Genomic DNA, 72,089 nt, shown 5'->3' on the forward strand with positions numbered 1-72,089 from the left:
CCCCTCCCTAGCCCTCTCACTATCACTTCTCACTTTCCAAAACAGAGGAAAAAAAGGAAAGAGCGTCATGAATTGAAGGAACACGTTGCTCCTCAAATCTGCTCCGCCTCCAACCCTAAATGCAACAACTCTCGACTGCTCACAGCATCTTCAGCAGTGACGGGATCTTCGTAATCATCGTGTCGATTATGGAGGAGATGGCTCTCGTTGTTGTTGTTGTTACCATCTCAAGTGCTGTTTGATTTATTATTATTATTATTGTTGTTGTTGTTGTTGTTGTTGTTGTTGTTGTTGTTGTTGTTATTACCTCCGATGATAGAGGAGATGGCAGCTGCAATAGCGGCGGTGAAGTTATAATCGGTGGTGATGGCTACAGTGACGAAACTAGCCAGGGATGGCAGCTGTTGCTGTGGTTGGTTGGATTCCCGATTGGGAAGAGGCAGCAACTTGTTGAGACAATTGAAGACCGAAGAATTTTGATTGATTATGTAGGGCTTGACAAAGTTTTGCAGGTGACCTTGAAAATTGGGTAACTGGAACAAATGGACAACATTAAGAGGATGATGATGCCTGATTGGAAGAGTGGAAGTACTATTAGTATTATTATTAGTCTTTGACATTTAATATCATTATTACTTTACGTAACATATTGTTTCAACATTGTAGTCTAAGTCGTTAGATCATGATGGCATGATGACAGAGACCTACTTCAAGTATATTCACACTTTGAAGGAGAACAAAGAGAAATTTGTTTCTCAGCGGTGTGTAGATCATTATGTAAGTAAACATCATTTGATGTAAATTTTTCATTTAACTGTCGTCTACCTTCTAACATGTGCTACATATGAGTTCTATACGCAGAGACTAGAGGCCGCAACCTATCAATCCTAGCCTACTCGAGAGGATGGTAGAAAAACTGCTGATACAGTCGTCAATCCTAACACGGTTTGGCACGAGACTGCATCTGATCCCTACAAGAATTGCATCTACGGGCTGGGATCGTTCTTCGTCGACAACCTTTGCAACTCCACATTGAAGGCTTCATCTGCCTCTGCCACCAGCTGCGCTGTCGATCTCGAGGACAGCTTTGTCGATTTGAGGGAGTAGTGTTAAACCTCACCCAGAACCTTCACCAACAGGCTCAGTAGCTGCAAAAATCTGAGGAGAGATATAACGAGATTCACTACAAGAAAAATACTGAGTACTATCAGATTTACCGTCAGAAAAAGAATTAAAATCCGACGGTAGTTAAATTATTGTTGGATTTACCGTTGGAATGAATCAGACGGTATAAACTTCGCCGATAAATGGTTACCGTCGAATTTTTTATCTGATCATAATTACCGTCGGATTTTACGACGAAATATAGTTATTACGAAACAAAATCTGATGAACAGTTCCGGCAAAAATTTTTCTGACAGTAACGTTGAATCGCCAAGTCATACGTCACCCGCCAACTTATTCTCGGATGAATCCAACAGTAATTCTGACGGCAATATTTTTTTTAAATGGTTGGGTTGTTACCATCGGAACTAGTTTTTTATTTTTTATTTTTTAAATAATCTTTTCGCAGTCCATCTATAATGTACCCCTGATAATTAATAATTGAAATAGTGCCTTAAACCTGATGTGAAATATCAAAAATTTAAATTAAAGATACAGAATGATTAGGAATTAAAATATCTAAAACAAAGTTAACTATATTACATTCTCCACAAATATTTTTAAAAAATTACATATCACAGAATTATATTTACATTAATTCTATTCAGATTCATCATCTTTTTCCTCTGTTTCACCATCCTCCTCTTCCGAAATAGTTTCCTGATTATCATCAATCTCGTCTTCCTCTTCTTCATTGCCATCAACCCTGTCTTCTTCTTGAAGATCGTCGTCCTCTGGTGGAAGTATGTCGACATCAATTCCAAGGTCAATGATATCATTATTCATAACAGCAGACCTAAGAGTGATCGGCTCACCGATATCAACCACCATTTTCGTAGGAGTTGGGTCATCAATCTGGTAAGGTTCTTGACCCTCTGTCCTATCATCAAACTTGATGTGGTCTCTTGGCTTAGTCTTAACCACAACCACCCAACTAGAATTGCATGAACCCAAATAAGGCAAATAATATACCTGCCGTACATTTTGAGGTAGAATAAAAGTATCGTAGAGCCTATATTTTTTTTGTTACATTAACTTCAGTGATATGTAGTCCTTGTGCTTTCGTGTTCCTTGTCTCGAACTTGGATCATACCATTCACATTTAAATATGCACACCTTGTATGTAGTGTGATAGAAATACTCTAATTCAATTATGTTGTGCAATACATCAAACCAATCACAGTGACCCCCGCCTAAATTCCCGTGAACCCAAACTCAGTGTTATCTATTTTCTTTCCAATCGATCAGTGTGGAGTATGGAACCGATATCCATTAACAATGTACATTGGGTAGCTAGTGCCCTTATTCATTGGGCTCCAACTAAGTGCAACTTGTTCCGAATTTGTTGTGTCAATTAGCTGCACGCTGACGTATTCTCTGAACTAACATGAAAAATTGTTCAATGAGGTATCAGGATTTGCCTTTTGGAATAACCTAATGATTCATCATAGGATAAAAAAGTTTTAAATAGATTAAGAAGTTAGTATCTTATTAATTACAATATTTACTAAGATTTAAAAAACTCACATGAGGTAGAGTGAAATTTGGTCATAGTTAAGCAACACATGCAGATGTGCATCACTGATTTTATTCTGTTCTAACCAGTAGTCATTATTCGCACCTATTGCAGCTCCTTCCAGCAAAAAGATTGGGTATGTTGTTCTACTTGACGAGGATTCTCTCCTCTCATCATTTTTTGCAACCCTTGTTCTATGTGACTCAACATGAAACTGAAAATAAAATGAGCAAAATACAGATGTTTTCTTAGCTAGGAATGCTTCGCAGATGCTGCCCACAGTCCGAGCTCTGTTCTTCACGGTGCGCTTGAAAGAACCAATCATCCTCTCAAATGGGTATATCCACCTAAATTGGACTGCCCCACAATTTCTTGCTTCGTACGGTAGGTGGATTGCTAAGTATTTCATAACGTCAAAAAAGGATGAAGGGAATACCCTCTCTAGCTTACAAAGTATGATGGGAATGTTCTTGTCTATGACTATGAGGTCATTAATGCTAAGTTTCATAGCACATAACTCCCTAAAGAACTCACTTATTTCTGCGAGGCATTTCTAGATGTTGGTTGGAAGTTTTCTGAATGTGACATGAAGCAAAGACTCTGTGAAGACGTGACAATCATGACTCTTTAACCCAGCAAGCCTATCCTGTGACACGTTTTCACACCTGCCCAAGTTAGAGGTGTAACCATCAAGAAACCTTAACCCTCTAATCCACTTACAAATATTTTGTCTCTGCTCCTTCGTTAGAGAGAACACCCCCTTTGTTTTAGCCCACCGCCCATTACCAAGTCTCTTTAAGTTCAAATCTGGTCACCTACAAATGTCCACCAAGTCAAACCTAGCCTTATCGATGTCCTTTGTTTTCTCATTGTTCATTACTATGTGCATGATATTATCAAACACGTTTTTTTTAATGTGCATCACATCAAGACAATATCGAACTGAGTTGTCTTTCCAATAAGGCAACTCCGAAAATATACTCTGTTTAGTCCAATTATGCTCCCAGCCATATCACGAAGGTCTCAAACCTCCCCCATTATCGACAATCCTTGGGATTCTACGAACATGTTGCCAAACTTATCTACCACCCAACTTCGCAGGTGCCTCTTCGTGTTCAATTTTATTCTTTTTGAACGAGTGCATGTTGCACCAAAAAGGATGATCAAAGTCGAGGAATCTTTGATGGAAATCAAACCACGAAATCTTACCAGCATTCGGCAACCAAAATGCTTTTGTATCCTTCATACAATTGGGCATGCCATTCTACCCTGAGTGGACCAACCTGACAACATGCCATATACAAAAAAGTTGTAAATGATCCACATTAATATTGATTTCATTTTATTGATGTGTTTGTATTCTTATATAAGAATTGTGCATGTATGCTTATTAGTGCTAGTAAATTTTAACTTTTGAGACTTTTTTATAACTTTAATTTGGATAATAATAAAGTGTAACAACCTAATTTTCGGGTACACGAGACCTTTTCTGAAGATATAGAGTTATCTGGAGGATTAGTAAAAGAAGCACCTCGATATTCATCATCATCATGTCATCACTAAGTAAAAACCTCTTTGGAGATAAGCTTGACGACACAGTCACGAAGAACCTAGTTTTTGAGCCGTTTTAGTTAGGAGTTTTAGATTTTGGTTTCCGTAATTAGTCTCAGTTTGATGAGCCGAACTCGATTCATGAGAAAAGAGAAATAGTAATATAATATTATTATTATACTGGACACATACTTCGTGAAATGGTTAATGCATCTTGTAGCCTCTCGGGAGAATTGATGACTGCATCAAAGATGCAAAATCTGAGAAAATACCACATGAATATTCGACCATAGTAGGTATTCAAGAATCAGTACATGAAATTTTAAAACCGAATTCTGGATCAATTCATAAGAGGAGAGGGGACCAAGATACTTTGATTTCTTTCCTGTTGTTCCTCAGTAGCTCAGTGGTAGAGCGGTCGGCTGTTAACTGACTGGTCGTAGGTTCATTAGAGCTATTTGATAAATATTATTTGATCTATTTTAGTTAAAAACAAGAGATAAATTTTACTCATAATCTACTAGTGCAGGTTAACACCAACACTCTCTGATGACTTTAGCAATGCTAATGCCTCGTCATATACCTTCTATTCTCATGTTAATCAAGTTACTAGTGTCATTTATACTAGTAGCTCAGATACTAATCTCTAGATGTGTTGTTTTAATACATCTAATTTTAGTAATTATACACCTGAGATATTTTAATATTATTTTAACCACCTCCCAAGCCATCCAATCACGGATCTCCCTTCACCCCCCAAGATCTCCAACGCTGCTTCATTTCCTCTTTGTGGCAAAAAACTTGGAGGAGAGAAAAGAGAGAAAAGTTCTTGGTTTTTAATCTTCAAAGCTTGATTTCTTTTGAACTAAAAGTCAAATCAAAATTCTAATTCGATCAAAGTGATCCTTTCATCTTTCTCTTTATAATCATATGACTAATCAAGACTGAAAATAAAGTGAGATGGCTGTTCTTCCTTCTTTTGAATTCGGTTTCAAGAACACATGCATAAACATGTGTTTTCTTGATGTTCTTTCATATGTATCATGCTTAATTTGTCTTGAGGGTCAAGGAACTTCAATTTCCAGCAAGTTTGAGATGAAGAATCCCTTCCTAACCTGCTGCTAAAGTTTGGCCAGTTGTTCTTGATTGGATTTAGTAGGAAAAAGTGCTTTAAGAATACTTCAAGGAGCAACCGAATTTGGGGCAGCAAACTAAGGTAGGGTTTGGTGATATTAATCTTGATTAATTGTGTTTGAGTTGTATAATTATGATATCATTTGGTTATGCTTGAAATTGATTATATATATGAGTGATTCTTGATAAAATTTGATGATATTCAAGCTATGAATTTGTGTTCTTGCGCTGCTGGAAAAACAAAACCCTAACCATCAAATTAGGGTTGAAAGTGTGTTGAAATCAAGTGGAAATTAAGAGTTTTGGTGGCTGCTATTTTATTTTGAATTATGATAAAAATCGATTACAAAAAAGATTGAAAAACGGGTAAGAATCAAAGAAAGAATCTGAAGAATTTATGAAGAACACTTTGAGTTTGGTCAACAACAATGAAGAACAGCCCTTTGATGTTGAGAGGGGCTAAAGTGCAAATATTTTTGTGTTTGTGGAGGAAAAAGTATAAATACTAAAAGTTTAGGGGGTTAAAGTATAAATATCAAAAGTTAAGGGAGTCAAAATATATTTTTTATAAAATTTTGGGGTCAATTTGTAATTTTCAAAAATATATAATATAATATTATTAAAAATAATAAAATAATAGCGAAAAGACAATTTTTTTCTAAAAGTCTTAAGAAGATAACTTTAATATCAGAATCTCATAATTACCTTCATAAAATACTTAGGGAGTGGTAATAACATATTAGTGAGGCAAAGATAAAAGAAAGATAAAATATTGAAGAAAAGATAAAAATCGAAGAAAAAGTTAGTAAAATTTTAATGACAGAGAATAATGGTGATTAGTGAATCGATCTAGGAACAACATAGTTGGTATTTGAATTGCGCTTAGGGTTAAGTATTACATTAATTGTTGAGATTTAGAAAGGATAATGAAAATGGTTAAAATGCGGAAAAAACCCACGAATTGATAATCAATGATTACGGGAATAACCCACGAACTGTTGTGTGTGTTAATCTCGGGGATAGCCCACGAACTAAGGATCGTTGTTTTGTTGTGTGTTAATCTCAGGGATGCCCACGAACTGAGGATCGTTGTTTTCCTTGTGCGTATATTATGGCGTGGAGCATTGTGCCGACTGCCGATAGTCATGAAGGAGTGATATTCTTAACCATCGACACGTATACATGAAGGATGCAATGGAAACTATATCTAGAACTAGTTCCTAGGTAATATCGGGCTGCAGAGTGTAAACCGAGACGCGAGCTCATGGCCTGCATAGGATAAACATGCATCATACTTGGTTGTGTATTCTTTCTGTTATGATTGTTGTATGAATATATGCTTTCTCTGTTTGTATTCTATTCACTATGTTTACTATGTGCTATTATCTTGTGTTTCTCTATTTGTATTCTATTTCTCAATTTTCTCTATTTATCTATTCTCTGTGTTTATTTATGCTTACTGTGAAATATATTACTGACTGATAAGCACGACAAAAGCGATTAACATGACTAATTAACCTGACTCTACTAAGAACTTTCCAGTTCTTACCCCTTCTCTCTCCTTTCTCCCTTCAGAATGAGGCATGAATACTTTCTCGTAATTCGCTAGTGGTCATTCTACAAAAGAATTTTGCTCTAGGTAGTCTTTTGACTCTAGAGCGAGATCCGTTTTCTGTTTATATGTATATACCGTGAGACCAGCCGACGTCTTCACCCCATTTATCTACGAACTTTAACCTAGGTCCTCTGTACGATGTTACTGTTATGTGACCACTCAACGAAGTACTAGAGAGATACTATTTAACGACGTATGATCATGCAAAGGAGTAGTAGACGATCTTCTGCCTTTTAATGATGTTCCACCTGACTCGAGTTTTGAAGACCTAGAACGTACTTTCCCTTGCTTTTGTAGTTTAGAGGGATTAGGTGAGTATAGAGTCTAGGTTAGCCTGGGCGCCAGCTTAGGGACTTCTTAAACAGGTCAAGGCCTGGAATGTTGTATGTATATATATGTATATAGTTATTATCTAGCTATATCTAGGGGTGTTCTAACTAACATCTATACTCTAATAACGGTTAGATAACTTAATGTTGTTAACTGCTTGAGATATATATAAGTGTGGTTGTTTATAATTATTGTATCTATTATTATATGTGAAATGATTATGATTGATTCCGTATAATAATACAAACATTTTTTAAAAAAAAGTACCTCGTAAAATAACTACGCTTTTAACAACGACTCACGCTCATATAATAAATAATAGATAATAATTAGAAATACAAGTTGGTAGCGCTCAATTTCCGGTATGATCTAGACATACTGAAAATTGAGTCGTTACATAAAGTTTTTTAATACATATGTGGTTAGAATTGTTGAGATTTGTTTTATATAAGTTCAACTATAGATTATGAGACGAATTATGAATTATGAAATTTTTAAAAATTTAGATAAGTATTTTGTGCTAATTTTAATTGTAATAATATTAATTTTAACTAAAGATATTTGATATTAGGGGTATTTTAATAAATTTTAAAAATTTATAATCAACAATAATTTAAACTAAAGATATTTGATATTAGGGATATTTTAGTAAATTTTAAAAAATTTAGAATCAATAATAATTTTAACTAAAGATATTTGATATTAGGGGTACTTTAGTAAATTTTAAAAAATTAAAATCAATAATAATTTCAACTAAAGATATTTGATGTTAGAGATATTTAAATTTAAAAAAATTTAGAATCAATAATTTTAATTAAATATATTTATTATTAAGGGTATTTTTGTAAATTTATTATTAGAGATTTTTTTGTTAATTCAAAATAAAATTCAATGTAAAAATGTAATAATATTTAATTAGATTTATATTTAATTTTTAGTCATTAATATTTTAATTTGAATAATTAAGGATAATTTTGATAAATTACATAATATGACTACGAAATTTAAATTTAACTAAACAAAAATTTATTCATTTCTAAGATTATTACATAATATTCTAAAATATTAAATTTTATAACAAAACACAAAAATTTTATATACCAAATAATTTCATTCCTAAACTTTATATTCCTAAAAATAATATTCTTGATAATAAAAACTAATCCTTCAACCACATGACCTCTAAGTTCTAGTTTAGATAGCTTAGACTGAACTTTGCTTCATAATTTTCTAATGAAAAAAGGAATAGGCTGTTTTTTCGTGAAATCAATAGGGGTTAGGATAGAATTTGTCTCAATATTAAAATAGTATTTTCTCCTATACTTTTAAAATATATACAATTTTCATAATACTGAATAATGAAAGAATTAAGAGAAAATGATATTTTTTTCTCCTACTAGATGTCTAAATGGTACTTCTTTTTTATTTTTAAAATATACACTTTTTTTCTTTTACAATAATTAAATAACATATATTTTAGTCTATTTGACTAAAATAATCTTTAATAATTATTATTATAATTATATATATTAGTAATAATAATATAAAATATATTTATTATTAATAAAATTAATTTATTTTATTTTTAATTTTTTAACTTGTTACAAAATATTTAATTTAAAATTTTTATATATTTTGTGATTAATGATAAAATATTAAAAATAAATAAAACTTATTACTTTAAATATATTATTATTACTATTACATAATTTAAATATTTTAACGTTTTACAAAAAGATTTAATCCAAAATTTTTATATACTTGTGATTAATGATAAAAAATAAAAAATAAATAAAAATTATTATAATAAATTTATTTTATATTATTATTTTTACTACTATTATATTAATAATAATAATAATATAAAATATATATTACTATTAATATAATATATTTTAATTATCTTTAATATTTTTTCATTAATCATAAAATATATAAAAAATTTTGAATTAAATATTTTTGTAACAAGTTAAAATATCAAAAATAAATAAAAATAATTACAATAATAATAAGTATATATTTATATTATTTTTTTTGAAATAATAAAATAATTATCATTAATTTATATATAAAAATAATTATTAAATAATATTTTAATCAAATAGACTAAAATATATGCTATTTAATTTTTAGAGAAAAATAATGAACATTTTAAAAATAAAAAAAAATCATCTAGACATCTCATAGAAAAAAAAAAGTGTCATTTTCTCATTAATTAAAGTAGCTCAAGATTGATATGGCACCAAATAAAAAGAAAAAGGTAGATGGTGATGGATGAATGATGATGGTAAGAACTAAGAAGAGACCCAGCAACTTTTACTGTGTCCAGAAGATGTTTTGGCCCATATTGGTGCTTTTTAGGACGGGCCTCTAATCTTTCGGCCCTGCGGGAACCACGTGCTTTATGACATGTCACATGTATAATGTATTCAGCAGTTTTGAGTCGGAGCTTTAGGTGTTTTGTTTATAATTTTATATATCTATATATCAATATCTCAATATCTTATATACTCATAATTTAAATGAAACTGAATAAAATATGAAACAAAGCCTTGTTGAAAAGTGCATCAACCAACATAAATAAAAGTTTAACCATTCATGCTTAACTATGACTTCTCGATCTTAAGTGAAATCAATTGCAAATTGAACTCCAAAACTCCTATATAGTTGACATAAATCTCAAATTTCAACCTAAAACCCAAGAAATATATTACTAAAGGATTACATTAACATTCAATCAAAGTAACACATAAAAATATAAAACGCTAGATAAAATAGTTTATTTTACTTTAGCCGAATAAATTTATTATTTATTATCTAATTAAAATAATTAAAAGATGACGCATGAGTGCATGACACTCTTTAATTACATTAAAAAAAAATAATTTTTCCGTTCTATTTGTAAAAAATAGTTAGAAATTAATTTGGCGATTGGATTTTTTAAGAGATATTTGATAATCAAATTTTTTAAAAGACTAAATTGTCTATTTTTTTTTTGGTGACTAGACTAAATTGTCTATCTAAATAATGGTTAGAAATTATCAAAAAAATATTACTAAAATAAAAAGGTTTAATAACATTAAACTAATAACTTGCACCAAAAAGCTTTTAGAGTTTGACCATAATCAACCATAAGAAAAAGAAACGGTCCAAACAATAATGCATTAATTTGGAGATTAAAAGGAGCCAGCGTAATTCAATGATGCAGGAACATTATGGATGAAGCTTATTGTTACATTGACTCCATGAAAGTGCAGACTTATTGAGGGCTTCTGCATAACTCACAAAGAGAGTGTTCGCTAGACTCTTTTTCTGGTTTACTTTTGATGGACTGATCGAACTTAGGGGTGGCAACGGGGCGGGTAGGGGTGGGTTTTTGCTCTACCTGACCCCGCTCGCGTACAACAAATCGTATAGAACCCGCCCCACTTCTACCCGCGGGTAGTAAAACGTTGAACCCTAACCCGTTCCTACGGGTACGCGTCCCGTCTCTACCCGTCCCTACAATTATTAAAATCCAATAAATAAAATTAAATTTTAAAATTTATATAATCATCATCACATACATAACATAAATTAAAGTAAAAATTTAAATATGATACAATATTATTAATTATTTGCTAATTATTTTACATATATTATACATATTATATATTAAAATTATATATATTATATATATAGCAAGGCGGGTAGGGTTATCTAAACCTGACCCCGCCCCTCCCAAAAACCCGCCTCGCTAAAAATCCGCCCCAATGCAGGGCGGAGTGGGTACCCGCGGGTTCGGGTGGTATTGTCATCCCTAATTGAACTTGAGAAGGGGAGTCGAATCAAGTTGGCTTAAAAATGAACGTTTCAAGCTCTATTTTTGCGAAAACTAATTTTGTAGGAGATTTTTTCGTTTTGTCTCATACGCATAAAAGAAACATAGAAGAGAAGAAGAGAAAGAGACTAGCATGTATTTTAGTTCGGATTTTAAGTGTCATGAATCTTATGTCCAGTCTCCACTATAATCATGGTGGAATTTTCACTATAATCAACTGATTACAATTACCAATACTATTGAATTACAACCTAATTCAACTAGTATTTACCACTAAGCTTTCTTCACCAAAGATCAGCTTCCCAAGTGCTGTCCCAACTTGGAAGGAAAACCTAAACAGATTCAAACACACCAAGTGCTATCCCAACTTGGCACGGGAAACTAGTCCTAGTTCAACAACGCAGATACACAAATTTTAGTGGCTTTTTCATGCATCTCTCTTGCCTTTTCTCTCATTGCTTTTTCAACTCACATATTCAGCCTTTTCTCAATACAAAAGATGACACAAGATAGTCATAACAAATAAAATAAAAAATAAAGCTCCAATAGAAGAAAAAGAATTCAGCTCAAGTGTTGAGATGATGCTCTTAAATGTGCTCTCTCTTTTTCTTATTCTCAAATGTTGAAGTGAGGCCTTTCTTATAGACTCAGCTTGCTCTTCCAATTTGTTCTTCACTCCCTCTTCTAATTCCTCGTACCATCTACCCGTTAGAGCTGTCTCTGAGGGCATGCAGTTCTTTTTCATCCTGTTCCACTAACTCTGCTGGTTGAGGAGCCATTCCACCATCTCTGCTATCTTTGGATTTGCTTTCTTCCTTGGTATGCATTTCTTTCTCCCTCTATAACACCCTATCATACTTAATCTTATGCTTAAGTCATAAGACTGAGATAGTAAGGTATTACGACCTCTAATAATAATAATAATAATAATAATAATAATAATAATAATAATATTTAACTAGGAGCCTTGAAAAACGGGTAAAACAAAATTGCAAAATAAAAAGCGCAACGCTCAGGAAAGGATTACTTGCGTGCTAAGAAACCTAATAGGAACATAATAAAGATAAGCAAAAGAATAAAGGACAACCAAGGAAGCAGCATAACTAGCCCCTGACTCAGCCTGCGAAGCTAAGGCTGGCCGGAGGGTATATATATACATATAGACATACATAAGTGTTCTCAAAATATCCCAAAATACCAAAATAAACTCCTAACTCTCCCTTAACCTCTAAGAGGAGCAGCATACATAAGTTACATGGAGAGTAAGCTAAACATATATATACATATATACAGCCAGAAACCAAAATACACCCAAGGACTACTTCGCTTTCCAGGACCCAGACGCCTAGCGAGGAGCCTCTCGACCTGCATCTGAAAAATAACAATACAATATGGAATGAGAACCGGAGGTTCTCATCATGGTAAAAGTGCCACGCTATAATAAATAAGGTCCTGAGAATGTCATAGGCAATCCTAGAACTCCGTTATACAATTATCCAACTTAATTACTAATCAAAAACCATAAACAAGGGTAGGTATTCTAAATCTACCTAACTTACTCAATTTCAATCCACACCTATCACCAAACCATTTCTCCATTTTCTCCATCCCTCCATCATCCATAATGCAACAGGAACAAACAACCAAACAAGTTCAAGCACAAGTAATGAACAGATAATACAAGTAGTAAATATACAAGTAGCATGTAATAACAAACAACCAAACAAGTTCAAGCACAAGTAATGAACAGATAATACAAGTAGCAAATATACAAGTAGCATGTGATATTATCACATGCTACTTGTATATTTGCTACTTGTATTATCTGTTCATTACTTGTGCTTGAACTTGTTTGGTTGTTTGTTCCTGTTGCATTATGGATGATGGAGGGATGGAGGAAATGGAGAAATGGTTTGGTGATAGGTGTGGATTGAAATTTAGTAAGTTAGGTAGATTTAGAATACCTACCCCTGTTTATAGTTTTTGATTAGTAATTAAGTTGGATAATTGTATAACGGAGTTCTAGGATTGCCTATGGCATTCTCATGACCTTATTTATTATACGCGTGGCACTTTTACCATGATGAGAACCTCCGGTTCTCATTCCATATTGTATTGTTATTTTTCAGATGCAGGTCGAGAGGCTCCTCGCTAGGCGTCTGGGTCATGGAAAGCGAAGTAGTCCTTGGGTGTATTTTGGCTTCTGGCTGTATATATGTATATATATGTTTAGCTTACTCTTCAAGTAACTTATGTATGCTGCTCTTCTTAGAGGTTAAGGGAGAGTTAGGAGTTTATTTTGGTATTTTAGGATATTTTGAGAACACTTATGTATGTCTATATGTATATATATACCCTCTGGCCAGCCTTAGCTTCGCAGGCTGAGTCATGGGCTAGTTATGCTGCTTCCTTGGTTGTCCTTTATTCTTTTGCTTATCTTTATCATGTTCCTATTAGGTTTCTTAGCACGCAAGTAATCCTTTCCTGAGCGTTGCGATTTTTTATTTTGTGATTTTGTTTTACCCGTTTTTCAAGGCTCCTAGTTAAATATCTTTTTCTTTATTATATATATATATATATATATATATATATATATATATATATATATATATATATATATATATATATATATATATATATATATTCTTAGATGTCGTAATACCTTACTATCTCAGTCTTATGACTTAAGCATAAGATTAAGTATGGTAGGGTGTTACACCCTCTGCTCCATTACCTCTGTTGTCCGAGGAGCTACTATATTGCTTCTACTCTTGTGCAAGTGTGTTTTTCTCTCCCATATTTTGAATGTTGCTTTACTGATGTCTGACCCCAGCTGTCCTTATTTTTTGTCGTGGTGTTGCAGCTGTGAGCTATCCTTGTGTGATGTCAAATGTCCTTCTTTTCTTCTTTTTGTTCCCACCATTGTATTCGGTGCCCTCTCTCTTGGCTAATGGGACTGATTTGTTGTTCATTAGCAAGTATTGGGCTTAAGTGTTGGAGCTGTAACATTTTAAAATGCTGAAGCAATACTAACTTGGACTGAAGCAACATATAAATAGGCCTGCATCACTTAACACACACATTAAACCAACTTGAGCTTTTACCCCAAATAATGTTTGTCATCGTATATGAGCCCAAAATAAAATTTAGCTCAACAATCTTCCCCTTTGATGACAAATATGATAAAAGAGAATAATTAAATTTAAAATATTAAATTAAAGGAGTTGAAGGCACTTGTCTTTGATGATGATCCGAAGTGTGTTGTACTCCTCATCACTGTTAGCATTTCTCTCCCTTAATCATGGCTTTCCTCTTCAAGTGGATAAAACTTAAAACAGCCAAGAATAATTTCTAAAGCAATATATCACAATAACAATAACACCAAGCACAGAGCAATTAACACCAAACATAGAGCAATTAAAATTAAACACAGTAATAGATATTAAACATCATTGTCCATATCCTAAGCTAATGCTCACATGCTAACTTTTCTTTTCTTTTCTCCCCCTTTTGTCATCAAAGAGGGAAAAGACCCTACAAAAATTATTAGTGGCTATCCAAAAGAGTCATCAAGCAATAAAGTAGTTAATTGTTACAGTCATCTAAATGAAAAAAATCAAGTAAAACAGTCCAATTCATAGAAGAGATGAAAATATTCTAGGCATCAGAGTTCGAATCATCGAAGGCTTCATCATCATCTTCATTGTCAGTCGTTGTAAGGCCAGCCTCAATGTCCTCCACATAATCCCTGAGTATCCAAATCCCCCCTTTTGTTTTCTTGAGCGCATTCTCTTCCATAACTTCATTCCTCTTGCGCTCGACTCCATAGTTGATGAGAAGGTCGGTGAGATTGACAAACTCTTGGAGCACATTTTTCATGATACCTTTCAGGACTCTGATCTTGGAGGAATTAGATGTGGAAATCAGTGGATCTTCATCATGGGATGGAACTTTAGTGCCTTCATCAGTGTTGTGGCACTTGGTCGCTGTTCTTTTTTCGCGGCTGTGGCGAGCATGGGATGAAGGCAGCTCTTCGTCTTCTTCACGAAGGGGTTTCTTACCCCTGGAAGAATTGGGTTGAGATGAACTGAGATGTGAAACATTAGGCGGAGTGGAGGTAGGTCGAGGAGTAACGCCGGGACGGCGAGCTGTGGTCTTTGTGCGAGCCATTTCAGGAGAGTTATTTTGAGGAGAGGTGGGAGGAGAGTTGGTGGGAGATGGAGAAGGAGATGATTCAGTGTTTAGTGAGATAGGAGTGGAGGGTTGAGAACGTGAAGAGTATCACCACTATAAGAGCCTCTGCGGACTGCTATTTTCTTGCGAGCCATACTTATAGGACACAGGTTAGTTTCAGAATGTGAAGAGTAGAGTGAAGGAGGAATGGAGGAGTTAAGTGTGAAAGGGTGCATGTAGTGGAGCATTAATATAGGCCTTGGGTAGTGTAAAGATTTTATCTTGAAAAAGGATAAAAATGAAAGCTTTGAAAACCTTTGAATTTTACAGCTGTAACCACTGTAATTTCAATTTTAAAAATTTAATTTAAAATGAAAAAAAAACTTGAAAGAAGGCCCAATATATAAAATAAAGTTAAGTTTTGGGACCAAAAATAAATTTCTTAGAACCAAGTCCAGAGAGGGCCCAAGGTGCTTTAACATAGGTGACCCATTTGATGATAAACAAGCAAACACACCAGGTCCACCAAATCTCACTTGCTTCCAACGAGACTAGAATGCATCGCAAGGAGTTAATGAAGCCTGCTCATCATCTGCCCAGAATAATCTCATCTCGATCTAAGAGACAAAATGCTTAAACCAGAATATCAAAAAAATTAAGAAAAATTAGATGAATCAAGAATGCCCAGTGTAGTTCGTAATTTGCAGAACCTCTCTTTTATTAATGGTTTACTAAAAATATCAGCTAGTTGATTTTCAGATTTAACAAACTGAATATCTAAATTTTTATTGTGCATATGTTCTCTTATAGAATGAAATCTAACTTCAATGTGCTTTGTTCTTGAGTGCAAAACAGGATTTTTTGAAATATTTATAGCACTCATATTGTCACAAAATAACGGAATATTAGATACTTTCAGTTTATAGTCAGCTAACTGAGTTTTCAACCATAGTAATTAAGAGCAACAAGAAGAGGCTGCAATATACTCAGCTTCGGCAATGGATAGTGCTACTGTTGCTTGCTTCTTGCTTGACCATACATTGAGTGATTTGTCAAGGAAGCAACACATGCCACTTGTGCTTCTTCTATCAATTCTGTCCCCAACAAAATCTGCATCACAATAACCCACTAATTGAAATGAATCAGTTTTGGGATACCATAAACCATAATTAGTGGTACCAAGCACATATCGAATAATCCTCTTGACAGCTGAAAGATAAGACTCCTTGGGTTTTGATTAGAATCTTAAGCACACACCAACACTATATATGATATTAGGCCTTGAGGAGGTTAGATACATCAAGGAACCAATCATCCCTCTGTATCTTGTCTCATCAACATCTCTAGCATGTTCATTTTTGTCAAACTTGATATTTGGATGCATGGGAATTTGCATTGGCTTGGCACATTCCAACCCAAACTTCTTGACAAGTCCCTTGGCATATTTTTTTTTATGAACAAAGATGCCTTCTGCAATTTGCTTGATTTACAAGCCTAGGAAGAAACTTAATTCTCCCATCATGCTCATATCAAATTCACTTGTCATTAGCTTAGCAAAATCTGCACACAAAGCCTCATCGGCTGAACCAAAAATGATATCATCAACATAAACTTGCACAAGAATAAAATGATCATTGTAATTCTGAATAAATAGAGTGGTGTTAGTGGCTACGCTTTAAAAATTATTTTTTAATAAAAATGGGTTAAGCCTTGCATACCAAGCTCTAGGAGCTTGTCTTAAACCATATAAGGCTTTAGCTAGTTTGAAAACAGTTAGGAAAGATTTTGTTTTCAAACCCAGGAGGTTGAGCCACATAGACCTCTCTATCTATCATACTATTGAAGAATGCACACTTTACGTCCATTTGAAATATCTTGAAGCCGCAATGAGCCGCATAGGCTAAGAGTAATCTAATGGCTTCCATTCGAGCTATAGGTGCAAATAATTCATTGAAATCAATCCATTCCTCTTGATCATAGCCTTGAGCAACTAATCTTGCTTTGTTTCGGACAATAATTTCATCTTCACCTAATTTATTTCTGAAAATCCATTTTGTGCCAATGACTTTCTTTCCATTTGAGTGCGGCACTAAGGTCCAGATTGATTCTTCTCAAATTGCTGCAATTCCTCCTTCATGGCTAATACCCAAGATGGATCAGCAAGTGCTTCTTGGATATTTTAAGGTTCAATCTTTGACATAAAAGCTATGTTGTTGGATTTGGCTCTTTTCAAAGATGACCTAGTAGTCATTCCTTTGGAGGGATCACCTATTATGAATTCTTCAGGATAATTTCTTAGAAATTTATATTCTCTAGGCCTTCTAGTTTGGGTTGAGGATTCAGGTTCCTCCTGATCAACAATTGCCTCAGCATCAGAATTTTCTGTAGCGACATGAGATAATTCCAAATTGTCTCCTGCATTATCAGTATTTTCATTGTTTGTAGATGCAGTTTCTTGAGGACTTAAATTTTGTTGAACTGTCTCAGCATTCTTGGTCATTTCAACTTCAAAATCTGGACTATCATCAATACAAACACTAGGAACAGAGTTAGACTCACAGAATGTGACATGCATGGTCTCATCAACAGTTTTAAAGCTTTGCTATTTGTAGAATAAATAAGAAAGATACTTTCATGTGTTTTAGGATCAAATTTTCCCAAATTTTCTTTGATATTCAGTACAAAACACTTGCAACCAAACACATGAAAAGTAGTTAAGATTAGGTGGATGTCCTTTCCAAAGTTCATATGGAGTTTTCTTCAAAAACTTTTTTATGAGGGTTCGATTTAAAACATAACAAGTTGTATTCACAGCTTCAGCCCATAAGAATTTGGGAACTTTATATTCACACAACATAGCTCTATCCATTTCTTGTAAACTTCTATTTTTTCTTTTTACAACACCATTTTGTTGTGGTGTTCTAGGACATGAGAAGTTGTGTGATATACCTAGTTTATCACAAAATGATTCAAAGTGTTGATTTTCAAATTCTTTGCCATGATCACTTCTAATTGAAATAATTTTTAAACTCTTTTCATTTTGAATCTTCTTGCTGAATTTTTCGAAAACAGAAAATGTTTCATGTTTATGAGCTAGAAAGAACACCCAACCGAACCTAGTGTAGTCATCTACAATAATCATTCCATAACGTTTTCCTCCAAGACTTTGAGTCCTAGTAGGTCCAAACAGATCAGGATGCAATAGTTCCAATGGTTTCTTAGTTGATACATCTTCCTTGGGTTTAAAAGATATTTTTGTTTGTTTATCCATTTGACAAGCATCACAAGTGATGTCTTTATCAAATTTAATGTTAGGAAGACCTCTTACTAAGCCGTTTTTAACAAGATTAAAGATTTAGAACATGCTAGCATGTCCTAATCTCTTATGCCACATCCATTTTTTAGATTCCATTGAAGAGAAACAAGTCACATTTTGAACTTTAAGATTATCTAGTGTGAGACGATAAATATTGTCACTTCTTTTTGCAACAAATAAGACAACCCCTATTTTCTCATTAATGACCCTACAATCTAATTTCCTAAAGGTTACAACATATCCAAGGTCACACAATTGACTTATGTTCAATAGATTATGCTTTAACCCATCTACTAAAAAGACATTATAAATGCAAGTAAAAAAATCTTTGTCAACCTTACCAATGACAATTATTTTACCTTTACCATTATCTCCGAAAGTGACAAATCCTCCATCATACTTGTTGAGTTTGATGAAGAAAGTATCCTTTCCAGTCATATGCCTTGAACATCCACTATCAAGATACCACATGTCCAATTTCTTCTTAGATGTAAGGCAAACCTACATATTCTTCAACTGACCTTAGGTATCCAAATCCATTTAGATCCATTTATATGAAACCTTCTTGGTTGCCCAAGAGCATTATAATCATGAAAAACTTTATATAATTTACTATCATTACCAAAAGACTTTAGAAAGATGAAGCATTGTTGAGGATCATGACATTTTCTATTGCACTTATTGCAATGATTCTTGCTCACTGATTTTTGTGGTTTACTGAAAATTTTTTGTTTGACAATCTTGGAAGAGGAAGCTTCAAATTTTTTAACATTTTATTTGAAAACAACCTTACTTTCCTCTTTGAATTCAAGTCCAGATTTTTCCCAACCAAATTTTTGACAAGCAAGTAATTTATCAAGATTTTGTGAACCTTGAACAAATTTTGCTAAGTCTTCATTAAGGTTTTTAATTTGTTCATTTAGCTTTTTATTTTTAGCAATCAAATCAGTAGAGACAGTGACCGTATGCTTGAGTTTGAATTTGTTTAATTTAGCTCCTAAAGCATTGTTTTCTTCTTTTAAAGACATTTCATCACAACCTTCGGTTGCCTTTACTTTTTCCAGTAAAAAATTATTTTCAGCTCTCAATGCTTCATTATCTTTCTTGTATTTAACATATTTATCTAAGAGTTTCTTAGAGTTCACATTAAAGTCTTTGATAATGTAGTGCAATTCATCAATGGATAGGTCAGAGAGATCTACCTCATTTTCATTATCGTGATCAGCCATCAAGCATAGTTGAATCTCTTGATCTGAGTCTTTAGAACTTGTGTCATTTTCCAAGTCGTCCCATGTTGCCATCATCACTTTCTTTTTATCCTTCTTTGATTTTTCGCCTTTCCTTAATTGAGGACAATCTGACTTGAAGTGCCCCGGTTCCTTGCAGTGGTGATATGTGAACTTGGCTTGATCCTTCTTGAAGTCTTTGGATGAAGAACTTCCTTTGCCTTTATTTTTGAATCTCAATAATCTCCTCATTTTTCTTGCAAAGAGCACAATTTCTTCATCTGAGAAACTGTCATCAGATTCATCTTCTTTGGCTGTCATTCTTGATTTCAGTGCTACACTTTTCTTCTTGTCATCTTTATCTTGAAACATGTGAGTAGTTTCATAGGCCAGCAGCTTGTCTCTTAGCTCATCATAGGTAATTTTTATTAGATCATTTCTTTCAGAGATGGCTGTATTTTTTAATTTCCACTTCTTAGTAAGACTCCTTAAGATCTTCCTTACCAAGATTTCTTCGGAATAGCTCTTCCCCATGGCATCGAGATTGTTGATGATTATTGAGAACCTTTCAAATATTTGATCGATGCTCTCATCCTCCTTCATATTAAACATTTCATACTCCTTCATCAGCATATCAATTCTGGTCTCTGTCACTTGTTTAGTGCCTTCATGGGTGAGTCTGAGCTTGTCCCAGATTTTTTTAGCCGTCTTGCACCTTAACACTTTTCTGTATTCTTCAAAACTGATTGCACAGTGCACTAGGTTGATTGCTTTTGCATTGAGTTCAACTTTCTTCTTTTCTTCCTCTGTCCACTCATTATCTTCTTTTGCCACAACTTCTCCATCAGCATTTTGCTTTGTTGGAACGTCTGGTCCATTGAGAATAATCTTCTAAATGTTGTAGTCGATTGACTGTACGAAGATTCTCATTCTCTCTTTCCAGTAAGAGTAGTTGCTGTCATTAAAGTAAGGATGTCTATTATTCGACTTTCCTTCAGTGAGAGTGTACGCCATGATGTTGGGACCCATATTGTTGGCCATGGATCTTTGCTCCAAGCTGTGAAGCTTGACTCCTTGAGACCTTGTTCCTGATACCAATTGATGGAACTGATTGAACTTGAAAAGGGGGGGGGGTTGAATCAAGTTGGCTAAAAAATGAATGTTTCAAGCTCTATTTTCATGGAAGCTAATTTTGCAGGAGATCTTTTTGTTTTGTCTCATATGCAAAAAAAAAAAAAAACAGAGAAGGGAAGAAGAGAAAGAGGCCAGCATATATCCTGGTTTGGATTCTAAATGCCATAAATCCTACGTCCAGTCTCCACCACAACCATGGTGGAATTTTCACTATAATCAACTGATTACAATCACCAATACTATTGAATTACAACCTAATTCAACTAGTATCTACCACTAAACTTTCTTCACCAAAGCTCAGCTTCCCAAGTGTTGTCCCAACTTGGAAGGAGAACCTAAACATATTCAAACACACTAAGTGCTATCTCAACTTGGCAAGGGAAACTAGTCCTAGTTCAACAATCCAGATACACAAATTTTAGTGGCTCTTTCATGTATCTCTCTTGCATTTTCTCTCATGGATTTTTCAACTCACATATTCAGCCTTTTCTCATTACAAAAGATGACATAAGATAGCCATAACAAATAAAATCAGAAATAAAACTCTAGTAGAAGAAAAAGAATTCAGCTCAAGTGTTGAGATGATGCCCTTGAATGTGCTCTCTCTTTTTTTTCCTCTCAAATGTTGAAGTGAGGCCTTTCTTATAGACTCAGCTTGCTCTTCCAATTTGTTCTTCACTGCCTCTTCTAATTTCTCGTACCATTCACCCGTTGGAGCTGTCTCTAAGGGCATGTAGTCCTTTTTCATTCTGCTCTACTAACTCTGCTGGTTGAGGAGCCATTCCACCACCTCTGCTGTCCTTGGATTTGCTTTCTTCCTTGACATGCATTTCTTTCTCCCTCTGCTCCATTACCTCTGCTGTCCGAGGAGCTACTCTACTGCTTCTGCTCTTGTGCAAGTTTGTGTTTTGCTTTTCCATATTCTAAATGTTGCTTTACTGATGTCCTTGTAATGAGAGTAACCCCAGCTGATTTTATTTTTTGTCTTGGTGTTATTGCTATCCTTGTGTGATACCAAATGTCCTTCTTTTCTTCTTTTTGTCCCCACCATTGTATTCGGTGTTCTCTCTCTTGGCACATGAGACTGATTTGTTGTTCATTAGCAAGTAATAGACTTAAGTGTTGGAACTGTAACATTTTAAGATGCTAAAACAATACTAACTTAGACTGAAGCAACATATAAATGGACCTGCATCACTTAGTGCACACATTAAACAAACTTGAGCTTTTATCCTAAATAATATTTGTCATCATATATGAGCTCAAAATCAAACTTAGCTCAACAACTTTACTTTAGTTGATGTAAATCAAAAATACATTCTCTTAATTTTTATATTAATTTTTTATCATTTATTATTTTTATATATTTTTTATTCTACTTAAAAAATATATGATAAAAGATCACATTTAAAAAAAAAATTAAGAAGACTCATTTTTTTCAGAAGCAAGTGAGTAGTGTTGTATCCAAAAAAAAAAAAAATAAACCAACCTCCAATCTTTTATTAATCACCAGTAAAGAATATAACTTTCAGTATTTACAAATCCGACACTAAATTGGGTTGTTTTTGATATTACAAAAAACTGCTTCAAATATTTATAATTTTATTGGTTTAAAAAGAGTGAACTGACGCATCCTGAAACTTAACTGACGCATCCTGAAACTTTTTTAAAAGTAGCCAATCATATAACACTATCTTTCACGGGCTTTTATCACACTCGATCATTTTAACTTTTTAAGAGATTTATTTTTATATTTTATAGAATAAATTTCTGGTTTCATAAAGAGATTTTTTCTATTCATTTAAAAAAAATAAAAAAGAGAGAATGAAGAGAAAAAATAATAAATGATAGATAGACATAGATTTATTTAATGGAGGAAATATATATTTTTTTCTCCCTATTTTAAACGTTACTGATAAATGGGAAAGGAACTTCGTTAGGTTAGATTTTGGCATCAAAAAATGGGAGCCATCCTACTCATATTATTTATGCCTAACCCGCGGGCGTTCTTTCTTAAGATTTACATTTCCTTTATAGTTTCTAGTATTCATGTCATAAAATAAAACGCTTACATAAAACGCGTTAAAAAAAGTTTCTCCTTGTGTATGATTTCTGTTTGATGAAAAATTCGAAAGAATGGTGCATTTTGGTATTTTTCTCAGCAACTTTGCTAAGTAATCAAATTAAGATGGTAGTCAATTAGTATATAAACTAGAAAAAAAAGTCTAACAATAAAAAAAATTTAAATCCACACATTTTTTCAATAAGGAAGAAAAAAAACTTAATTTTACATTTTTTTAATTTTTTATAAAAAAAATATGAATTTAAATTATCATAAAAAATATTTAAAATTAAATAAAAAGAAACATCTAAAATCTAAAAAAATATCTAAAACCAAATAAAAAATATATTCAAAATTATTATAAAAATAATATCCAAAACCTAATAAAAAAATATTTGAAAGTCTGAAACGTAACAAAAAAAAAATTTAAAATCTAACAAAAAAAGAAATAACCAAAATTATTTTAAAAAATTCAAAACTAATAAAACGAGACATTCAAAATTAATGAAAAATTTTTCGAAAACTAACAAAAGAAACATCTAAAACTATTTAAAAATTATCAAAAACCTAAAAAGGAGACACTTATAAAAACATCCAAAATATATAAAAAAGGCAAATATAAAATTTAGGAGAAAGAAACATCCAAAACAAAAAGAATCATCCAAATTTTACAAAATGAACGTCGTCTGTCACGGCAAGAGGACTTCCACTGGATGGCAGCATGACGGGACGAGAGAAAATGGATGAAGAGGCTTCGCGGTGAGAAGGGTTGGGGGAGAGGGGGCGAATCGCGACGCGAAGGATTGGCAAGAGTCAGGAAGGGGAGGTGCTGTGACAATAGATAGACTAGGAGTGACGAGAAAGGTTGGAGGGGGAGGGCGCAACATCGCGGTGAGAGAAGTTGGAGAGAAAGATTGCGACGTGAAGGGCTGGAGTGGGAAGATGCATATTTTTTTACCTCCACTTGATTTTTTAAAAAGTTAGCTCTACTTGATTATATTTAGAGTTAGTTTCTTATACTTTCTCTTTTCTCAAATATAACATTAGTGAAAAAATTCGGATGACGAATTTCGACCACCAGCAAGAACATGTGAAATAAAAAAGGCTTCTATTTTTATAAAATTTAAAATAAATTAAAAATATAATTCTCCCATAGTAAATTCACCTTTTGCAAATAATAAAAAAGTAGTAAAATTTGCCTCCAAATTTTATTATTTTTTGAAAGCATCTCTAACTATATTTGTATGTGTCCCATATTTTTTAAAATCATCTATTATTTTCATTTTTAGAGATTTAGTTTGGCCTCCCAAATCATATTCAAAATTTCGCCTCAAATTATAAGCTCTCAGATTTTATTTCTTTTGGGATTATGATATCATAGTCATATTTTGGGCAAAAAGCTAGTAATAAAAGTGCTTTTTGGCCAAAAATCATGTTTAAAGCTTTCCTGGTTAGTTGTCATACAAAACTGTACAATGCAAGCAGTTTTGCTCCCTGCAAATGTGAAGAAAAAGCAATCGATCACTTAACTCTGTCTCTCCACTTAACTAAAATCTGTCTTGGTCTTAGACTCTTAGCTGTTATATAGTTACGCATTTTAGTTCAGTGTCCTACTATCATTTATGCAACCAGCCAATCAATAGCTGAATGATTGTTTTAGGGTTAGTTTTCGTTAGAATCAGCAAGTGTTTATCACTATTCACTAGACAAAAACTCATGGCGTTGATAACGCTGCAACCTATGAAGTCCAGAAAGTGATAAAGACACCACACCATAAAGACGACGGACACATTATAGGCAACTTTTTAAAGTGGCATTATACCACACAATATATGTATGTGCTAGTTTATTTTTTGGAAAATGATGGAGACTAACATTAGTGAAAGAATTGAGTTAGTTTTTTTTTTTCTTTTTCGGTATCTCCATAACTTAACAGGTTAAGAATTAATATGTGAATTTTATTTAAAAATTTGTTATTGATTAATAGATTACTATATATACAAAAGTAAGATAGAATTTAAATCTCAAAATTTACTTAAACAGATTAATAAATTAACTACTAAATTAATTTTAATTGATTAAAAATGTGTATATTAAAATTAACTACTAAAATTAATTACTAATATAAAATACATATTAAAATATAAAATATATATTAAAACTAAACTTATTTATATACCAATACATAATAATTAATTTTAATGGCTAATTTTAGTGGATTGGAAAAATGTTGGTTAGCTTTATTTATCAATTTATTTTTTCCCTGAGGAAAGGAGGTACTCCATAACAAATCATCAAGTCCTAAGCACCCTTACTATCTAGTTGTTTCTTCAATTGTGTTAATCAGCCTTTATCTTCCCTTCAGATTCCGAGATGAACAAAATGATTCAGAAAATATCCTCCTTTGCTGTGTGATCAGCCACCTTCTGCAGTGTCCATTTAGCTTTTCCTTGAAGTGTTTTGAACACTTCCCAGTTCCCACCACATTACCAAGTGAGTGTAATTATGGCTGTTTCCTTTCTTGATATTTGTAATTAAAAATTCTGATTATTACAAACCCTCGTATATCCTTTTAATTAACCATGGCAACTAAGTTATATTATATGGTCTCGTTGCTACTATATTCGTCGTTCTTTCTTTAATGACCATCTGATTTGAGCAATTTCAACTAGGAAGGAACAAAAAGTCTTCCAATGCCTCCAACATATTTCCCTCTTCGCTGGGAAAGCACAGGGGACCAATGGTGGTTCGCATCGCCAATAGACTTTGCTGCTGCTAACGGCCACTACGACTTGGTTCGCGAGCTTCTTCGAATCGATAGCAACCACCTCTTCAAGCTCACCTCGCTCCGCCGTATCCGCCGCCTCGAACTAGTATGGGATGACGACGGCGGAGACCAGTTCCATGACGTCGCCAAGTGTCGCTCTTACGTAGCCCGGAAGCTTCACGAAGAGTGCGAATCGAAGAAAGGAAAGAAGAAAAACGATTCTCTGATCCGCTCCGGGTACGGCGGGTGGCTCATGTACACTGCTGCATCAGCAGGGGACTTGGAATTCGTTCGGAAGCTTCTGGAGAGGAACCGTCTGCTGGCTTTTGGAGAAGGCGAGTATGACGTCACTGATGTGTTGTATGCTGCTGCCAGGAGCAAGAATAGTGAGGTTTTCCGGCTGCTGTTTGATTTTGCGGTTACCGGAAAACAACGTGGTAGTCTGGAGGAGGAGATGGTTCCGTCTGTTTATAGGTGGGAGATGACAAATAGGGGTGTTCATGCTGCTGCTAGAGCTGGTAATTTAGTCATTTTGGAGGACCTTCTTGCAAATTCTTCTGATCTTTTGGCTTATAGAGATGCTCAGGGATCTACTGTCTTGCATTCGGCTGCAGCTAGAGGCCAAGTTGAGGTTAGCTTCTACTCATTTTACTCTTTTTTTTAACAAGACTTTTTAAAAAAAGAATCATCTTGTTGGGAAAAATGTCAATTTTTAGATAAATATATCAAATGAATTAGACCTTTTAAAGGTACTATACAAATTTAATTTTTCTATAATATATATTTGAGAGATAATTTTAATTCTTCACTCCCTTTTTAATTTCTTGTGCTCCATTTTTATGGACTAATATAAATGGGTTCTCTACTGCATTTGTATACTTTTCTTTATTCTTTCTCATATTGCTTTTAACAGAGATTTTTGGTGCTATTTAAATACTTTTAGTAGTTTTATTCACAAATGGAAGAACATAATGTCTGAATAGAGTGCTTGTTCCTTCCTGCATGGTTAAATAACGATAGCAACTAAAAGGTGTGTGTCAATTGAGTGAGGTTAGAGGGAAGAGAAAAGGAAGGAAAGAAAGGACATGTGAAGATTAAAAGGAACTCTACTTTACTCAAGTGTTTCCTTGCTTTCTTTTCATTTCAAAACACTAACTCACAAACCGAATTGTTTTGTTTTTTAATATTACATTGACTTTCTGAATTCAATTATATAGCCTTGTTTTCACCCATGCAGGTAATCAAATATCTCACATCATCATCCTTTGAAATTATCAACTCCACAGACCATCAAGGCAACACTGCATTACATGTGGCTTCATACAGAGGCCAACTACCTTCAGTTGAAGCTCTAGTCTCTGCATCTCCATCATTAATCTCTCTTAGAAACAATTCAGGAGAAACCTTTCTCCACAAGGCCGTCTCCGGTTTCCAGTCACATGCGTTTCGAAGACTGGACCGACAGGTTGAGCTTCTAAGGGAGTTACTGAGAGGGAAGAAGTTTCACACAGATGAGATCATCAATGTTAGGAACACTGATGGAAGAACAGCTCTTCACCTTGCCACCATTGGAAACATTCGCATTGATCTTGTCCAACTCTTGATGACATCTCCATCAATCAATGTCAATGCCTGCGATGTTAATGGAATGACTCCACTTGATTACCTAAAGCAAAACCCGAATTCGACAGCATCGAAAGTACTAATCCGAAAATTGATTGCAGCTGGGGGAATGTTTGGTTTTAGAGGCTATAGTTCAAGAAAAGCCATAGCTTCACACTTGAAAATGCAGCAGCAGGGGAATGGAAGCAGCCCTGGTACTTCTTTCCGAATCTCGGACACTCAAATCTTTCTGTTTACAGGAGTTGAGAATAATGAATGGGATGCTAGTTCTGATGAGGGAAGCGCGACGGCGATGAGTGCTTTGTCTTCATCAGAACACATAGCATACGACTCTGCAGCTTTAGAGCACAGAAGATCAACCACTAGCAAGAGGCTGAGTTCCATGAACTATGCGGCCGCTGCTCGGTTTAGAAGAGTCTTTCATTGTCATAAGGGGAAGAAGGACAAGAGAAATGAAGGATTCAAGAAATCATTTGATGACAAGGTTTCGGAAAAAATCCCGAAACCACTTAGGCACAAATATTTTAGGCCTTCAATGGTTGTAAACAATAAAAGGAACTTTTCTGTGAGGAGTTACCAGTCAAGTCCGAATGCAAAGAAGAGATTTGCTTCGGGAACTGCGCACGGAAATGCGCAATCCGTGCCACATGTAAAGGTTTCAGGGAGGTCAAGGTCTAGTTCATTTTCCATGATGTCATCATCAGTTTCTTCACCAAGATCAATGGATAAGCAAAAGGATATTTGCATTATTGACAATAATGATGGAGCTTCTTGCTCAAGTCAAATGAACAACGATGGTGATGAATCAGAAACTTTGAGAAAGAGAGCTTCTTCAGTTAGTAGAAAAATGAGGAGTCGTGGTTATTTGTGTTTTGGTGAGCGGAGTCTTCTTAATGCGAGAACAACCTTGAAGCGTAAACAAGAAAGCAAGAGCGGGGTTTAGTATATAAGTGATTATTATTTCTGGTGTAATGAAATTTAAGGAAAAGCTTTTCAATGTTAAGTTGTAGAATAATGCTTTTCTCTTACTTTTTATCAAACTATCCTTACTTGTATCCTTCATCCTTATTACATATTTCAAGTCCATAACACGTTAAACCAAATTCAAACGATATAAATTGAAATAGACTCAGACAACATTGTTATAAGAACTAGGACAAATAAAAAATATCAGTATCTCAGAATACGAGATGGTAGTAAGAAAAACTACATCAACGCTTAGTAGATAAAAAGAAGCGAATATTCTACAGAATAAAAGAAATCTAACACTAATAATGAGTCTTAATCAGAGGCAGATCCAGGACGCCCCTTCATCCTAAGAGCCACATTATTTGAAAACACTATTCTTATAAAGTTGAAGGAGATAAAATTGAAGGTGATTTCAAGTTTACTTAACAGAGGCAATGTGGCGGACCAAGTCAATAACACGTGAACTGTATCCCCATTCATTGTCATACCAAGAGACAAGCTTGACAAAGTTGTTGTTCAATGAAATCCCAGCCTTTGCGTCAAAGATGCTTGACCTGCTGTCCCCGACGAAATCAGAAGAAACCACGTCGTCCTCGGTGTAACCAAGAATTCCCTTCAAGCTTCCTTCAGAAGCCTCCTTGACAGCAGCTTTGATTTCGTCGTAGCTGGCTCCCTTTTCAAGTCGAACAGTGAGGTCCACCACTGAAACGTCAATGGTGGGCACTCGGAACGCCATTCCCGTCAACTTGTTGTTCAGTGCCGGTAGCACCTTACCAACAGCCTGCATAGTTGAAAGAGTTGGTTACAAGTTAGTAGTAGTGATAACCGTTTTCTGTTATAGAATGCTGAGCTGGCAGAGATTGTTAAAGATCATAATGACATACCTTAGCAGCTCCTGTACTGCTGGGAATGATGTTGGTGGCAGCAGCTCTACCACCTCTCCAGTCTTTCATTGATGGTCCATCAACGGTCTTCTGAGTCGCTATGTAACACAATAAACCATTAAATTATAATAATACCATACTAATGAAGACAAATAATCCATATACATAACTAACAATATTGTACCAGTGGTAGCATGTACAGTTGTCATGAGACCTTCAATAATTCCAAACTTGTCATTAATAACCTGATATATAACATTAATTCAAACAAGATCACTTAATTGAGCTATTAATTAATTAAAAAGTATTTATTTGAAGTCTGAAACTACCTTGGCAAGTGGAGCCAGACAGTTGGTTGTGCAGCTAGCATTGGAGAGGATATTAATATCTGACTTGTATTCTTTCTCGTTAACACCCATAACAAACATTGGTGCATTCGCGCTAGGAGCAGAAATAATCACTTTCTTTGCACCACCCTATATGTCAAACCATATAGAAACCAAATTAATATCATATACATGGAGTATTAAATTAATTTTTTTTATTTATTTAAAATTGGAACCTTCAAGTGAGCAGCTGCCTTGTCTTTATCAGTGAAAACTCCAGTGGACTCAATGATGTATTCAGCACCAGCCTGACTCCATGGAATTTCCTCTGGATTTCTATTCAACCAAACAAAACAAAAAGCAATTTAAACTTAATTAACAACTGCCTTAAAATGTGGGACATATATATAGCATTGTTAATTAGTATAGAATTAGAATAATTATATACCTGCAGCCAAAAACGGTGACAGGCTTGCCACCAAAGAGAAGGGTTTTTTCATCCTTAACCTTAATTTCAGCATTCTTCCATTGTCCATGCACACTATCGTACTTGAACATGTAAGTCTACATCACAAATTATCCAAATTTTTAGCACATACAAGAGTATTCTATGAACAAAAAGCCAACATATTAATGTGACTTCGGATTTCAATATCACAAATCAAAATAGCTTTTATAGATATGCACTAGTAGGAACATTATTACATACTGATCATGCGATTATTATTTTCTTTCTTCTAAAATTCCTCAGTCATTCCCTACAACTCTTTATATCAACAATGGCCTAGCCAAATATTGATTCAATATCTTGCTCACAGTTTCAGTTGTTTCTTCTAGAGATCCTCTCAATTTTTTTTAATAATTGAAAGAATAAAGTGTGATTTTTCACCATTAATTTTATAAGTAGGACTAAGAGAAAAAAATATAAGAAAAAGAGCATTGACGAAATAGAAATCACACTTAACTCCCTCAATTTTTTTTTTACAATTGAAAGGATTCGTTACCATTTTTTCTACCATCCAATTTGGATTGTGCGAGTAAAAATTACTCTATTCTTTGTTTTCCATATTCTCAAATCACAATATCATGAAAAAAAATCCAAACAGAAACTATACCAATCATTAAAAAATTAAATGGGATTAATTAGTGCAACCAAATAAAAATGTTATTTGCATAACCTTCAACTTTAATAGTTACTAGAATAAGACCCTGTAATGCATAGAAAGATAAATAAATTATACTATATAGTATATTTTAATAAGTGTTATATTATTTAGAAATTAATTAGACAATATGTAAATTAATGTTAAATTTAAACTATTTATATTAAAAATATTTTATAAAATATTTATTTGATAATTTGTACATAATTCTATATAATTATTCAACTAAAATGTAATATAAATTAAAATATAGTTTATTAGTTTAAAATTTTAAATTTTTTTATTTTTAAAAAAGACATAAGCCTTTTATATTAGAGTTGTACAAAATTATATTTTTATTGTTGCTTTTATTTTTTACATATGTTTTAGTTGTCATACTTTGTCTTCTCATATGTTGTTTTTGTCGTACAAATAATTAAAGAAAAAATTGAAAAAAATGAATGAGAATGAGAAACACAAAAAATATAATATAAAATTATAAATTAGTTTTATAATCATGATATATTTAAAATATATCTAATAAGGAGATGTACTAAATTTGAACTTATTTGGTTTTAGAAAAATGAATGAGAATGAAAAATACCAAAAATATGATATAAAACTATGAATTAATTTTATAATCATGATATAGTTGAATGTATTTAATAAGAAAATGTGTCAAATTTTAATTTACTTGAAAGAATTTTTGTTAATTAGTATGAGAGATTAAAAAATAAAGAATAGTAAGAATATTATGTGGCATGTATAAATAGACTAAATAATGTAATAGGAAAAGTATTAACATGTATAAGTTGTAGAATTTTAATATTTGTAATTAAAATTTTTATGATTATTATTATTATTATGACACTTTTAACGTATATTTATTGTATTTAATTAGTACTTTATGTTTTAATGAATAATAATAAATAAGAATTTTTTTTATTTTTTTAAAAAATTTTACTAAAAAATTATTGGTTGATTTTCAAATTTTGTCAAATCATTAAAATTATTGACGTGGTATTATTAGAAAAAAATATAATTTAAATTTATTGTATAAGAAATTAGTATTAATTTTTATATAATAAAAATAGATAAATAGATTGGGAGTGAATTTCATAATTTTTAACTTTTTTGAAATCAATATTTAAGAGATAAATCGACAGGCGTATATTCCTTTATTAAACAAATTTGAAAAAGTGGTAAATGAATCGTGTAGAAAAATGTGACATTAGATGTTTAAAGTGGGTTAAATATAAGATCCACAAGAACATTAAATTAATAATAAAAAGTTAATTCATAATAAAATCAACCAAAATTTTCACACTTCATAGAAAATGATAAAAAAAATTAAACAACTACAAATAAAGTGCATCATAGAATAGGCGAAAGTGAATTTCATACCATGTAATCAGTATTGATAAAGGGATCATTGACAGCTACAAGCTCCACGTCATCCCTCTGCAAAGCCACCCTGGCCACTAAGCGACCTATTCTTCCGAAACCTTCATTTATGATCCCAAAAAATACACATCACACACAATAATACATCAATCACAGTAAGTCTAACAATCGCTTTTTAAAAGTCTATGATGCAAAACTAGAGAGAAGAGGATGTGAATGTAGTACCATTGATTCCAATCTTGATACCCATGATCTCACTTAGTGGCTGAACCTTAGCTTGGAGCAATTAAAGATTGTGAATGTGAGAAGTGAGAAGTGAGAAGTGAGAAGAGTATGAAGGGTAGAAGTGAAATGTATGATATATATATGTTGGAAGTTAGAATAAATGGAACGGTTAACAAATAATGTGGGGGATACAACCGTACCATACATGTCGATAGAAGCTAAGAAAAATTCAACAATTAACCATCAACACCCAAACATACCCGTTAAGAGACAGAATCGGTAAACACATAAGAAAACAATTGTTTATATTTAGATAAGAGGGCCCAAGCCCAACAAGGTTTTAGTAATACAATTCAATTGGGCACTGTTATCTAGTTTGTAACTTTATTATATGATTATTTTAAACCAGGAAAAAAAACTTTATATAATTATCGTAAATGATTTAAACGAGAGAAAAATATATTAATACAAATCGAGAAAAGAGTATTTTTGGAAAAAAAATTTAATTTTTACCAAAAATTAAAATAGGACGAAATAAGATGTTTGTAATAAAAAATAAAACGTATAAAATATTAGAGATAAAATCAAAATTTTATCCAAACGTTTAAGAATAAAGACTAAAGTAGTATTTTATTTTTAAAAAAATATGTATTTTTTGTTCAAAATGTATGTTTATTTTTTTTATATTCACAATAAATTTAAGGTAGTTTAAAATTTATATTTACCTTATATTTATATGTACCCTTTAGACATTATGTGAATAAGAGAAATAAAAATAAAAACGTTTAGTTTTTTCAATATTCATTTTTTACTTTTCTATCATGATTAGTCGGTTAGAACTAGAAGAATCAATCAAAAGAAAAAACAAAGATAGCTTACCTAAGCGCATACTATGTTGCATATACACACACACGTTTTGTTTAGAGAAATTTTGATCTTCTAAAGTTGAAGAGATTTATAAAGAAATAAAATAAAGGAATAATTATTATTAAATTTTAACTCTTATTATATGTGATTAATTTTATTATTTTAATTTAAAAGTGATCAACTATTTACTTTATTACTTTATCAATATCTTTATTTTAGAGAAACTTAATCTTAAATTTCTATCTTTTTATATATTATTAATATATTAAAAGTTTAATTTTAATACACTAATATTGTAAAATATTTTATACAGTGCAATAATTATATTCAGATGATCATTCACGCACTCAATGTAAAAAATAGTTATTTTTGTTAATGCGAAGTTATATAATTAAATACATGTGTAAAACAATAACATCAAAATTAAATTCATATATTAATACACACTAATACTAAACTATAAATCTCAGATAAATTGATCCCAGTTCATTATAAATTAAATGTAAATAATAATAAATTTGACATTAACCATGCACAGACACTAACACGGATACGGGACACGACACGATACGAAATACGCGGACACACAAATTTTAAAATCTTATATGATATGGGGACAAGGCATATATATATAAATATAAAGTACTTTTTTAGATAAATTACAATGAATTTTTTATATTTTATTTGTATTAAAATATAAAATATTTTTTTAACTGTTTTTAGTATCTTCTTTTAACTATGTAAAAGTATTTAAAATATTTTTTGTTTTAATAAATAATAATATATATTATTTTTAAACTCATTTCAAGAATATATATTAAGAATAAGGCTAAACACGCTGACACGTGATGACATTTAGGTGTGTCAAAGTGTGTCCGAAATTTTTTTTTTAAATTTTTTATTAAGACACGATTGGACACAACAGACACACGTATCGAATAAGTATCGACGAGTATCGTGTCTGAAATGTGTCCGACACACAGGTACAGCAACTCAACGAAGTGTCTATGCTTCATAAACCATCATAATAAATATATTACAATAAAATCAAAAGTTCAAAGATTCAATTCTTGGTAATAAATTATTTTTTATAGACTATATTATTCAGGAAATGTCAGGCACTGCGGATACTTACAACGCTAAAGTTAAAAGACTACAATGAGGTGAAAGATCATACATGAGGGTATTTTGAAAAAAAAAATTATATACCAACTCTCTCTTATTTTTCCGTATAGTATATTAATAATAATTAAAAAAAAAATTTCTATCATCCCTTACCACGACGTGCGAATAACATCTAACATGTTGGAGTTCAATTATTAATATAGATTATATTAATAAAAGCATCTAGATGTCTAAAGCACTGAAAGCAATCATGCAACCGACCAAATATGAAGATTGCAATACTTGAACCGAAAAGAAAGTGGCCAATACTTGATGTCATGTTATTTTTACGCAAAGGCAACAGAAGGAGTTTATTAATAAAATTACATATTCTTTTATTAATAAAATTACATATTCTTTGGTCTCTAAGGCAACAGAAGGAGTTTCCACAACCAAAGATTTGTTCTGGAACTCGTCATGGTTACAGAACAGTAGTCAAACGGAGTAACCATATATTTACACCTATAGCATACGCCCAGAAAATTGTATAATCTGAACACACACCATAGGGTGGATACCCCTCCCCTCAAGGTGCTTCCAATATTCAGGCTAACAACGAATCGCAGCCGGAGCATATAGCTACAGCCACCCATTTTCACTTGGCAAAAAGCCCTCTATTTTTTCTCAACGTTGTCTTTGTCATTTGATTCAATTATGCTCACAGTTCCTGCGTGGGAGGCTCATCTATATTCGGTTACTATGTGAACCCCTCACACAGGTATACAGGTATAGGATAAGTTTGGGGCAATCACCTCAAAAGATTTGGGATAATAGCACCGAGGAAATTATGTTAGGACCATGACATATTTATATTGCAGCTACGTTCGGATTCATGCAATCAACAAGTAGAAAATGATGAAACAGTTGGCAAAAATAATAAGAATATTAAGTGAACATTATATATCATCCACTAATCAGCAATCATATAGAAATATAAAATGATCCCATATTCAAATTTATAATTAAACTTTATACACAATATAATCAAACTAAATTCATAAATAATATATTCAAAATATGAATAAAGGTGCAAAAATTACAATATTCACTAATTAATGCCTAACTTTTTGTATTTATAAGAAAATTAATTATTTTAATAATTAATTACTCTAATAGAAAAATATGTAAAACAAGTATAAATATACATAATTATGTATTCACCAATGCACATCTACTAAGGAATCATAGAGAACAAGGTCCTTTTCACTCCGAATTCTTAATGTTATCGAAAAACCAGTATCCTTGGACAAATACGCAGGAACAATTCTCCGCATAGAATTCAACAATGGGCCAGCTCTATATCACACTCCAATTCCAACAAAATTTTTCTGTCCTATCTCTTCGGGTGTAGGGAAAAATGAAGGACAAAAATGAGAAGCAAAAACTTAGCTATGAAGCCATATCCTCAAGTATCATCAGACTAAAGTTCCAAATACCGGCCAGTGGAATCTCCAAAAAGCAAAGCTGTGAAGAAGATTAGGATTTTTTTGTTTCATTGAAAGTTCTGCTTCTCGACGTAGCATGCAAGTTGCGAGAATTGTGGCCTTTTTTTTTTGGCATTGAATTGTGGCTTTTATATCATCCAGATATCTCCAATAATATTGCCTCCATTGTGGATTGAAGGTGTTCAACATCTCCACACACTATTTTGCTGTTACGGCGGTACCAAAAGCCCAAGCATAATATAGAGAGACCAGTTCTTGCATAAGTTAGAGACCAGTAAATACTAATGTTGGAAGTCCAAGAATGATAAATTCCATAGTTGTGATGCAAAATTGGTCCTAACATCAGTAATCCCAACTGGAAGATTAGATTGACCTCAGCAAACTCACTGACAACGAGAATGTTCATTAAAAATTTATATATTTTCATGAGAAATAGTACATAATACACAGGAAAAAATGGCACAGGAACACCCAATTTCATATGCATGAAGAGAATGTATCTCACTAGCTCAACTAATCCTACCTTTGACAAACACTATCTTACAAAAAAAGTAGATGGTGGCAAAACACCGAACCAATGTACATCTAACACCTTATCAAGCATCAAAATGAATCAAGTAATATATCACAGATCCCCAAGGTAACAGCAGCAATACAGTGATCTGAGCCGATTTGAAACTTACCGGAAAAGATCCCACCCGTCGTGATCATCTTAATTTTTTATATCCTACTCAGTAAGAGAATTCATGACCTCTACGTGAAATATACTTCTTGACCCAGATAGCAATGTCCTCAGCACAAACCTGGGCCTGAGGGCTTTTAATAAGTACATCAAGTGTCGCAAATTCATGCACTGCATCCTTGTATTCAAGCACAGGTGCATCAACATTCACCTTCCGGAGCTCCTCTGAGTAAGCAATGGCGCGATCTCTCATCCAGTCATGTTCTGCCACCACTGTCAATGTTGGAGGCATTAGCTTTAAAGGAGGACCTCGTCCCGAGATTAAGGGATTTGCGGCTGGATGGTCCAAACCAAATTCCTCCTCTGGTAGGAAAAGTTTCCACGCAAGCATACACATAGGTTTGTCATAAAAGTAGGAGTTTGCTAACTTTATTTCAGAATGTGTGGGCACACTTCCAACGAAAAATGGATACAGCAAGACCTGTGCTACCACCTTGACTGGGTCCAGAAGTTTGCCTCCTTCCACAGCTTTTCGAGTTACATAGTCTGCAATATTTGCACCACAACTTGCGCCAAGAAGAATACACCTATTAAAGAAGTTAGAAGGGTAAGCATCAGATATATCGAAGTATGGAACTCCATGAAGATTATCTTACAACTGGAAGCAAGGAAGCATGATGATAACAAATTGACAAACAGTGTAACAGCATATCTGCAAATATGTGACCTTGTAACTAATTAAGATTTCAATATTATTATTCAGTGCACACCAAACATGGGCCCTTTTGGAGAGGCATTGCATCACAGCATACCCGCCAGTCCACCACTGCCATTACCAACAGTGGTAATATGTAAATCTTGGCCTAATAATCATTTTATTAAACCATCCAGTCACTTTGACCGCAACAGCCACACACATGCTCTGATAAAAAAAGATACTTTATTATTTGAAAAGTTCTATTCTGAGGGGAAAGGATTATGGCATTGGAGTACAGATACTCTAAACTCACCTAACCAACCTTCATGATTTATATATTGGGTTTTTAACAAAAGACATCCAAGATAGCAGCTTAGTATAGAAAAAGAAAGCTGACATACGGTGGTAAGAGTGAAAGGAGAAACACATCATATTAAAACCACAGTGAGCACCAGAGACAGCCAAAATAAACACAGGAGAATGATAAGACTCCATATAGCTATGTTGTCACATGAAGCATATGTGGATGCCTACAAGTCAATAAATTAATTTACAATTTTAAGAGGTTGGTAGTTACAAATTTAACAATAGTACCAAAGGTATACTATCTTTAAAGTACAAAGAAATGATGAGGTTTCCTGCAAGGGAAGGGGGGCAATTTACATAGAACATTAAAAAGTAAAAGCAGAAGGAGTTGAAGATAAAAATAAAAAGAAGGATATCCTATTGCTTGATTCAAAAATTGTGGGAAAACTTAAGTCTGATACTGACAATAAATATGGCAAGCAAATCATCAGACCAGGTATAGAAATGTAAGAAACATAACAAAGCCTTTTTCCAAATCCAAGAGACCTCAATGAAAAATTCCACAGGAGTGAGAATGTTTATATTGTCATTGAAAAATCTCTCATCTCTATATCCATTAACATAGCATGACCTGTTCCAGACATCAACTACCCTCCACCGGCAGAATATGTGGCATGCTATTGTCACTTTATCACCTCCCTTTCAATGTACTTATTGACATGCCAGGAATGGAAAGATAACACTGATATAAAAAAATGCAAAGAAACCAATATCTTTAGCTTTTAACGCGTCGACACCTGTAAATCCCAATTCCGATTCTTAAGCATCCTCCATGCTTGGAACCACAAAAACCAACATGCAACTTTCTCACAGTTAGCGGATTTAAACAGCAATGGGTAGGTAAATTAGTAAATCAGCACACACAAGAAAAATAGCAATTATGTTTGCTCGAAATCTTAATAATCATCAACATAATGTGAACTATCAAACACATGAAAACAACTGTGCAGTGGTTCCTCTCATGTGAGATACCTAGCTGTTTACTAGACTAATAAACAGCAAACAAAATTCAGTTAATCCATTTGTATCAACATAAAATTTGAATTTCATCTTATACTTGCACCCACCAAAAACCAAGCAATTATCAAAGTTCATAATCCACTGTCACTTGTAAACTCTCATACATGAGGTAGGGATCCCTTGACATAGAGAGGACTGCCTTACGCTACACAGTCTACTCACTAAATTCGGCAGAGCCAACAAAATGCATTCAGGATTTTTTTTTTTTTTTTGGGGGGGGGGGGGGGGGGGAGGAGAAGCAATCACAGTTTAGTAAACACAAGGACAGCCACATCTATATTTCAAGTTCACTAATTCCAATCTAAATTTCAAAATGCTTAATCAAAATAAACTAACCTAACAGAACAGGATCATGACATGAATAAAGAGAAATTTAGAACCATAACAGTGTGACAAGAATTGTTACCTTGATGGATCTCCATGAGCAGCCAACCACGGCTCAACAATGGAAGCTCCAAATGAATCAACTATATGCCTATGAGCATCTGGTTTCTTGAACTCAATCCCACCAACACCGCCGCCGACACCACCAATCCCTCCTCCACTACCAACCTTCCCAACCCCCATCGACTTGCTGCATTCCGCTAAATTCGCCTGCTTGGCTAACCAAGTCATCACTTTCATCCCGTCCTCAAACGCCGCCGGATACCGATTCTCCGGCGCCAGCCTGTACCCAACAGCCACCACGATCACATCGCAGAGCTTCGCGATCCGCCGACAGAACATATCGTTGGCAACAGAATCATTACTCCCGCTGACCCAACCGCCGCCGTGGAACTGCAGCATCACCGGAAGTTTCCGCCGATTGTCCCCTGCCGGCGAGTATCCCCGGTAAACGCCGTTGGACATCAAGTTCAAACCCTCAACCACGCCGTTTCCGGCACTGTTCCTTCGCATCGATTCCTCCCTGTGCATAACAGTGGAGGGTTCATAGCTGTTGCGGCGCGATGGAAGAGAGTTCGAGTCGCGCGTGGATGCAGATCCATGATCGGACCTAGGTTTGCGAGCAGCGTTGTTGTGGTTAGGGTTGGAACGAGGGTCGGGAGGAGTCAGTGCCGATTCGGGAAGGAAGATTCGGATAGAGAGGGAAGTGAACGGGTCGATGTGGATGTCCTTGGTAGCGACGCCGTCGGTGAAAGAAGGGTTGGCGGCGGCGACGGACTCTTCGGGTCGGGTGGTAACTCCAAAGGCGTCGTAGTGTTCGGGCGGTGCCTGAATCCGGTTCTGTAAACGGTGCTTCAAGAGGAACTTGAAGAAGACGCTGTAGAGCTTCACAGCCACACTTGGCATTTCTCTCTTTCTCTCTCTCTCTCTCTCGAACCGCTTCCACTATAATACACACAACCCAACCCAACCCAACTGTGTTCCTTTGCTGGAACTGGCAACTGGGAACTGGGAATCACCACTTTTTTTATTTTTTGGTTTCTTTTTTATTTTGATGTGATAGATTATAGATATCAAAAAAGAAAAGAAAAGAAAAGAAAAGAAATTATTTTCACGGGTTTAATTTAATAAGGATTATGTCGAGGTTGGGAATCATGGGAATTATTAGGGGTTTTGTTTATGTGAAGAGGAAATGGGTTTTTAGAATGGGAGGGTGAGTTGAAAACTTGAAAACTCAAAAAGAGAGAATCAAAGAGGCTTTGCTGGTTGCTGCAGGCAGGGGTGGTGGGTGATGGGGTCATACATGATACACACATGCAACTTTACGCTGCTTTTGTTTCTTTGCATTTTTCCAAAAAAGTATTTTGTCTCTGTTTATTATTAATTTATTATTATTATTTTGAGATCTGTCTTTCCTCTTTACACATCATAGATCATACCATCATAGCCTTGCGGCTATAAACCTTTGTTTTTTTTTTTTTTTGGTACCTACTGGTGCACGAAATTGTGATGTCCAGACTCGAACAATCCCTGGCAACGTGAGCAACTTGGTACGCGTAATCGTGATTACACTTTAATTATGTAAAATTCATGGCTCTTTTTTGTCTCTGGCAATGGCGCCAAGAACATGGTGCCCATACCATGGTTCACAACTTCAATACAACTAACCAGCAAGTGCACTGGGTCGTCCAAGTAATACCTTACGTGAGTAAGGGTCGAATCCCACGGAGATTGTTGGTATGAAGCAAGCTATGGTCATCTTGTAAATCTCAGTCAGGCGGATATAAAATAATTATGGAGTTTTCGAATAATAAATAATAGAATAGGGATAGAGATACTTATGTAAATCATTGGTAGGAATTTCAGATAAGCGAATGGAGATGCTTTTCGTTCCTCTGAACCTCTGCTTTCCTGCTATCTTCATCCAATCAGTCTTACTCCTTTCCATGGCTGGCTTTATGTGATACATCACCACTGTCAATGGCTACTTTCGGTCATCTCTCGGGAAAATGATCCAATACCCTGTCACGGCACGGCTAATCGTCTGGAGGCATCACCCTTGCCAATGGCTTCATCTTATCCTCTCAGTGAATAATATGCTCACGCACCCTGTCACGGCACGGCTATTCATCTGTCGGTTCTCGATCATGCTGGAATAGGATTTACTATCCTTTTGTGTCTGTCACTAACGCCCTGCAATCGCGAGTTCAGAGCTCGTCACAGTCATTCAATCATTGAATCCTACTCGGAATACCACAGACAAGGTTTAGACCTTCCGGATTCTCTTGAATGCCGCCATCATTCTAGCTTACGCCACGAAGATTCTGGTTAGGAGATCTAAGAGATATTCATTCTAGCTTATTTCATGTAGAACGGAGGTGTTTGTCAGGCACGCGTTCATAAGGGAGAAGGATGATGAGCGTCACACATAATCATCACCTTCATCACGTTCTTGGGTGTGAATGGATATCTTAGAAGAGAAATAAGAAGAATTGAATAGAAGACAATAGTACTTTGCATTAATCTTTGAGGAACAGCAGAGCTCCACACCTTAATCTATGGAGTGTAGAAACTCTACCGTTAAAAATACATAAGTGAAGGTCCAGGCATGGCCGAGATGGCCAGCCCCCTAAAGCGTGATCAATAGTCTCCTAAGATGAACAATGGATTAAAACTGAGACCAAAGATACCTAATACAATAGTAAAAGGTCCTATTTATAATAAACTAGCTACTAGGGTTTACATGAGTAAGTAATTGATGCATAAATCCACTTCCTGGACCCACTTGGTGTGTGTTTGGGCTGAGCCTGAGTGTTGCACGTGTAGAGGTCCTTCTTGGAGTTGAACGCCAGCTTTTGTGCCAGTTTGGGCGTTCAACTCTGGTTTTGGCTCCTAATCTGGCGCTGGACGCCAGATTTGGGCAGAGAGCTGGCGTTGAACGCCAGTTTATGTCGTCTATTCTTGGCCAAAGTATAAACTATTATATATTGCTGGAAAGCCCTGGATGTCTACTTTCCAACGCAATTAGAAGCACGCCATTTCGAGTTCTGTAGCTCCAGAAAATCCACTTTGAGTGCAGGGAGGTCAGAATCCAACAGCATCAGCAGTCCTTCTTCAACCTCTGAATCTGATTTCTGCTCAAGTCCCTCAATTTCAGCCAGAAAATACCTGAAATCACAGAAAAACACACAAACTCATATTAAAGTCCAGAAATGTGAATTTAACATAAAAACTAATGAAAACATCCCTAAAAGTAACTAGATCCTACTAAAAACATACTAAAAACAATGCCAAAAAGCGTATAAATTATCCGCTCATCACAACACCAAACTTAAATTGTTGCTTGTCCCCAAGCAACTGAAAATCAAATAGGATAAAAAGAAGAGAATATACTATAAATTTCAAACTATCAATGAAACATAGCTTCAATCATATGAGCGGGACTTATAGCTTTTTGCCTCTTGAATAGTTTTGGCATCTCACTTTATCCATTGAGGTTCAGAATGATTGGCATCTATAGGAACTTCAGATTTCGAATAGTGTTATTGACTCTCCTAGTTCAATATGATGATTCTTGAACATAGCTTCTTTATGAGTCTTGGCCATGGCCCTAAGCACTTTGTTTTCCAGTATTACCACCGGATACATAAATGCCACAGACACATAATTGGGTGAACCTTTTCAGATTGTGACTCAGCTTTGCTAAAGTCCCCAATTAGAGGTGTCCAGGGTTCTTAAGCACACTCTTTGTTTTTGCTTTGGACCTTAACTTTAACCGCTCAGTCTCAAGTTTTCACTTGACACCTACACGCCACAAGCACATGGTTAGGGACAGCTTGGTTTAGCCGCTTAGACCAGGATTTTATTCCGTTAGGCCCTCCTATCCACTGATGCTCAAATCCTTGGGGTCCTTTTTATTTGCCCTTGCCTTTTGGTTTTAAGGGTTATTGGCTTTTTCTGCTTGCTTTTTCTTTCTATTTTATTATTTTTTTTTCCGCCCCTTTTTTTTTGTGCAAGCTTTGTTCTTTGTTGCTTTTTCTTGCTTCAAGAATCATTTTTATGATTTTTCAGATTATCAAATAACATGTCTCCTAGTCATCATTCTGTCAAGAGCCAACATATTTAACATTCTTAAACAACAACTTCAAAAGACATATGCACTGTTCAAGCATACATTCAGAAAACAAGAAGCATTGTCACCACATCAATATAATTAAGCTAAGTTCAAGGATAAATTTGAAACTCATGTACTTCTTGTTCTTTTGAATTAAAACATTTTTTTTATTTAAGAGAGGTGATGGATTCATAGGACATTCATAACTTTAAGGCAAAGTTACTAACTACTAATGATCATGTAATGAAGACACAAACATAGATAAGCACATAACATAGAAAACGAAAAACAGAAGAAAGAAGAACAAGGAATGAATCCACCTTAGTGATGGTGGCGTTTCCTTCCTGAGGAACCAATGATGTCCTTGAGCTCTTCTATGTCTCTTCCTTGTCTTTGTTGCTCCTCCCTCATTGCTTTTAGATCTTCTCTTATTTCATGAAGCATGATGGAGTGCTCTTGATGTTCCACCCTTAGTTGTCCCATATTGGAATTCAATTCTCCTAGGGAGGTGTTGATTTGCTCCCAATAGTTTTGTGTAGGAAAGTGCATTTGAGGCATCTCCGGGATCTCATGGTGATGAGCTTCCTGCGCCTCTTGAGCTCCATGAATGGGCTCTCTTGCTTGCTCCATCTTTTTCTTAGTGATGGGCTTCTCTTCCTTAATAGGAATGTCTCCTTCTATGAAAGCTCCAGCTGAGTAACATAGATGGCAAATGAGGTGAGGGAAGGCTAACCTTGCCATAGTGGAGGACTTGTCAGCCACCTTGTAGAGTTCTTGAGGTATAATCTCATGAACTTCCACCTCTTCTCCAATCATGATGCTATGGATCATGATGGCCCGGTCTATAGTAACTTCAGACCGGTTGCTAGTGGGAATGATTGAGCATTGAATGAACTCCAACCATCCTCTAGCTATAGGCTTGAGGTCCAATCTTTGATCAAAGTTGACTCTCCTTGTGTAGGGGCGTGCGTTCTCTTCCATGTTTGGCAAGTTGAACGCCAACCTCACATTTTCCGGACTAAAATCTAAGTATTTTCCCCGAACCATTGTAACATAGTTCTTCGGATTCGGGTTCCTACTTTGATCATGGTTCTTGGTGATCCATGCATTAGCATAGAACTCTTGAACCATTAGGATGCCGACTTGTTGGATGGGATTTGTTAGAACTTCCCAACCTCTTCTTTGAATTTCATGTCGGATCTCCGGATACTCATTTCTTTTGAGTTTGAAAGGGACCTCAGGGATCACCTTCTTCTTGGCCACAACATCATAGAAGTGGTCTTGATGGGTTTTGGAGATGAACCTTTCCATCTCCCATGACTCGGATGTGGAAGCTTTTATCTTCCCTTTCCCTCTTCTAGAGGATTCTCCGGTCTTGGGTGCCATCAATGGTAATGGAAAAACAAAAAAAGCTATGCTTTTACCACACCAAACTTAGAATATTGCTCGCCCTCGAGCAATAAACAAAAGAATAGAAGAAGAAGAAGAAGAAATATGGAGAGGGAGAGGGAGATGTGGTTTCGGCCAAGGGGAGTGTAGAGGGGTGTGTTGTGTGAATTTGAGGAAGAATGGATGGCTTTATATAGGGTAGGGAGGTGGGGTATTGGTTCGGCCATATGGGTGGGTTTGGGTGGGAAATTGGTTTTGAATTTTGAAGGTAGGTGGAGTTTATGAGGTAGGTTTATGGGGAAGAGTGGATGGATGTGAGTGGTGAAGAGGTGATGGGGAAGAGAGTTTGAGGTGATTGGTGAAGGGTTTTTTTGGGAAGAGTGTTTATGGGGTTGTGTGAAAGAGAGTGGTGAGAAGGAGTGAGTAGAGGTAGGTGGGGATCCTGTGGGGTCCACAGATCCTGAGGTGTTCAAGGATTTACATTCCTGCACCTATTAGGCATGTAAAAATGCCTTTGTACCCAACTCTGGGCGTTCAGCGCCAGGTTGGTGGCCATTTTGGGCGTTCAACGCCCATTTGTGTGCCATTTCTGGCGTTGAACGCCAGAACCATGCCTATTCTGGCGTTCAGTGCCCAGAAGCTGCCCATTTTGGGCGTTCAGCGCCAGAACCATGCTCTGTTCTGGCGCTGAACGCCAGACAGATGCTCCTCCAGGGTGTGATTTTTCTTCTGCTGTTTTTTATTCCGTTTTCAATTTTTATATTTATTTTGTGACTCCACATGATCATGAACCTATAAAGACATATAATTAAGAAAAATATAGTTAGATAAATAGAAATTGGGTTGCCTCCCAACAAGTGCTTCTTTAATGTCAATAGCTTGACAGTGGGCCCTCATGGAGCCTCACAGATGTGCAGAGCTTTGTTGAGACTCTCCAACACCAAACTTAGAGTTTGGATATGGGAGTTCAACACCAAACTTAGAGTTTGGTTGTGGCCTCCCAACACCAAACTTAGAGTTTGACTGTGGGGGCTTGGGTTGACTCTGCTTTGAGAGAAGCTTTTCATGCTTCCTCTCCATGGTTGCAGAGGGAGATCCTTGAGTTTTAAACACAAGGGAGTCCTCATTCCATTGAAGGACTAGTTCACCTCTGTCAACATCAATCACAGCTCTTGCTGTGGCCAGGAAAGGTCTTCCTAGGATGATGGATTCATCCTCTTCCTTTTCAGTATCCAGGACTATGAAATCAGCAGGGATGTAAAGGCCTTCAACCTTTACTAACACGTCCTCTACTTGTCCATATGCCTGTTTTCTTGAATTGTCTGCCATCTCTAATGAGATTTTAGCAGTTTGCACCCCATAGATTCCCAGTTTCTCTATTACAGAGAGGAGAATGAGGTTTATTCCTGAACCAAGGTCACACAGAGCCTTAAAGATCATGGTGCCTATGGTTGACGAATGGATTTTTGACGGTTTAGAATTTCACAAATAAAATCTCGTTGCAAGTATAGTTTCTAAACCAATAACTAATCCTTTCATACAAAAAGTTGTTTGTCACTAGTACAAACCCCTAAAATTTATAAACCGAAGTATTGAACCTCGGGTCGTTCTCCCTAGGAATTGTAATGAAGTGTCTTGTTATTGGTTGTGAATTATATTTGGGGTTTTTAAGCTTTTGGACAAGAAATATAAATGGCAAAGAAAATAAACTAACAACTAACAAAGCTCTTGGCAAGATATGAGAACTAGAAATCCTATCCTAGTTATCCTTCTCAATTGTGATGAGAATTGTTCATTGCTACCACTTAGTTAACCCTTACTAAAGAAAGGCAAGTCAAGTGGATGAATTGACTTGAGCCACAAGTCCTAGCCAACTCCCAAGGAAAGACTAGCTTTAGTGCACTCTAAACCAATTAGCAATCTCTCCAATTATCAATCAACAAAGGAATTAGATAACTCAAGTGTCACTAATTACTCTACCTAGGCCAAGAGGAACAAAATCTAACTAATAGCTATAAGAGACATTTCATCAAAAACATAGAGTGCAATACAAGTGAATGCATAAATTTGCAAGAATTAAAGAGAGATCTAACTACAAAGGCAAGAGGTCCACAATAGAAAACTAAATCAATCATGAAACAACAAAGAACTTACCAATTGCATTGAAGGAGAAATGTAGATCTACAAAAGAGAATTCACAAACTACAAACAAAGGAATTACATTAGAAGAAGAATCCTACAAGTGCAATAGAGGAGAGGAACGAAAATTAGAAGAGAGAATAAGAAGAAATAGATCTAGATCTAAGAACTAATCTAATCCTAATCCTAGAGAGAAGAGAGAGCTTCTCTCTCTAGAAACTAACTACAAAGCTAAACTAAACTAATTGGTAACTAACACTAAAGTATGAAAGTATCTTCATTCCCCCTTCAATCCTTGGCTTAAATAGCATCAGAAATGAGTTGGATTGGGCCCACAAGGCTTCAGAATTCGCTGGCCACGTTTTGCTTTAAGTGAACCAGGTGGCAGCAACGGCGCATGCGCGTACTATGCGCGTACGCGTCATCATGAGCGGTTCAACTATAGCAAATCTTATATCATTTCGAAGCCCCAGATGTTAGCTTTCCAACCCAACTGGAACCGCATCATTTGGACCTCTGTAGCTCAAGTTATGGCCGATTAAGTGCGAAGAGGTCGGCTTGACAGCTTTCCGGTTCTTCCATTTCTTCATGAGTTCTCCAACTTTTCATGCTTTCTTTCTTCATTCCCTTGGTCCAATCTTTGCCTCCTAAACCTTAAATCACTTAACAAACATATCAAGGCATCTAATAGAATCAAGGTGAATTAAATTTAGCTATTTTGAGTCCTAAAAAGCATGTTTTCACATTCAAGCACAATTAAAGGAGAATATACAAAACCATGCTATTTCTTGAATAAATATGGGTAAAAGGTGATAAAATCCCCAAAAATCAATACAAAACAAACCGTCAAATTGGGGTTTGTCAACCTCCCCACACTTAAACCAAGCATGTCCTCATGCTTAAACCAAGAATGAAGTAAGGGTATGGCATTTATTCAATGGAAACTAACTAAATGCAATCTACCTATATGCAACTATCTAAATGAATGCAAGTGCTTGGTCAAAATAAATCAATTCCCAAGAAACATATATGCACAAGGGCTAAGGACTAGCAAGTCTAATCCACAATTGAATTGAGTTATTAAATATTTTTACAAACTTGCATGAAGAATGATGATCATAGGTGAAAACATGTGATTGAGCATCAAACCCTCACCGGATGTGTTTGCACTCTATTCGCTCAAGTGTTTAGGGTTGATTCACTCAATTCTCCTCTATTTCATGCTTTCCAAGATTTGTTTTTCTTCTAACAATCAACATTTATTTCATGCATGCATACAAGTATCATGAGGTCTTTTCATTGGTTGTAATGGGGCTAGGGTCAAGGTAGGATGCATATTTGGTCAAGTGAGCTTGAAATTTGAATCTTTGATAAGCTTAAACTTCCCACCTAACCTATGACATCCTATACAATTAAGTTCTAACCTAACTACCCATTTTCTCACTTTTTCACATACTCATGCATTTTCTTTTCATTTCACAACACTTATGCATTGATTCTTATTGAGCTTCATTTTGGGGCATTTTGTCCCCTTTTTATTATTTTTATTCTTTTTTTTCTTTCTTTTTCTATTTTTTTACCTTTTTCCATATTGTTTTTCTTTTTCACTTTTATTTCTTTTTCTTTTGTTTTTTCTTATTTTTTTCTTTTTATATACAAGAACCTCAATGCATAAGGTTTTACGTTTGATCAATACATGAGTATGTACCCAATTCCCAATATTTCCAATAATAATACAAAACTACCATTTTATTCACCCAATGTCCCAAGGTTCCCACACTTGAATGATACACACACTCTAGCCTAAGCTAATCAAAGATCCAAATAAGGACATTTATTGTTTTTCGCTTTAAGGCTTGTAATGTGCTAAAATAAGAATAAGTGGGTTAAGCGTAGGCTCAAATTTGGCTAACAAAGGAAGATAAAAGGTAAGGCTATTTGGGTAAGTGAGCTAATAAAATGATGGCTCAATCATATAAATGCATGAATACACAAAATAATGGACATAAAGAATCAAACAAATCAAAGATTACAATCATAGAAAGAGAATAATGCACACAAGAAGGAAAAATAAGTGGTTATAAGATGTAACCACACCATTAGGCTCAAATCTCACAAGCTTGTGTTCTTAGCTCATAAATCATGTTCCACAAAATATATAATTCAAGCAAGTTCTATGAAAAGTTTTCCACTCAAATCAATTGGTGCCCTATAGATAGAAATCCTTGGAAAATTTCATTATTTTGACTAAGCTTATTGTGTATATATATGCAAAAATAAGAAAATGCAACAAAAATCCAAAAAACCTAAAATGAAATGCAAAAGTGTTGGGATTAGAAATTTGTCACCCAAAATCGCCGATCGGTCGGACGACCTCCCCACACTTAAAAGTTTGCACCGTCCTCGGTGCACTCAAAGACGAGCAAGGGGGTACGGCGACTCTCCGGATTGCTATGTGTTCTTTCTTCCGCTTCCATGGTTGCTTGTGGTGCATTCATTATGAAAAACAAAAATACAACACCATAAGATGAGAAGATATAAAAGCAAGGAAGCATACATTGTTGGAATGAGGTAAATCACTAGAATTGAGTGAGTGAATTAGTGTGACATTAAGAAATATTAGGTGTGTGAATTCTAAATTGCGCGGTTTAGAATACACATTAGCATAAAAGCTATGTCACAAAAGAAGCATGCACGTCACTTATCCTAGTATGCTTGAGATGCTTTAAGTAAGCTTGTAAGGTAAGACAAGCATTAGAGAAGCATGAAAGCATTCAAGTCAAACATATGGATGGATATAATCATGAAATACAATGCATTAAGGTAAATGCTCAACATCATCCATCAAGAGATTGCCTAATCAAAGAATATGGTTCAAATCACATGATGGCTAGCTACAACATGCAATTCAAAAGAGTTATAAGCTCGAAGACAATTCTCATCACTTGGTATTTTTCAAAAGGTAAGCATGAAGAACTCAAAACCAAGTAACAAAATATAACCTCAATCATAGAATCCAACAAAGATTATCTAAAATTATTCATGCTAAAATAGCATTTAGGCAATAAGGGATATAGCAATGTATAGTAAACAAAGTCAATACTCCAACACTTATGATGAAAAGAGAGAAAATAAAATGAAAACTAAACTAAAACTAACTAATCAACTAACTAACTAACTAATTTGTTAACTAAAATAAATGGTTGTCAATGGTGTTTGGAGGTGTTGGATGAGGGGTAGGAGAAGGGAAGAAGAAAGGAGAAGGAAAGAATTGGAAAGAGGAGAAGAAAAGAAAAGTGGACGGGAGAAAGAAATCCGCGCGTACGCACGCATGGCGCGCGCGCGTCGTTGGCTTATTTCGAGAGTGGCGCGTACACGTCATGTGCGCGTGTGCGCAAGTGGGGTCTGTGCCAGAGGCACAACGCTGGCGCGGCGCAGGCACAACTCTCTGGAAAATGTATGGAGGTTGGAACTTCTCAATCCGCGCGTATGCACGCATGGCGCGCACGCGTGGATGGTCGAAAATGCTGGAAGTGCGCGTACGCGCCATGTACGCGTACGCGTGGATGGTGCTCTGTTTTTCAAAATTTTTTTCTATGTTTTTGCACCGATCCAAGCATTCCAAACCTCCAAACAGCTACCAAAACACCATAAAACCTTATTTAACATACTTAAACTACCAAACATACTCAACTAACTAAACAAAACATGAAATTAAGCTAATTCTACCAATATATACAAAAGAGAAAATGAAAGGATTTTACCATGGTGGGTTGTCTCCCACCTAGCACTTTTGTTTATTGTCCTTAAGTTGGACTTATGGGGAGCTCCTCATCAAGGTGGCTTGTGCTTGTATTCATCTTGGAACTCCCACCAATGCTTGGACTTCCAATAAGCTCCATCATTCAAGATTAATATCTCCAAGCTTTGATGGAGTTCTTCACAAACCATGGGCTCCCAATGTTGATCCTCATGTGTTCCCGGATCCCATATTTTGTCTTCACACCCATCTCCAAGTTGATTATCATTAATCCATGTGGGTGGTGAGCAAGGTGAATTCTCAACAAAGTGACTAAACATCCTTCTAGACCCATGTACTCTAGTTATACCCCAACCTTTGCTATCAAGCTTTGGACATGTGACCATAATGAACCTAGAAGGATGCTTCCAACCACTAACCATCTCCTTTTTACTCTTAAAGCCACTAATTTTTCTAAGTTGGCCATCCGTCTCAAGCAAACCATATTCAAGGGGAATAACAAAGCTTAAGTATAAGGAATTTACCCACTTGAATGAGAGAATGGATGGTGGTGGCTTGGGGAGAGGTATCTCCAATGTGCTTGCAAGCTCTACTCCCTTGTTTGCTTCCTTGTCAATCTCCACCTCTTCATAAACTTCTTCATTTTCAATCCTTTGTTCATCAACTTCCTCTAACTCTTCAACATCACTCAAGTCATAAATGGGAGGTTGAGAGAAATCTACCTCCACATCACTTTTAAATTCATTGGGAGAAGGTTCTTCAAATTCAAAGGATTCTTCCCCAAAAAGATTGGGTGCATGATCTTCATCACCAAGGGGACTCAATTCTTGCTTCATTCTCTCCAAGTCTTCATATAGAATATGCCTCGGAGGTTGTGCACATTCCTCCTCAACATCAAATTTACTCTTCTTGGAGGGATTTTCTTTGATTTTAGCTTCCCATGGAGGTTCCGCATCTCCTAAGTCTTCAACCACTTCTTCCTTTTCTTTAATAATCATAGGCTCCTCCAATTGTTCTAACACAAAGTAGTATTCCTCCTTTTCCACCGGAGTTTCCAATCTTTCCTTCATGCTATGCTCTTTAATTGGTTCTCCACATGTGACCATGGGAGTGCTTTGAGTGCTCAAGCATTGGGAGGCTAAAATGCTTACTACCTTGGTCAAGGTAGCCATAAATTCTAGTGTCTCCCTTTGCATTTCTCCTTGCCCTTGAAGTATAAGGCTAAGGGTTTCATCCATTGAGAATTGGGGTGGATAAGAGGGTTCATTGTCTTGGAGAAAGAGTTCATTATAGGAAGGTGGTTCTTCTTGGTAAGGTGGTGGTGTGTATTGAGGTGGTTCTTGGGAGTAGTAATCTTGGAATTGTGGTTCCATGTATGGCTCATATGGTTCAAAAGGAGGTTGGTATGGTAGGTAAGGATCATGGTCATATGAAGGTGGTTGGTGAAAAGTGGCTTTTGAGTATGGTTGAGGGTTATGTTGAGGGTATGGCTCATAGGCATATGGTGGTGGTTCTTGAAAGTCACAAGGGAGTTCACCATAGCCATTAGATTGATATGCATCAAAGAATGGCTCTTCTTCATAGTGTATTGGTGGAGGTTGTTGCCATGAAGATTGATCATGTGCATGTGGCTCTTCCCACCTTTGGTTATCCCATTCTTGATACACATCTTCATTGTAGCCCCCATTACCTACAACATAGTTGTAATCACACTCATAGCCAAGGTGAGAATTCATAGTGGAAAAGCAAAATAAAACTAACAAAAACTAGCAAATAAAGAAAAAAAGCAAGATATTCACACTATTCACATATATACAATAACCAATAACATAACACCATTGCAACTCCCCGGCAACGGCGCCATTTTGACGAATGGATTTTTGACGGTTTACAATTTCACAAATAAAATCTCGTTGCAAGTATAGTTTCTAAACCAATCACTAATCCTTTCATACAAAAAGTTGTTTGTCACTAGTACAAACCCCTAAAATTTATAAACCGAAGTATTGAACCTCGGGTCGTTCTCCCTAGGAATTGTAATGAAGTGTCTTGTTATTGGTTGTGAATTATATTTGGGGTTTTTAAGCTTTTGGACAAGAAATATAAATGGCAAAGAAAATAAACTAACAACTAACAAAGCTCTTGGCAAGATATGAGAACTAGAAATCCTATCCTAGTTATCCTTCTCAATTGTGATGAGAATTGTTCATTGCTACCACTTAGTTAACCCTTACTAAAGAAAGGCAAGTCAAGTGGATGAATTGACTTGAGCCACAAGTCCTAGCCAACTCCCAAGGAAAGACTAGCTTTAGTGCACTCTAAACCAATTAGCAATCTCTCCAATTATCAATCAACAAAGGAATTAGATAACTCAAGTGTCACTAATTACTCTACCTAGGCCAAGAGGAACAAAATCTAACTAATAGCTATAAGAGACATTTCATCAAAAACATAGAGTGCAATACAAGTGAACGCAATAAATTTGCAAGAATTAAAGAGAGATCTAACTACAAAGGCAAGAGGTCCACAATAGAAAACTAAATCAATCATGAAACAACAAAGAACTTACCAATTGCATTGAAGGAGAAATGTAGATCTACAAAAGAGAATTCACAAACTACAAACAAAGGAATTACATTAGAAGAAGAATCCTACAAGTGCAATAGAGGAGAGGAACGAAAATTAGAAGAGAGAATAAGAAGAAATAGATCTAGATCTAAGAACTAATCTAATCCTAATCCTAGAGAGAAGAGAGAGCTTCTCTCTCTAGAAACTAACTACAAAGCTAAACTAAACTAATTGGTAACTAACACTAAAGTATGAAAGTATCTTCATTCCCCCTTCAATCCTTGGCTTAAATAGCATCAGAAATGAGTTGGATTGGGCCCACAAGGCTTCAGAATTCGCTGGCCACGTTTTGCTTTAAGTGAACCAGGTGGCAGCAACGGCGCATGCGCGTACTATGCGCGTACGCGTCATCATGAGCGGTTCAACTATAGCAAATCTTATATCGTTTCGAAGCCCCGGATGTTAGCTTTCCAACCCAACTGGAACCGCATCATTTGGACCTCTGTAGCTCAAGTTATGGCCGATTAAGTGCGAAGAGGTCGGCTTGACAGCTTTCCGGTTCTTCCATTTCTTCATGAGTTCTCCAACTTTTCATGCTTTCTTTCTTCATTCCCTTGGTCCAATCTTTGCCTCCTAAACCTTAAATCACTTAACAAACATATCAAGGCATCTAATAGAATCAAGGTGAATTAAATTTAGCTATTTTGAGTCCTAAAAAGCATGTTTTCACATTCAAGCACAATTAAAGGAGAATATACAAAACCATGCTATTTCTTGAATAAATATGGGTAAAAGGTGATAAAATCCCCAAAAATCAATACAAAACAAATCGTCAAATTGGGGTTTGTCAATGGTACAGGGTATTATGAACTTTCCAGGATCCTGTCTCTTCTGAGGCAATGTCAGTTGATCCAGATCACTTAGTTCATTGATGAACAAGGGAGGTTCAACTTCCCAAGTATCAATACCAAATAATTTGGCATTCAGCTTCATGATTGCACCAAGAAACTTGGCAGTTTGCTCTTCAGTAACATCCTCATTCTCTTCAGAAGAGGAATACTCATCAGAGCTCATGAAGGGTATAAGGAGGTTCAATGGAATCTCTATGGTCTCTAGATGAGCCTCAGAGTCCTTTGATTCCTCAGAGGGAAGCTCCTTATTGATCACTGGATGTCCCAGGAGGTCTTCCTCCTTGGGATTCACGTCCTCTCCTTCCCTTACAGGTTCGGCCATGGTGCTTATGTCAATGACCTTGCACTCTCCTTTTGGGTTCTCTTCTGTATTGCTTGGGAGAGTACTAGGAGGGATTTCAGTGATCCTTTTACTCAGCTGGCCCACTTGTGCTTCCAGATTTCTAATGGAAGACCTTGTTTCATTCATGAAACTTACAGTGGCCTTAGATAGATCAGAGACTAGATTTGCTAAATTAGAAGCATTTTGTTCAGAGTTCTCTGTCTGTTGCTGAGTTGATGATGGAAAAGGCTTGCTATTGCTAAACCTGTTTCTTCCACCATTATTAAAGCCTTGTTGGGGCTTTTGATCCTTCCATGAGAAATTTGGATGATTTCTCCATGTTGAGTTATAGGTGTTTCCATAAGGTTCACCTAAGTAATTTACCTCTGCTATTGCAGGGTTCTCAGGATCATAAGCTTCTTCTTCAGAAGATGCCTCTTGAGTACTGTTGGATGCAGCTTGCATTTCATGCAGACTCTGAGAGATCATATTGACTTGCTGAGTCAATATTTTATTCTGAGCCAATATGGCATTCAGAGTATCAACCTCAAGAACTCCCTTCTTCATAGGCGTCCCATTACTCACAGGATTCCTTTCAGAAGTGTACATGAACTGGTTATTAGCAACCATGTCAATGAGTTCTTGAGCTTCTGCAGGCGTTTTCTTTAGGTGAATGGATCCACCTGCAGAAGTGTCCAGTGACATCTTTGATAGCTCAGATAAACCATCATAGAATATATCCAGGATGGTCCATTCTGAAAGCATGTCAGAAGGACACTTTTTGGTCAACTGTTTGTATCTTTCCCAAGCTTCATAGAGGGATTCACCTTCTTTCTGTCTGAAGGTTTGAACATCAGCTCTAAGCTTGCTCAGCTTTTGAGGAGGAAAGTACTTGGCTAAGAAAGCTGTGACCAGCTTATCCCAAGAGTTCAGGCTGTCTTTGGGTTGAGAATCCAACCATAATCTAGCTCTGTCTCTTACAGCAAAAGGGAAAAGCATGAGCCTGTAGACTTCAGGATCTACCCCATTAGTCTTAACAGTATCACATATCTGCAAGAATTCGGTTAAGAACTGAAAAGGATCTTCAGATGGAAGTCCATGAAACTTGCAGTTCTGCTGCATCAGAGAAACTAATTGAGGTTTCAGCTCAAAGTTGTTTGCTCCAATGGCAGGAATGGAGATGCTTCTTCCATGTAAATTGGAATTAGGTGCAGTAAAGTCACTAAGCATCTTCCTTACATTATTATTATTTTCGGCTGCCATCTCCTCTGCCTGTTCGAAAATTTCTGAAAGGTTATCTCTGGATTGTTGTAATTTAGCTTCTCTTAATTTTTTTTTCAGAGTCCTTTCAGGTTCTGGATCTGCTTCCACAAGAATGTTCTTATCCTTGCTCCTGCTCATATGACAAAGAAGAAGGCACAGAAAAATAATAATAATAATAATAATAGAGATCCTTTATACCACAGTATAGGGATCCCTGTGTGAGTAGAAGAAGAGGGGGAGACAAGGAATGTGATGTAAAGAAAGAAACACAACTGTGAGGATGGCAGAGATGTGAGATGAGATGTTAGGATATGAATGAATAAATAGAATGAGATGGGAGAGTGAGAATTTTCGAAAATATTTTTGAAAAAGAGTTAGTGGTTTTTGAAAATAGTTTTTGAAAAATGTTAGTAATTTTCGAAAATTAAGATTTAAAAATTAAATTAATTAATAAATTAAAAAGAAATTTTGAAAAAAGGGGGAAGATATTTTCGAAAAATGAGAGAGAGAGAATTAGTTAGGTAGTTTTGAAAAAGTTAAGAAACAAACAAAAAGTTAGTTAGTTAGTTGAAACTGTAACACCCTAACTACCAAAGCTCACGCTTCCGGCTGCGCAACTCTGATAGCTCGGACATTACGACGACTTTTATACTATTTAATACTAAAATATGAGCTTGTTTAAAACTTTAAACCGCAATATCGCTCCCAAAAATACTTTCATCCGATAACATACATCCATAGATACCATACAACTTACAAAACTCATAAAGAGTACATCCATATATATATATATATATATATATATATATATATATATATATATATATATATATTTACAAGCATTAACCAATACAATCCCTATCCCTCTCACAGAATATATCAAGATAAAGGCGAGGGTACAATAAATAATCTACAACAATACAGAACATATCAATAACTAAATAAACTCTTCGTGACTTCTGCGCCCATATCCTGAAAGGGGAAAAATATAGGGGGGTGAGAACATCATCCTCGAAAGGGTTCTCAGTAGAGGGTTTTTGGGAATTACTGTAATAGGATACGTGAAGATAACCGCATCAGTGATTAATAACCGTCTTATGCCTCTTTTCAAAAACAACAGTTTCCAATAAAAGTAAAGTCGGAAATCTTTTCGGAAAGAAGAACCGTTCAATTCTCAAAAACTCAAAAGCCTTTCAAAACGGTTTATCTATGCGGAACCAAAATAGCCTTTCATAATTTTTTTTTCCAAACCAGAAACACAAAACCGAAATCAACCATCAGTTCATCTCTTTCCAACCACGGCCCTAGGCCCAAACAATCCAACCAACAACCAATCACCACAATCCAACAGAGTCCCAGATGCAAACACAAATAGGAAGATGCAGGCACAAACAAACAGTTATTGCAAGTAGGACAATTAGCAATTAATCACAAAGGCAAGCCAAGTACAATATGCACACCCAAGCAATGTCACATAGATGCATATGATGAATGCCTGTCCCTAGTGGCTGATGATATCATCTGTCGGTTATAGAGCCAACCCGACAAGTCCTGGTAGCTAACCATTGGACTGTCCCTCTGTCGCGCATCCCCAACTCGAGTTATACTCATCATAAACTTGATCATAATCATGATCCATATCCATCACCCTCATTGGTGAATATTTACGGGAGCGAGCTCATCCGGGGCTTTCACAGTGCCCGGCCACACTTACGACATAGGGTCAACAGAGTATCAAGTCTCAACCTGGAGCACGTGGTGGCTAGCCACTGCTACTACCCAGGGAAACTCGTAATCTCAGATAGTGGAAGTGCAACATTCACATTTATCAATGATTCAGCATAAACATGCAATCAATCTCATCCATGGATCAACATCCATCTCAGCCATCCGGCTCACGGTTCATTCCAGAACCAGCCAATATTCATATCATACACAGCCATTCCGGCTCACGGTTCAATCCAGAACCAATCAATATGTATAAACATACACAGCCATTCCGGCTCTCAACAAAACAACACTTCCACATTCAAAATCATCAAATTCATGAAATCGGCATTTAAGCCATAAATCATTTTCTCAACTCATTTTACTTTGAAATCAAGTTTCAACTCTTTTCAGCCTTGGCTTTAAAGATCTCATTTCTCAAATCATCTCAGGCTCATAAGCTACTTTTACTCAAGGTAAATTCTCCTTTCAAAACAATGCCACTCTCGGCATCCTCTTTCCAAAACTTCTATAATCATGGCAAGTTAAAAGCCTCTTTGAGATATTCAAAATCACCCATCCAACAATGGGATTTTATAACAAAAGTTTCTCGGCAGAGTCCCAAGTCTTTAGGGGAGAATAACATAACTCATTTCGCCAAATTCATTTAAAATCATTAAAACATTGGCTTTCCGACTTGAGTAATAAAATAGGATCTAAGCCAAACCGAGTCACGTAATCATTTACTTCTTTCAAAGCCATTTCCTTTACCTAGGCAAAACCAGCTTCAACCCCCATGATAAATTCTAAAGTATTTCAACTGTTCGAAATTGTTTTAGTCTTGCAAAAGTTCAGAATTCAAAGAGTACTTAAAACCTTTCTCAAAACATTTAAAAATGAAACTTGTCAATAGACAGTCAGGTCTTTTCAAAATCATTAAAACTCTTTAATTGAAACCCCCAAGGCAAATTCAAAGGCATAAACCCTTTTCACATTCAATTAGCTTTAAAACACAAGTTTCATCTAAATAACTTTCTCCTGAAAGAGATACAATGCCTTTCTTAAGAAGCAAGACTAAATCACAATTCCTTTTTTAATAATTCATTTCAAAAGTATGAATCATCCCTTTCTTGATAATTCAAATAAAATAGTAGAAGTCTTTAACTCATCATTCTCCGAACAACATTTCAATAAAGACTCGGATTTTATAGAAATTTTGGCAGCACCTCCCCTAAAACTTGGACTTTGCCACCCGGTTCGGGTCCCAACTAAACCGTTTCACAATCCTTTTCAACAGCCCAAAACCAGAAATCAATTCAAAAGCAAGCTAAATCCAACAGTCGCCTCAGTGGCATATCTCAAGGAAACCATTTCAGAAATCAACTCAATATCAACCGATTTAACTCATTTCTAAAGCTTTAAAGAAACGGCTCAATAACAAATCATTTGTCCAAAACCAAGTCAATTAAAGTAAACCAGGCTGATTTCAAAAGTGCGTTCGGCTTTTCACATTATCAAGATAATTAACTCAATTCAACTCAATTCTCAACGGATCAAACTCAGATTTCAAATCTTTAAAGAATTAACATCAAAACATTATATTTCACAAGCCGCACAACAATTCAGCCAAACAAGCATCCTTAACCATTCGAGACAATCAAATAACACACAAGGCAGATACAATCACCAAATACCAATTGTCTCATATCAGTATCCATATGTAATAATTCCAATACATAAAACATAGTTTTTGGAAAGCGCCCCTACCTCAAAACACAAATCCATAATCCAAACGCGTCACAGAATCCTTTCCGCCTCAGCCCGAGATCAACAATCGAAATCCCGGCAGCCAAAACCTCGGTTCCAAGTCACTTTCGCAACAGTCTCAACAACTCTAATCGCAACATACAACAACCGAAACTCAATCGTATAGCGATTAATGCCACAACCTCAGTGTATGATAACAGAACAGTAACTAAAGGACTTTCAAATCAAAAACGCTTACCGAACCGAAGGAGGAACGGCTGAACCGACACAGCGGCGGTCTCCGAACCGGCTCGGCGGCAGCCCGGCAGCTACCCCAAGCGGCAGCGGCGACAAATTCTAATCACGATGACTGAAACCAACAGGCAATGACCATAGTAACCTCGGAATTCAAAAAGGACAGAAATCCCAAATAAAACCCTTACTGGCATTGGATCTTGACGGCGGCAGAGGTGTTTTCCAGCGATGGCAGCAGGGTCTCAAGTGGCAGAAACGGCCAGAAGCTCTGGTGTGGCTCCGGCAGCCACAACCACTTCTCCGGAAGCCATTCACGACAGGCGACGACCACCGCAGCAGCTGGCTGGACGGCGGCAGCTTCTGACGGCAATGGAAGCTCCGGCGGCGTCGCGGGTGGCTTCCCCCTCTCTCTCGCGTCGGGTTCTTCTCAGACGACGGTGGCGTCCTCCATTACTGGCGCCAGGGCACGACGGCGACGCCAGGTTGAGACGGAATGGCGATGGCGAAGGCACGGGTAGCGGCGGCGGCGCGACGCTCTTCGCGAAGCCTTCCTCCCTTCTCACGCGCATGCCCTCCCGTCAGACTCTTCCTCTCTCGCCTCAGTTCCGATCTGTGGCAGAGGCGACCTCGCGAACGGCAGCGGCGGCCTCAATTGGGCAGGGCGCGGCGGCAGAACGGCTCCCCACGTGTAGCTCTCGGCGGTGGCGGCAGAACCCAGTGGCGCCGGCAGACAGCCCCTTTCTTCCCTTCTCTCTTCCGTTCTCCCGATTTCTGCCTTCCCTTTCTTTCTCTTCGTTGGTTTCTCAAAGAACAGTGTGTGTGTGTGTGTGTGTGTGTTTCGCATAGGGCTGCGCAGAAGGAGGATGAAGGAAAGCCTGGAGGCTGCGCAGCGTGAAGGAGGTTGGTTTCAGGGAATGGGTGTATCAAAATTAGGGTTAGGGTTACTTTTATAATTTCAAATAAAAGTAGGGGTAATATAGTAATTGAAACTCAATTAAATTCAACACTAATTATATATAGAAAATACTATTTGTTCATCACTTTCACAAATTATTTTCAATAAAATGTCCAAATCAAATAATTAGAAATAATATACTTAATTTCTTCATTTTCCAAAATAGCAGTATTAATACTTAAAATATTACTTATCCAATCCAAACCATATAAAATCCTTATTATTTCATAACTATCAACTTTATACTTTAAATATAGAAAATAATCCAATAATTATAAAATTGGATAATAATCATAACTTATCTCAAATCCAATAAGTCAAAACTTGCCTTAATTATTTTTAATAAAATAATTTCTGAAATTAAGGCTATAAATAACCATATGATCTGAGACTTGGTCATAATAAGACTTTTCAAAAGTTCTGGGCCTTACAGAAACAAATTTTGAAAAGATAAGAAGTTAGGAAGTTAGAAAAGATATTTTGAAATCAAATTTTTGAAAAAGATAAGAAGATATTTTTGAAAAGATATGATTGAAATTAGTTTTGAAAAAGATTTGATTTTTAAAATTACAATTAATGACTTGATTCACAAGAAATCATAAGATATGATTCTAGAACTTAAAGTTTGAATCTTTCTTAACAAGCAAGTAACAAACTTGAAATTTTTGAATCAAAACATTAATTGTTATTGTTATTTTCAAAAATTTGGTATAAAATAAGAAAAATATTTTTGAAAAATATTTTTGAAATTTTCAAAAATAACTAAGAATTTTGAAAAAGATTTGATTTTTGAAAAAGATAAGATTTTCAAATTGAAAATTTGATTTGACTCATGAGAAACAATTTGATTTTAAAAATTTTTGAAAAAGTCAATCCAAATTTTCGAATTTGATGAGAGAAAATGGGAAAGATATTTTTTTTTTTTTGAAATTTTTATGAAAAACATGAAAATTATGCAATGCATGAAATTTTTAGATCAAAACATGTGATGCATGCAAGAATGCTATGAATGTCAAGATGAACACCAAGAACACTATGGAGATCATGATGAACATCAAGAACACATTTTTGAAAAATTTTTAATGCAAAGAAAACATGCAAGACACCAAACTTAGAATTCTTTAATGCTTACGCACTAAGAATTCAAGAATGCATATGATAAACATGAAAAGACACAAAACAAAAAATCATCAAGATCAAACAAGAAGACTTACCAAGAACAACTTGAAGATCATGAAGAACACTATGAATGCATGAAATTTTCGAAAAATGCAAGATGCATATGCAAGTGACACCAAACTTATGATATGACTCAAGACTCAAACAAGAACACAAAGATATTTTTGATTTTTTATGATTTTCTAATTTTTTTGGTATTTTTCGAAAAATTAATTAAAAGAGAAAAAATAAGGATTCCAAAATTTTTAACATGAATTCCAGGAATCTTGCATTCTTAGTCTAAAGTTTCAGTCCAGGAATTAGACATGGCTCACTAGCCAGCCAAGCTTTCAATGAAAGCTCCAGTCCAAGACACTAGACATGGCCAATGGCCAGCCAAGCTTTAGCATGTAACACGAGAGTATATTGCTCTTGATAACAAATTGCAAGCCTCAGTCCAAATAAATTTAGACATGGCTTTACAGCCAGCCAGGCTTCACATGCTTCATGAAACACTAGAATTCATTCTTTAAAAATTTTGAATAAAAATATATTTTTATTTTTTCGAAAACAGATGAGAAAATTTTAGAAATATTTTTGAAAAATTTTTGAAAAGAAAACAAAAAGAAAATTACCTAATCTGAGCAACAGGATGAACCGTCAGTTGTCCAAACTCAAACAATCCCTGGCAACGGCGCCAAAAACTTGGTGCACGAAATTGTGATGTCCAGGCTCGAACAATCCCTGGCAACGTGAGCAACTTGGTACGCGTAATCGTGATTACACTTTAATTATGTAAAATTCATGGCTCTTTCTTGTCTCTGGCAATGGCGCCAAGAACATGGTGCCCATACCATGGTTCACAACTTCGATACAACTAACCAGCAAGTGCACTGGGTCGTCCAAGTAATACCTTACGTGAGTAAGGGTCGAATCCCACGGAGATTGTTGGTATGAAGCAAGCTATGGTCACCTTGTAAATCTCAGTCAGGCGGATATAAAATAATTATGGAGTTTTCGAATAATAAATAATAGAATAGGGATAGAGATACTTATGTAAATCATTGGTAGGAATTTCAGATAAGCGAATGGAGATGCTTTTCGTTCCTCTGAACCTCTGCTTTCCTGCTATCTTCATCCAATCAGTCTTACTCCTTTCCATGGCTGGCTTTATGTGATACATCACCACTGTCAATGGCTACTTTCGGTCATCTCTCGGGATAATGATCCAATGCCCTGTCACGGCACGGCTAATCGTCTGGAGGCATCACCCTTGCCAATGGCTTCATCTTATCCTCTCAGTGAATAATATGCTCACGCACCCTGTCACGGCACGGCTATTCATCTGTCGGTTCTTGATCATGCTGGAATAGGATTTACTATCCTTTTGCGTCTGTCACTAACGCCCTGCAATCGCGAGTTCGGAGCTCGTCACAGTCATTCAATCATTGAATCCTACTCGGAATACCACAGACAAGGTTTAGACCTTCCGGATTCTCTTGAATGCCGCCATCATTCTAGCTTACGCCACGAAGATTCTGGTTAGGAGATCTAAGAGATATTCATTCTAGCTTATTTCATGTAGAACGGAGGTGTTTGTCAGGCACGCGTTCATAAGGGAGAAGGATGATGAGCGTCACACATAATCATCACCTTCATCACGTTCTTGGGTGTGAATGGATATCTTAGAAGAGAAATAAGAAGAATTGAATAGAAGACAGTAGTACTTTGCATTAATCTTTGAGGAACAGCAGAGCTCCACACCTTAATCTATGGAGTGTAGAAACTCTACCGTTAAAAATACATAAGTGAAGGTCCAGGCATGGCCGAGATGGTCAGCCCCCTAAAGCGTGATCAATAGTCTCCTAAGATGAACAATGGATTAAAACTGAGACCAAAGATACCTAATACAATAGTAAAAGGTCCTATTTATAATAAACTAGCTACTAGGGTTTACATGAGTAAGTAATTGATGCATAAATCCACTTCTTGGGCCCACTTGGTGTGTGTTTGGGCTGAACCTGAGTGTTGCACATGTAGAGGTCCTTCTTGGAGTTGAACGCCAGCTTTTGTGCCAGTTTGGGCGTTCAACTCTGGTTTTGGCTCCTAATCTGGCGCTGGACGCCAGATTTGGGCAGAGAGCTGACGTTGAACGCCAGTTTACGTCATCTATTCTTGGCCAAAGTATGGACTATTATATATTTCTGGAAAGCCCTGGATGTCTACTTTCCAACGCAATTGGAAGCACGCCATTTCGAGTTCTGTAGCTCCAGAAAATCCACTTTGAGTGCAGGGAGGTCAGAATCCAACAGCATCAGCAGTCCTTCTTCAACCTCTGAATCTGATTTCTGCTCAAGTCCCTCAATTTCAGCCAGAAAATACCTGAAATCACAGAAAAACACACAAACTCATAGTAAAGTCCAGAAATGTGAATTTAACATAAAAACTAATGAAAACATCCCTAAAAGTAACTAGATCCTACTAAAAACATACTAAAAACAATGCCAAAAAGCGTATAAATTATCCGCTCATCACCTACTCAGACGAAGATGTTAAAAATATCATATGAAGAGTTTTGTATTAAAAGTGTGCTTTATTTATTAGGTCACATTTTTTAAAAAATAACACTTTTATAGCATATCAAATCAAACCCTATAATTCATCAACTAATGATAAAAAAATGCATCTTTATACGAATACAATAATAAAATCTTCATGATAGTATCTATCTTTTTTTTTTTGTGTTTAGATTTAATCTTTGCTTTGTGTATAGAAAAAAAGTTGGGAAAATTAGTGACAAGGAATATCAAGAGATTTTTTTTAAACAAAGAGAGTTTAACACATTAAAGTGGAGTATGTAGGAACAAAAAATACAAAAAAACAAGATAATAAACACAGTACAATACGATTTTGCTAGGTAGACAATGATTTTTATGAACAATGTGAACAATGGACTCTAAAAATGACCCAATAAAATAAAAAACACTCCGCTCTTAAATTACTTCCTAAACCCTAATAACATAACTCGGGCGTACCTGCTTGCTTACCTGCTCACTCGAACAAGAACTCCAGCTTGGCCCACGCCCACTTCTGGCTTTGGTCAATACAATATCCTTGATCAATGGACGAGGACGATCCCCTAATTGCTAGTCCGAATCAAGGGCCAAAGTCCGATTGGACTAAAGCTGTTCGACTGAAAGGCGGATCTCCTGACTCGACCAAAAAAGAATGGAAGTCAGATTCGCCGATCTCCCTTCCCCTCTTTCAAGATCAGATCGAGAGTTCCAACAGAACAAGCATTCGCTCTACTTCTTCTTCCCTCTTTAGGGTAACCATTCGCACACCTAGTGGATTGAACATCCAACCATTATTAATTGTGCATGAGTAAACCGAATCAAAAGGAATAATCATCCAATTAAGAATCAACATAATCATCTGCATACCTAGAATTGAACATCCGACATATCTGTTGTTCACATTGTTTAGTATTTTCATTGTCTCCCTGTACTTTTCCATAAAATATAATTCGTTGTCATCTCCGGCATTGCCATCAACAACCAAACGGATCAACACCACATCATTTCTTGTAACTCAAAAATGACTTATTATTCATTCCATCAACACCTCTCTCAGATCTCTGGAATATTCTGTCATTCAGTTCCAACCAAATGTTCCAGATAACTGCAAAGAACCCTATCATCCACTTGTTTTGCTCAGAGTTATGACCAGGCACTTCAATCCAACTCTCAAACAGCTCTTTGATAGTCCCTCGAATAGCCCAAGCTCTATTAGCACTCTTCAACCAAGCGCACCACACCTGCCATGTAAACTCACAGCCAAGAAACAAATGATGCATAAATTCTATTTCATTTCTGCACAAAACACAAATCTTATCACTATGATGTATATGTCCTAATCTACTCAGTCTCTCTTTAGTGTTAACCCTGCCTACTAAGACAAACCATGCAAACAGTTCAACTCTTAGAGGAACCGATCCTCTCCATATGGTACTAGTGAAGTTGTAACTTGTGATGTCCTCCGAGAGAGTCTCTTTCTGCAACACCTGCACAAATGAATTAGTAGAAAAAATACATGTTCTGTCAAGTTTCCGTATAACTGCATCCTCTCTATCAGATGATAGTCTTACTAGCTGTAATCGATCATGAAGTTGATTGAGCAAATCTAACTCCCATTGGAATAATTCTCTCCTCCACTGAAAGCTCCATACCCACTCTAACCCATCCCAAAACCCACATTCCCTTACGACAAATCCTTGTTGATTTGAAACAAAGAAGAGTCTCGAAAAACTATCTTTCAACGAGCCACTTTGTAATCAATCATCCTCCCAAAACCAAATACGTCTGCCATTTTTCACCTCCATAGACAAACCATTGATCATCATATCTCTTACTTGTTGCTCTTTAATATTGAGTTGGCAAATATCTTTTCACGGGCCACCTCTTGACGGTAAAAGCTGTTTTGACAACATTACAGTTGGGTTCAAATGATTACAAGAACATATAACTTTCTTCCATAACGGGATCTTCCTTCGAAAAGTGCCACCATCACTTGAATAGAAGCGACACATTTCTAATTAAAGCATCCCCCACCACTAAGCCTCTTAAATTTTTTGGAGCTTGCACCATCTCCCATTTCACAAGTGGTATACCGTTATTCCCATCTTCTTTACTCTACAAAAACCTTTTCTGTAACCCAATTATCTTTTCTGGAATCGCCTTTGGCCTCTTATACAAGCTTAAGTAGTATACCGTCAAGCTATTAAGAACAGATTTTATGAGAACCAACTTACTAGCTTTGTTAAGAGACTTCGCTTTCCATAAGCTAAGCTTATCTTCCACCTTGTCTATGATCGGTTTCCAGGTCTTCACCAACCGAGGGTTTGTACCTAGAGAAATTCCTAAGTACTTGACAGGTAGAGTAGCTTCGGCACATTCCAACAAACCACACATATTCGTCACCAATTCCTGCTCACAGTTAACCAAAATCAAGCTTGACTTATCAAAGTTAATACTCAGGCCAGACATCAACTCAAAACAACGCAGAAGTCTCTTATAATTCACTAGTATCTTTGTATCCTTTGGGAAAAATAAGATTGTGTCATCTGCAAATTGGAGATGTGACAACTCTATGTTGTCTCTTCCCACCAACAGTGGAGAAATGCGTCCATTTCTGACTGCCTTACCCACCATCCTGTGTAAGATGTCAACGGCAAGAATGAACAGAAAGGGAGAAAGAGGATCTCCTTGTCTAAGACCTCGCTCTATCCTGAATGGCTTGGATGGTGACCCATTAATCAACATCAACATAGATACTGTAGTCATACATTCCTTCACCCATGTCCTCCATCTAAGACCAAAACCCATCTTTTGTAACACAATATCCACAAAGCTCCATCTCACCCTGTCGTACGCTTTCTGAAAGTCCAATTTGATGATTGCCGCCTGCTTCTTGTGCAGCTTTAGCCATTGGACCGTCTCACAAGTAATGAGAGCACCATCGTGTATTTTGCGACCCTTTGCAAACGCAGACTGAGTGTCTCCCACTAAACCTGGCATCACTAAACGCATTCTTCTCACCAATACTTTGGATATCACCTTATAGACACAACCAACCATGCTAATCGGCCTTAGGTCTTTGATTTCCTTAGCTCCCATAACTTTTGGAACTAGCGCCACCCATGTTACATTAGCATCCATTGGTAGCTTCGCACTTTGGAAAAATTCCAACACAGCTGCAATAAATTCCTAGCCAATCTCACTCCAATATTTCTTTATGAAGTTCATATTGTGCCTATTACTACCTGGTATTTTACTGGACTCACAATCCCAAACCACCTCTCGTATTTCCTCAGGTAATGGCATAACCTCTAACACTGCTGCCTCTTCGTCATCAATCTGCTTTACCAACCCATCACAGATCCCAATAATAGGAGCAAATTTCTGTCGATATAGATCTTTATAAAATCTCATAATTGCAACATTTCTTCTGGACTAGTTCCTCACCAATCTGCCATTAATTACTAGAGAATCGATTCTATTGTTCCGCCTTCTAGCCGACGCTAGGTTATGAAAGTATTTAGTGTTCTTGTCCATATCTCTAGCATGATGAGATCGAGACATCTGCTTCAAATGAAGCTCCTTTCTGAAATACCACTTCGAACAACAAGTTACAAGAGCCTTCTGTCTAGCCTCCACTGTTCTGTCATAATTACCAGCATTAACCATATCATCAATCTTCTTAATCTCTTCCTCAAACTTCTTTATCCTGTTGTCCATGTCTCCAAAATTGTCCTTATGCCATCTCCTCAGCAGTACTGTTAAGGCCTTCAGCTTATTAGTAAACTGTGCCTCACCCAAATTCCTCCACTCATCCTTCACCATCCACAAAAATCTTTCATGTGTAAGTGGCACCGTTAAGGCCTTCAGCTTATTAATGAACTGTGCTTCACCCGAATTCCTCCACTCATCCTTCACCATCCACAGAAATCCTTTATGTGTAAACAAGGAATGCAGGCTTTGAAAATATCTTGGACCCGCACTAAGTCTTGTATTTTCCAAAATCAACGGACAATGATCTGATAGACCTCTAGGTTCCCCTTTCAACCGAGTATCTGGAAACTCCTCAAGCCACTCCACATTGTCGAGAATCCGGTCAATGTGGCTACAAGATCGACCTCGAAACCATTTGAACTTCCGATCAGTAAGCGGTAAATTCACTAGCGGTAAATCTTGCACCCATTCCTTAAATTCTTCCGCAGATGCCGGTAAACTAATAGCATTTTTCTTTTCCTCCAACCTTAATATCTCGTTAAAGTCTCCCATGAAACAAAACGGAACTTGACATAAACCTACAATGTAGCTTAACTCCTCCCACATCACCAATTTCTCACTCCACATATGGCTCCATACACCAAACAAAATGCACAGTTAAAGTTATTTTTTGTCAACAAACCTTCAACGCATAGCCAACCATCCCCTCATAACAGTTTGATCATTTAAACAACAAATCATCTTACATTAACAATAAACCGCCAGATGCACCTACTGATTTCACATAATCCCAACCCACCGTGTCACAACCCCCCAATCATACTACATCAAACTTAGTCACTACCTCTCTCTTAGTTTCAATCAATCCTAGCATATTCAACCTATATTTTTTCTTCAACTCTTTCACCATACTCAACTTCCCATCCCTTCTTAGTCTTCTAACATTCCAGTAACTATAAATTATTTAAAATAATTTCTATACACCTTGTTTGTTGTTTGGGTCTGCTCTTCCTGCTAGCTTTTTCTTTTTGTTTTGCCATCCTTCTTTTTGCTATAATAGCTTCATTCTGACTTTATAAAATCGCCATAATGTCTTCTTCATCACGAAAAATTGCACCAGATTTCACTACTAATTTTCATGTTTCCTTATTTTTGGTTAACTGTCCTTCCTGCGTAAGCCTCTTATCAGCATTTTGATTTGTATCTTCTGCTTTTGTTTCGAATCCAACATCCTCTGTAACCCGTTCTTTGACATTTTTATGTCCCACAACTTTGTCTTCACCTACTACTTCTACCACATTGTTCTCCCTTTCATGCAATTGCATCATTTTGCCCCCTTGGTTTGCCCGGCCCGTCGTTCTTTCAACCAACCCCTCCAATTCCGGCCCTTGATCATACCCCTCCACATTGTTAGGTGTTGCCAAGCTCTCCACAACAATGCTACAAGGATGAGGTGCTTGGCTTCTGTCCGACGCTCTCCATACTCGTCCACATATCACGCCTTTTTGCGGCTCAATGAAATGGGTTTTGCATTCTTTGGTAGCCACGTGAATGAGGACATGTGAAACTTAGTTGGCTCCCCTCGTCTCGTGTAGCCCATCGTTGCCTAAGGAAGGACCCGCCTGTCCCGAACCAGACCATTTGCTGAGCCCCTGACCCGGCCCAACTTCCCTGGCGCCCACCTGCCTCGAATCGGACCCCGTGCTGATCTCCTAATTCGGACCAACTTTCTGGCGCCCTCTTGTTGCAATTGCACATAGTCCAACTGCCAATCTATTTGGCAAGGTTGCACAGGCCCACTAGATTTATGGCCCAGGAGGAGCCTAGCATTGTAACATTGTTTATGGGCCTCCCTATTTTTAAAATCCAGACCCATATTACTCCACCATTGGATCCTTTTCTCAAATATTTTGGACCCACTTTCCTTATCAAAGCAATATTCTGTAACTGTTCTTTCCGATTCAATCTCCACACAATCATCAAATCCCTCACAATCAGCCTCCTCATTAATCTCTTCAATTTCGAGCGAACCCGTTATCCATTGCAATTGATACGGATTTAAATGCTCTTGATTGCATTCGTTCAAAAAAATATCTGATATTACCATTCTATCCTTATCTTCATCACCTTTCTTAGCCCGTGTCATGATTAGCTCAGCCGCCGGATCCCACACCGCCGCCATCGCCACCATTCCATCGGCATGTGAACTATCAAGAGATTTTAATTAATAAAAGAATTAATTATATCAAAATTATTTAAAAATGAAAGATATATTATATTAAAAAATCAATAAATAAGATTTGAAATAATAAAATTATTCTATTATTCTTTTTTCTTCTTTCTGTTTTTTTTTCTATATTTGTCTTTTTCCATCATTTTCATTGTTACTGTACTTCCTTTTTTTAGATATATTTTCTTTGTTTCTATTGACTTTAATTTATGTTCTTTTGACAGATGTCTGTGTCAATGCTGAGACTTTTTCGATAAGTTTCTTTCTATCCCTGAGTTCTTTATGAATTCACTTTCTCAGATGCACCATGCAACTTTTGCAAAAATTACTAACTTCTTTTTTATTTTATGGGATTTGATGAAATTTATGTTTTATTATTTGTTTGAATTAAATAGAGGTATCTACGTTTACTTGTTTGTCTATGATGAATAGAGAAAGGTATCACCAAAGACCTATATATATATATATATATATATATATATATATATATATATATATATATATATATATATATATATATATATATATATATATATATATATATATATTTCATTTTAATTTCATTTTGCTATTATAAAAATAAGTAATTTGCTTTCTTGAGTACACTATCCATTTATCTTGGTTACAAATTAAAACAGGCACTGGGCTCGAAGCCAAAGCATAATTTAACTAGTGTTCCAAAAGGTTCCTTATATCCTATATCATGTTAGAAGAATTTAAAATTTTCAATCTCATATTCTATATTTTGCTTTATTTGTGTTAATAATCTCTTATCCAAATTGAAAAACAATGTCTTATTCATGAAATTTGCTTAATTTTGTATTTTGTGTGATATGTATAGTAAATTATAACTTCATAGTTTTATTTTTAAAATTCAAGAAATGAAAAATCTTTACATAAGAAAATTTTCAAATTACTTTATCCAGCCTAATGGATATTCTCATGTATTAGATAATCAAGGCTGCTTCAATTATAATCAAGGGTGGTTTATTTTATGCTTGAAAGATTATTTTTATTTGCATACTATTAAATGATCAATTATATTATATGCTTCTATTGTTAGTCTAATTATTTTATTTTAAGTTTAATAAAATCATATTCTACTCATCATCAAACGATTCTTCATTTTTATATTGATTGTTTTATTTTTATCTTATTTTTGTCTCTAGAACCTAGTTGTTATGCTAATAAATTAAAAAAAATTTGGATAATATTCTAAACAAAAATTTAAGCCCAACCATTTGTAAAACTTACTAACTACATAACTAGCTTAGAGATTTACAGCAAAGCTCTTGATCTTAAATGTGAATGAATTGGTGGTTATGATTTGAAGTTAATTAAATGCTTAGTAAGAAATGCTAGTAAACTTTGGCAATAGATAGTGTTTTCTTTAACTTTAGTATAATTCTACAAGTATTTTATTAATAATGTTATGTTTAATTTTCTTTTCAAATTATGCAAATTTGTATGCATTGTCAAGATATATACTAAGAGCAATGCTAGGGGGACAACAACTTTTGTGATTAGTAGCCATCAAATAGCCATCAATGATGATTTAATGGTGTGAGATTTCATCCAATGACTCACATTTCTCTGCTGGTTACATGCTGGCCAAAATTCAATAAAATTGCTGGCTCCCTAAACTTTTTCATATACCAATGTCATACTCGTGTCCTTTATAGTGAATTCCAAAGCTTTTAGGTAGCTAAATTTAAATAAGGTGATGCCAAATCAAAAAAAGGGATAATATTAAAATAAAAATTCTGAATTAAGGTTTGCTCAACATCAATATCAACTTCACTCGAATGATCCTAGTGCACCAACATCATTTACTTGTATATAAGCATAAAAATAGTAGTATAAAGTCTATTTGTATAGAAGCATAAAGAATAGTAATATAGAGGCATTAGAGTTGTCTAACTTTAGTTAATACACAAATTTTTTATTCGAAATAAAATTATATCAATTAAAAATTTTATAAAAGGTGTTTCTTTTTTTGAGATTCTTTTATTTTGTTTTATTAATTTTAGTTTTGAATTGCACAATTTTAATTCAAAATTAGAAAGATATCGAACAAATGTTTATGATAAAAACTAATTGTTATTACATACAAAATTCAAGAGAAGCAATTTTTTTGTAAAAGATAAATAAGTAAGAGAAAATGCGAATAAGAAGACTTACTAATGGTGAATTGGAAATTAGGGAATTCATTAACAACAAATGATTGTGATAAATAAATGTGTGTAAATAAAAGATTTAAATATAATAGAGAATCA

General features: G+C 35.6%; 4 protein-coding genes and 1 non-coding gene across 8 annotated transcripts; 2 read left to right on the top strand and 3 right to left on the bottom strand.

Annotated features, from left to right (window-relative positions):
* Positions 1 to 25,310: 25,310 nt before the first annotated feature.
* On the top strand, positions 25,311 to 28,542 carry LOC112755140 (uncharacterized). 2 transcript variants are annotated; one of them, XM_025803052.3, is made up of 3 exons: positions 25,311 to 25,534; positions 25,714 to 26,439; positions 27,046 to 28,542. In XM_025803052.3, the coding sequence occupies exons 2-3, from the start codon at positions 25,735 to 25,737 to the stop codon at positions 28,372 to 28,374; spliced, it is 2,034 nt and encodes a 677-aa protein (XP_025658837.1). In that variant the 5' UTR covers positions 25,311 to 25,534; positions 25,714 to 25,734; the 3' UTR covers positions 28,375 to 28,542. The 2 variants fall into 2 exon arrangements, with proteins under 2 accessions (XP_025658837.1, XP_072077371.1); XM_072221270.1 differs by having other exon boundaries at positions 25,319 to 25,534; positions 25,718 to 26,439.
* On the bottom strand, positions 28,525 to 32,553 carry LOC112755141 (glyceraldehyde-3-phosphate dehydrogenase, cytosolic). Its single transcript, XM_025803053.3, has 8 exons — positions 32,382 to 32,553; positions 32,157 to 32,257; positions 30,059 to 30,174; positions 29,847 to 29,946; positions 29,614 to 29,760; positions 29,469 to 29,529; positions 29,285 to 29,382; positions 28,525 to 29,181 (listed from the first exon to the last, which is right to left on the bottom strand). The coding sequence occupies exons 1-8, from the start codon at positions 32,404 to 32,406 to the stop codon at positions 28,819 to 28,821; spliced, it is 1,011 nt and encodes a 336-aa protein (XP_025658838.1). The 5' UTR covers positions 32,407 to 32,553; the 3' UTR covers positions 28,525 to 28,818.
* A 2,744-nt stretch (positions 32,554 to 35,297) lies between these two features.
* Positions 35,298 to 40,278, bottom strand: LOC112755142 (probable carboxylesterase 11). 3 transcript variants are annotated; one of them, XM_029293676.2, is made up of 3 exons: positions 39,029 to 40,278; positions 36,541 to 37,126; positions 35,298 to 36,243 (listed from the first exon to the last, which is right to left on the bottom strand). In XM_029293676.2, the coding sequence occupies exons 1-2, from the start codon at positions 39,910 to 39,912 to the stop codon at positions 36,589 to 36,591; spliced, it is 1,422 nt and encodes a 473-aa protein (XP_029149509.1). In that variant the 5' UTR covers positions 39,913 to 40,278; the 3' UTR covers positions 35,298 to 36,243; positions 36,541 to 36,588. The 3 variants fall into 3 exon arrangements, with proteins under 3 accessions (XP_029149509.1, XP_029149510.1, XP_025658839.1); XM_029293677.2 differs by having other exon boundaries at positions 35,298 to 36,193; positions 39,029 to 40,183; XM_025803054.3 differs by lacking the exon at positions 35,298 to 36,243 and having other exon boundaries at positions 36,257 to 37,126; positions 39,029 to 40,183.
* A 14,690-nt stretch (positions 40,279 to 54,968) lies between these two features.
* Positions 54,969 to 55,076, top strand: LOC112761045 (small nucleolar RNA R71). The gene has a single exon (XR_003181453.1). It is a non-coding gene; the product is annotated as a small nucleolar RNA R71 (small nucleolar RNA).
* A 9,794-nt stretch (positions 55,077 to 64,870) lies between these two features.
* On the bottom strand, positions 64,871 to 68,210 carry LOC140180260 (uncharacterized). The gene is made up of 5 exons (XM_072220714.1): positions 67,335 to 68,210; positions 67,136 to 67,253; positions 66,063 to 67,045; positions 65,237 to 65,356; positions 64,871 to 65,110 (listed from the first exon to the last, which is right to left on the bottom strand). The coding sequence occupies exons 1-5, from the start codon at positions 68,208 to 68,210 to the stop codon at positions 64,871 to 64,873; spliced, it is 2,337 nt and encodes a 778-aa protein (XP_072076815.1).
* Positions 68,211 to 72,089: the final 3,879 nt, after the last annotated feature.

The sequence above is a fragment of the Arachis hypogaea genome, chromosome 16 (assembly GCF_003086295.3).
Source record: "Arachis hypogaea cultivar Tifrunner chromosome 16, arahy.Tifrunner.gnm2.J5K5, whole genome shotgun sequence".
Lineage (NCBI taxonomy): Eukaryota > Viridiplantae > Streptophyta > Magnoliopsida > Fabales > Fabaceae > Arachis > Arachis hypogaea.

Excerpts from the sequence above, each read along its gene's own strand:
- LOC112755140 (XM_025803052.3), top strand. The coding sequence starts at position 25,735 with ATGCCTCCAACATATTTCCCTCTTCGCTGGGAAAGCACAGGGGACCAA. Across the intron at positions 26,440-27,045 it reads CAGCTAGAGGCCAAGTTGAG|GTAATCAAATATCTCACATC; the intron begins GTTAGCTTCTAC and ends TCACCCATGCAG.
- LOC140180260 (XM_072220714.1), bottom strand. The coding sequence starts at position 68,210 with ATGTGGAGTGAGAAATTGGTGATGTGGGAGGAGTTAAGCTACATTGTA. Across the intron at positions 65,357-66,062 it reads CTGTTCTTAATAGCTTGACG|GTGTTGCAGAAAGAGACTCT; the intron begins GTATACTACTTA and ends TCATTTGTGCAG. Across the intron at positions 65,111-65,236 it reads GGTTTGTCTTAGTAGGCAGG|GTGTGGTGCGCTTGGTTGAA; the intron begins GTTAACACTAAA and ends TTTACATGGCAG.
- LOC112755142 (XM_029293676.2), bottom strand. The coding sequence starts at position 39,912 with ATGCCAAGTGTGGCTGTGAAGCTCTACAGCGTCTTCTTCAAGTTCCTC. Across the intron at positions 37,127-39,028 it reads GCTCATGGAGATCCATCAAG|GTGTATTCTTCTTGGCGCAA; the intron begins GTAACAATTCTT and ends CTTCTTTAATAG.
- LOC112755141 (XM_025803053.3), bottom strand. The coding sequence starts at position 32,406 with ATGGGTATCAAGATTGGAATCAATG. Across the intron at positions 29,947-30,058 it reads GTCACCGTTTTTGGCTGCAG|AAATCCAGAGGAAATTCCAT; the intron begins GTATATAATTAT and ends TTGGTTGAATAG. Across the intron at positions 29,383-29,468 it reads AACTGTACATGCTACCACTG|CGACTCAGAAGACCGTTGAT; the intron begins GTACAATATTGT and ends TGTGTTACATAG.